This window comes from Paramisgurnus dabryanus, chromosome 2 (assembly GCF_030506205.2).
Source record: "Paramisgurnus dabryanus chromosome 2, PD_genome_1.1, whole genome shotgun sequence".
NCBI lineage: Eukaryota > Metazoa > Chordata > Actinopteri > Cypriniformes > Cobitidae > Paramisgurnus > Paramisgurnus dabryanus.
The window spans coordinates 16,147,647-16,208,594 of NC_133338.1; the positions used below are offsets into that span (position 1 = coordinate 16,147,647).

The 60,948-nt window shown below is 42.5% G+C and overlaps 1 protein-coding gene and 2 long non-coding RNA genes across 3 annotated transcripts; 1 reads left to right on the forward strand and 2 right to left on the reverse strand.

Moving 5' to 3' along the window:
• Positions 1-32,575: 32,575 nt before the first annotated feature.
• Positions 32,576-34,513, reverse strand: LOC135783667 (uncharacterized). The gene is made up of 2 exons (XM_065294424.2): positions 34,032-34,513; positions 32,576-33,348 (listed from the first exon to the last, which is right to left on the reverse strand). Exons 1-2 carry the CDS (start codon positions 34,511-34,513, stop codon positions 33,165-33,167), a joined length of 666 nt encoding a protein of 221 aa, XP_065150496.1. The 3' UTR covers positions 32,576-33,164.
• Positions 34,514-48,063: 13,550 nt separating this feature from the next.
• LOC135783788 (uncharacterized) lies at positions 48,064-50,092 on the reverse strand. Its single transcript, XR_010545795.2, has 5 exons — positions 49,517-50,092; positions 48,879-48,972; positions 48,647-48,780; positions 48,461-48,564; positions 48,064-48,350 (listed from the first exon to the last, which is right to left on the reverse strand). It is a non-coding gene; the product is annotated as an uncharacterized lncRNA (long non-coding RNA).
• Positions 50,093-58,417: 8,325 nt separating this feature from the next.
• LOC135783789 (uncharacterized) lies at positions 58,418-60,014 on the forward strand. The gene is made up of 3 exons (XR_010545796.2): positions 58,418-58,435; positions 58,578-58,795; positions 59,919-60,014. It is a non-coding gene; the product is annotated as an uncharacterized lncRNA (long non-coding RNA).
• Positions 60,015-60,948: the final 934 nt, after the last annotated feature.

Below are 60,948 nucleotides of genomic sequence, written 5' to 3' on the forward strand. Positions count from 1 at the left end.
CAAAAATTAGTTTTGGTGGCTGCTAAAAAAATCTATATAGGAAATAACCTGCAAAAATAAAACTTATAATAACAATAAAATAATCTGTAAACTCTCGCGGGCCACACAATTAACATAATTTGTAAACTCTCGCGGGCCAGATGAAATGAGGGGGCGGGCAGGATTTGGCCCGCGGGCCTTGAGTTTGACACCCCTGTTCTATTGTATCTAGACAACATCATAACATTTGATGATGCTTGAAAACAATGCGAGTTCTTGGGACACCTCGTACACCTGAAAACACATTCACTTTTTTCACAACCTAATTTTAAACATTTGAACATGGTCTTTTAATTTTTCTTCACCTTCTTTCCAATTTTTACATAGACACGTCAGTTACTTTGAATAACCTTTATAAATCTATGAAACCTGTGCTTCAATAACTGAATCATCATTTCAAAACTTATCAGGACCATTTTAAGCACATTACAACATACATTCATTTATTTACCATTCGTAAAACATGCGTAGTTGCAACACTACCATTCAGTAAGACTTTACATTTCTAGACTGTGTTTTTTCTCAAAGGTTGCTTATATTTACAGACAACACACTACACCCAAGTGTATCTTAACAATGGCAAACAGGAATAACAACGTTTGCAAACAAGTGTAGTTAAGCACTTTGATTTTTGACATAATTTACAGAAAGCAACAGTGAATCATCAAAACGTTGCTAGTTTTTAAGTTTCCGAAAGTATAAATTTTTTACTTATCACACTGGTCCTCGCAAACAAACCAGGAACGTTATTCATCTGAACACTTTCACCAAACCTATGTCTTTGCTGTTTTTAGCTGTATTTATTTAGACAATCTTTTGTTTTCATAGTTTTGATCTGTTCATGTTAAATTTCTTCTGTATATCTTCTAAAGATAAATATGGTCATTGTCCTTGGGTTTTCTCAGATTTCATAAACCTTTTAAACCTTCTTTGTGGCATCAATGTATTTATTACTTATCCGTTATTTGCTATACTGTATGTCATATTTTTGAGTTTACACCATTCATTTTTATAGAAAGTTTCAGAAACTCACATTTACATGGAATTGTGATACATTTTACATTTAATTATCTCTAGGAGTGAGTGCTGATTTAACACGGGTAAACTGTTATCATGCCACAATCCTGAAGGTTTATAAGCCAAACAAGAGCCCTTCAACACCTCACACCATACTGATTTCGTTTAACTGTAAAATGATGTACAGACGAGTTCAAATCGTAAAAACAGTAGTAAGAAAACGTCTCGGTTACGTATGTAACCCTCGTTCCCTGAAGGAAGGGAACGGAGACGTCACGTCGTGACCGACGAATTGGGAACTCGCCTAGAGAGACCAATCTGCTTCGTACTCTACTAAAACGCCAATGAACTTGGCATTGAGATATTTGCATAATGCTGGCGCCGCCCCGCCAGGTGCGTATATAAGCCACAGGTGCAAATATGGAAATTAGCTTCATTTCGCTGAGAAAGCCGGAAAGTGTGACCGGCCGATAAACAGCAGGGAGCAGCCCTGTGGCGACGGGACGTGACGTCTCCGTTCCCTTCCTTCAGGGAACGAGGGTTACATACGTAACCGAGACGTTCCCTTTCAGTCGGTCACTACGACGTCACGTCGTGACCGACGAATTGGGAATCCCTACCAAAATGCCACTGAGGGCTGACCTCTTCCAGTGTCTGCGTAAAGCCCTCCGGTTCCACTTAAGGATAAGGAGAATTAGGTTTTAAGGCAGAAGGCCGGGCACTAGATGTTCCTTTAACCCCACAGTAGTGCTAGCAACTGGGAAGCGCCCTATCTGAGCGGTATAGGGACGCTGCGGAAGCCACCGCCCCGTTAAGGGCTATTGGTGGGCGAAAGTCAACCGTAGTTGAGGTATAAATGACAGCCGTGGCTGTGTAAGCAAAGCAGTGCTCTGCTGAGGGAAACGTGGGCTAGTAGGATTAACCCCACGGAAAATACTCACAAAGGAACCCGGTAGGACGCAATGTGGATGCCCGAGCCAAACACAGGTTCGCGAGGATGCAGCTAGTGAGAGGCTGGCAGCGGATGCTCCGCAACATCAGGCTGCCAAGGCAGCGGAGGAAGGCAAAACAAATTATTACGCGTTTTTGCCTCGATGGCCTTCCATACTGAGCTCAGTTTGGAGCAGCAGTCGGAGGCTGCAAGCCGACATGCGAGCCTGTTCTCTGTGCTTCCCCTAACGAGGAAAGAACACGAGAGGAGACAGGCTCGACACGAACACTGTAAAATCTAATGAACGTATTAGGTGTCGCCCAACCAGCAGCTCTGCAGATGTCTGTTAGCGAGGAACCACGAGCGAATGCCCAAAATGAGGCAACACTTCTAGTAGAGTGAGCTCTCAAATTAAATGGACAAGGAATGCCCTGCAGATTATAAGCAAGGGCGATAGTATCAACTATCCAATGAGACATCCTCTGCTTAGTGACAGCTTTCCCTCTCTGCTGACCACCATAACAAACAAAGAGCTGATCTGAGGTCCTAAGGCTTTGTGTGCGATCCACGTAGATGCGTAACGCTCGTACGGGGCATAATAAAGCCATGGTTGGGTCTGCCCTCCTCCGGGGGGCAGCGCTTGCAAGCTCACCACCTTATCTCTGAAGGGAGTGGTGGGAACTTTGGGCACGTAGCCTGGTCTGGGTCTCAGTGAGACAGCAGGACCAAACTGAAGGCACGAATCGTCAACAGAGAATGCATGTAAATTCCTTACTCTCTTCACGGAGACCAATGCTAGCAAGGTCAGAGTTTTCATTGACAAAAACTTCAGACTCGCAGACTGCAAAGGCTCGAACGCGGAACCTGTAGCAGGGCTTCAGCACCATGCACAGGTCTCAGGGGAATAGAGGGAGGGCGCGAGGGGTTTAGCCTGCGAGCGCCTCTTAAAATCTAATAACCAAATCATGCTGCCAACTGATCTGCCGTTAATAAGCGAGTGATGCAGAAATAGCGGCGATATCAACTTTAATGGTGGAGGGTGACAGCCTACCATCTAACCTATGTTGAGGATATATAAAAGCACAATGTTAAGCATTCTCTGGGGTCCTCGCGTTGCGAAGAGCACCAGGTGACGAAAAGGGTTTCATTTAAGCGCGTAAGCCCGTCTTGTGGACGGTGCTCGTACCGCGTCGATGGTGTTAGATACCGCTTGCGATAAATCACCTAAACCTTGCGCGCACTCAACGACCATACATGGAGATCCCACAGGTCGGGGCGCGGGTGCCATAATGTGCCCCTTCCTAAAGAAAGAAAGCCTTCCTAGGGGAATTCGCCAGGGAGGGGCTGTCGCGAGGAGCATTAACTCTGAAAACCAATTCCTGGTCGTCCAGTATGGGGCGACTAACGAAAGGCTCTCCTCGTCCTGCCTGACTTTGCACAGCGTCTGTGCGATTAAGCTCACTGGAGTGAATGCGTATTTTCGCCTCCCCCGCGGCCAGCTGTGTGCCAACGCATCCACGCCGAGGCTGCCCTCGGTTAGTGAATAAAAACCGGCGACAGTGGGTATCGTCCGGCGACGCAAACAGATATATCTGCGCACGACCAAACTTCTTCCAAATTAGCTGGACCGTCTGGGGGTGGAGTCGCCATTCACCGGGGCGCGCAGCTCGGGAAAGCGCGTCTGCCGCTGAATTGAGCGAACCCGGGATGTAAATGGCACGAGGGGACCTCAGATGCTTCTGACTCCAAAGGAGGAGATGACGAGCGAGATGCGACAGGTGACGAGAGCGCAAAAACCGCCTTAACGGTAAATAACGCAACAGTCGCAATGTTGTCGGTGTCGGCTAATACATCCTTCCCTCGCATCTCCATAGCGGAGCGTACAAGTCCCAGATATACAGCGCACCGCTCGCGGCAGTTGGGGTGTTATGCACACCCCTGAGACTGCAAGCCCGTCATACGTGGCTGCTCATCCCGTGCTGGGGGCATTGTATGTGCTACAGAATGCCAGGAGACCCGACTCAGGGGCATATCTTGCTATCAGAAATGCTGGGTCTGCCACGGGGTAAAATTGAAATGACACGCAGGTGTAATGGTTACACAGTGTATGCCGTTGCGCCACGCTCTCCTCGAGACTCGATCGTAAAACCAATGCTGAAGCGGTCTCATATGAAGCAGCTCGAGCAGTGTCACAGCCGCAGCATGCTGTCATATGTCCAGGAGCTTCTGAAATTGTTTCAGAGGGACCGCGTACTACCCTCGAATTAAACCGAGGCAAGTCAGAACTGACTGGTTGCGCGCTCTTGTAAAACACGATCGAGTCTATTTCCATACTGAGAAAAGGATCCTCTGCACGGGGCAAAGTTGCTCTTTTCCCAGCTGACCTGATGACTTAAACGAGCGAGATGCTGAAGCATTAAATCTCTGTGTTCGCGCACGTTTGCCAAGAACGAGCCATTATAGTTGACGTAAATATAAGCAGAATGCGAACAACGCTCTCTCTCTCTCGGAGATTTAAATGCCATGACTAGCACTTTCATGGAGACACGGGGAGAGAGAGACAGCTTGAATGGTGTACTTATTAATATGCCCACCCCACGAACGCAGAGCGAAAAACGGTCTAGGCGAGGGGAGATGGACACAAAGTACACGTCTACAGGTCTAAGGCTGCAAACCGATTTGAATATTGAAATACGAGCCTCGGCATATCATCCTAAAGGATCACATTTGTAGAGCCGGTGCGTAAATAAATCGGTCGTAACCCACCGCGTATTTTGGGTACTATGAGATAAAGGCTGGAAAAACCCTATCATCATTCTCGGTAAGAGGGACCGGCTCGAAACGTCCTTCGCCAGCAGGACATCGACTTTTGCACGCAGTACATGTGCATCGGACGCTTTCACTATAGTGAAACGAATGCCCGAGAATTTGGGGGAGTGCCGGTAATTGTATTACGTAACCGAGGCGGATAGTGCGTAAAACCCAACGAGACGGGCCGGGAACTGAAGCGAAGCATCCCGGGACCGTACGAGGAGAATTAACGACACTACCGAAGTACCCGCGGTGGGGCAGCGAAGCGAGACAGGTGAGACTGCCGGTGCGTCTGCCGTGACAGCATAAACATCTACAGTATGTGTGTGTGTGACACTGACCTGAGCCCGCTGAGGGTGACGGTTGTCTGGTCTCCTCTGCGGAGAGCGCAGACTCCGATGAGGGTGCTGGTGGTCCGGTCTCCTCAGTGGAGAGCTCGGACTCCTCAGGACACCCGCTGGCGATAGAGGAGAGGTAGAGTGAGCAGGTGTACGCCCACGGCTCTCTCGATCCTCCGGAGACCTGGAGAGGAAAGAGGAATGCACTCTTATGTGTGGTTAAGTGGGTACCGGCTGGACAGCCGGTGGAACATATGCAAACCAAGGATTTTCCACCCGACCCTTTACCGGGGGAAGGAGCGAATCACTGTCTCCTGAAGAGTGATCCTCTGCCACTCCGGGTCGCCCGTCTCTGGCCACTTAAACTCCCGATTTTCACGGGAAGCGGCTAAGCGGGCGGGGCGAGCTGCTGACGACCGGTTCCCCTGCGCTGCCGAGATGGGGTCCGAGGAGGAGAACAGAGGTGGCCGCCGCAGGACGCCGACGGCGAGAGGCAGACTGAGGAGCCGGCGTTGGTGGACCAAGGGCAGCTCTCATCCGCCGGGGCACGACCTAGGAGATCGCCTCAGTCTGCGCAGCGGAGCTGTACGACTCCCCGGGCTCGCCGAAGAGGCCGGTCTGTGAGACAGGAGCATTCATGAAGTTGTTCCGTCATATAAGCCAGACATAGCCAAAGGTGGCGATCTTGAACACTGTGGTGGACATCGCACGACTGAAGGTCGCGGCTTCCCTCGTATATCTCTAAAGCCTTCGCTTGGTGAACCTGCAGTACGTTAATGCGTGCAGGGCTGGGCACCCCTCTGATGCTGCAGAAGTGATGGGACCAGAAGGAGGTCCAATGGATTCGGCAGAAATCGCAGAACACGACTCTGCAGTCTCCACCGGAGCCTCAACCGGCTGAGGATGAGAAGGCCGGTAGGTGAAGGACGCATCCTCCGTCCTACTCAGCGTAGTGATGCGAAGAGCGTCCTGCGAGCGCTTGACAGCCGCACCATGACAGCGTTCAGCACTGCAAAGGCGCGGACGTCGTTCCCGTAGAAACGACAGTCGTCTCCGCAATCCAAGAGGGTTATGCTCTCACAGAGAGAACAAAAGCTCTCCACGAACGCAGCCTCGGAGTGCTCGATGCCCAAGCACGAAGACAGCGATCGTGACCGTCACTGGAATCCCTGTACTTCTCGCATCCAAGATCGCACAGAGGAAAAGCTATCCTGAAAAGGACGCTGATCTCCGAATATACGAGAGAGTGGCTGTCTTTAAAAAGACACAGAGCTCTCACGTATCACTCTTTAGGGAAATCACTCTTTAGGTGCTCAGCTGATGATGCGCACAGGGAGAGGCAACGCACACACTAAACTCAAAACAAAAAATATGCAGAGCAGTGGAATACTGCGAGCGTCCGCTGTGTCAGTACTGCTTGTCAATCAACTTCAGCAACCGTTCCCAGAAGAGCAGAGAGTAGCTTCTCAGTAGCAGATAATGCCGGCTTTCGAAGCGAAAAAAGCTAATTTCCATATTTGCACCTGTGGCTTATATACGCACCTGTCGGGGCGTCGCCAGCATTATGCAAATATCTCAATGCCAAGTTCATTGGCGTTTTAGTAGATTACGAAGCAGATTGGTCTCTCTAAGCGAGTTCCCAATTCGTCGGTCACGACGTGACGTCGTAGTGACCGACTGAAAGGGAACTAATAATGTTTAACTAGTACAATCATCACTTATAGTTTTGTCATATGATGATGATATGTTGTTTCATCTTTCAGGTGTTTGTTGAAGTATTTTGGCACAACTGGTTATTCCAATCTTTAATCAGCCATACATGACAAAAGTTTTTTGTTTTTGTTTATTTTAGTTTAACTCATCACACTAATTTATGCAAACAGAAATTGTAAGATTTCATGTTTTCAGGATTCAAGTGCACAACACATTGCGATTACTGTCTCAACTCGTTCTCTGATTTATCTAGAATATCTACAAAGTAACGATTGTTAAGATCTTCATGCACAGGGCTTACCCACAGAGTGTTTCCTCTGGTCTCATAAAAGCAACCATTTACACTCAAAACCTATGGCTTCTCTGTCTTAATGTCATCAATTTATTATTTTGTCTACATCATCACCAAAATGTTTCACTATAAGAGTGTGCAAACTGTTTTACTTCGGTCTAAATTTTTATAGAAAGCTTCAGAAAATGTCAGGGTGCTAACATTTACAAGAATGATGAAGCATTTTACCTTCAAACGCTCCAAAGAGTATGCGTTGGTGTACAAGTACAATCTTTGTTGCAACCATCAAGAATATTATGTTCGTAACAAGAATTATATCAAACATATGTTGCGCGTGTTCTAAACGATGATATTGCAGAGAAACTATTCAAAAGAGAACCAACTTTAACGTAATTTTATATGGCCCCTTGATTTTAAAAAACGGCAAGCTGTACCCAGTGTTTCTAACAAACAGTTATAATCACTTCACAAGCCTAAATGTTTAGAAACATAAATCTTTTTGAAGACCTCACACAATAGTGATTTCATCTATCTGGAAAACTTTTAAAAAATATACGCACATGAGCTCAAATAGTAAAAACAGTTGCAAGATATACTATTAATGCGCAACTAGTACATTGTATAAACTGTTAGTTTGTATAAATTACATGTCGCGTTTATAGGGGTTGATGACATATTTTAGACGCAAGTTGTTTATTCTAATCTTTAAACAGTCATCAGAATCACATATACGTTTAATCCTTTGAAATTGACAAAAAGGAATATTCTCTATTAACCACGGTGGGTGGTAACTTTCTGCCCTCAGTATAGTATTCCGATCAGTAGGTTTCCTAAACATGGAAGTATGCAATTCACCTTGGTCATCTTTTGATATCTCCAGATCTAAGAAATGGATATTTGTTAGTGAGAACTCTAGACTCAGCTTCAAATTAGGGTTAGTGCTGTTAAGATATGCATGAAACTTTAACAACTCTTGCTGTGACCCAGACCATATAAGAAGAATGTCATCAATATACCTACCCCACCATACAATCTTATTGACATATTCATTTAGAGTCGAATAGACAAATGTTTCTTCCCAGAGACCCATAAACAAATTTGAATAATTTGGTGCAAAACAAGCTCCCATTGCTGTACCTTTGATCTGCTTGAAAAATGTATTTTGAAATAAGAAAACATTGTTAGTTAATGTCCATTCTGTTAATTTTAAGATAAACTCTGCTGGAGGCATCTGTTCTGGTGGTCTCTTCTTCAAGTAATGTGACAATGCCTTTAACCCCTCTTTGTGATCAATGTTCGTATATAATGACTCAACATCCATTGTCACTAGAAAAGCTGTACCAATGTTTTTTATTTCTTTGATCTTATTTAACACAAAAGTGCTGTCTTGAATAAAGGAGGGCAAATCTATCACGAACTGCTTAATCTGAAAATCAACAAACTTGGATGCCGGTTCAGTGACTGAACCATTGCCACTTATGATTGGCCTTCCTGGTGGGTTCTCCAAGTTCTTGTGTATTTTCGGAAGCATGTAAAAAGAAGCAATTCTTGGACATTTACATTGTAGGAAATCGTGCTCTTTTTTAGAAATCCAGTCTTCACTTATTGCATGTTTAAGCATCTCGTCTAGTTCATTCTTAATTTGTTCAATTGGATTAGATGGTAAAGGCTGATAGTACTCACGGTTATCCAGTTGACGCATAGCCTCGGTGACATACTGGTCTCTGCCCCACACTACCACTGCTCCTCCTTTATCAGCACTTTTGATGATGATCTCATTGTTAGCTGACAAACACTTTAATGCTTCTTTTTCATCCTTTGATAGATTGTAATTCTGTTGGGGTTTTTTATTATCAGATGCGAAGAGTTTGTTCACTTCATATGTAACTTTTGTAGAGAAGGTGTTCAAGGTCGAATTATTTATATAAGGCATAAAAGTTGACTTGGGCCTAAAGTGTGTCTCTTGGGAGTAAGCAGCTGTTCCGCTATAGTTGGTGTAATACCACACTTTTAGCTGAAGATTGCGGTAGAATTTAAATAAATCAACTTTTGTTTGAAATTCCTTAGTTGGATTTGTAGGTGCAAAGGAAAGACCTTTTGATAGAACTGAAATCTGGCTGTTTGAAAGTGGTACACCAGAGATATTGATTACTTCCTGTTTTTCTTTCTCATGCTCCTGCCTTTTGAATGGACTGCCTCGTCTTCGTCCTCGTCTGGTCTTACACCTTTTCGTCTTAGTATTCTGTTGTCTTTTTTGGGTCTGGTACCTAAAAAATCCCCAGGGGGAAGGCTTTCACTTGCAGAGTGATCATCATCACTACTTGGCAGTTGAAATGATACAGTTCTATTCCTTTGTATCTGTACATTTCGATGGCGTCCTTGTCTCCAAGTGTAAACTTTCTCTCCTTTATAGTCCGATTGGTCTCTCTTGAATTTTGCTAGTTTCTCTTGTTTAATCTGTCGCTGTAATTTGTCTAGTCCATCTTTAATCTCCTTTTCAAATGGAAGTTCCTGATCCTTATATTTAGTAGAGATCTCTTTTTTAATAGAAGTTATGTCTCTTTCTGTTACACATTTCTGCTTCTTAGCTTCTTCAATCAGCAGTAACATAAGGTCTAAGGAACACTTATTCAAAATAGCTTCCCATTTGTTCTTAAACTCTATATCACCAAAGCCAAACGATGGAAATTTATTAATCCTCAATCCTCTTGGGATCATTTTCTCTATCCAGTAATCGGACAATGTAGTCATATGCATCTGTAATTTCAAATCTTTTTCTGAAAGTTTCTTTAGATCAAAAAATATTTTCTTGGCATCTGAGAACTCTGTATCTATCTGATCAAACAGTGTCTCTGAAACAATAATGTTCTCACCCTCTTCTTTGGAGTAGGAAAAAGATCCAGTTGCCATTTTTCAAAGTGAAAAGTAAAAACAAATCCCGACGTTCAAAGAACGGAGCTACTCCTGTTCAGGACGATCCCTCAAAGTCCTTAAACTTAGATCCACAAACGAGTTGATAGGAGCATGGGCGGAAATCCCGGGGGGGTCGGGGGGGACAGGACCCCCCCTATCTGAGGGTTGTCCCCCCTAAATTATCATTAGAATATGTGTATTGAAAATAATTTAATGATTTATAATACTTAAACTAGTTGTGTAAGAAGTGAAACAATACAAATGCAAACGGAGCAACAACAAAAAAACGTTTTAAATATTTGGATTCCCCCTCCCTTGCCTCACAGTGGTTTGGTCCACTGCCCACGCCCCTTTTACCTCACCACCACACATTCCGGTGGTAGAGAAGTGTACGGAGCCGACGCGTTAATAAGCTATATACAATACAACGTTTCCCATCACTTATCAGTTTATCCTCATATGTTTTAAAACTGGACTATTTTGACATATAAACATGAACATATTTCGTTTTCTGAGAACAGAAGCAGATAAACGATCAAGAAAACATTTTTATGCATTCATGCAGAGGTGAGGCAGAGCTGAAAGTAACAAATTACATTTACTCACCTTGCTGTAACTGAGTTTTTTGTGTACTTTTACTTTGAGTAGTTTTTAAAATCTGTACTTTACTTTTACTTAAGTATGTTTAAAGTATTGTTGGTTACTTCGCTACATGTTAAATCATATCCGTTACTGAGTAAAAATAAATAAAAAAGTAAGGTGATAAAGACGCGCCACGGTCGGATGATTGATTGATGGGCGGGGGAACTCGCAAAAAGAACCATGGAGAGGGACGAGACAGGCGCAGGCTAATGCAGACCCTCAATTCAATTCTTACGAAAGAAACCCCTGGCCATTGACGCAAAGCGATTGTTTCATTCAGGTAGGGTTCATGCTCTTGAGTACGGAGTTTGAGAATTGCCGACCGTGTTTAACCGCTAATTTGCACGATGCATTTTTAATACATGCGCATTATCTTCCGAGGTCTAGCAGCTTCGCGTCAAGTCAAACAACTTGAGAACGTCCTCGAGAATGCGCAGATCATTAGACATTGCAGAGAGAGAGAGAGCGCGAGAGAGATAGATTGAAAGACATCAGGTACACAGGTCTGGGAGCTAATAAACGTGTAAAGGATGTATAGTGTATAGCCATGGCACTCATCTCATTATATGTTCATTTATGTATATAGTTTAATAACAATGTATGTTACCAGCAATACATCAATTACAACCTTCATATAATGATTGTATTTACTAGCTGCTGACCTCATATTATTTTTGCTTCAAAAGTGCATAACTCACCTGTAAAAATCATTAAATAATTCCATAAATGTTTCTTAGTTATAAAAAGCTTTTTATTTTATTAACATTTGTTATTGCACTTTAATTGTAGAGATGTTTACAATTAAAAACATAGTTTGAGATGTATATATCCTTCCTTTGTGAACTATACTAGAAACCTCTCCCCGCTGTAAAAAAGTAACTCTTAAAATTAAAATGACCTTTTACTTGAGTAGATTTTTAGACCAGTAACTTTACTTTTACTTAAGTAAAATATTATTAAAGTAACTTTACTTTTACTTAAGTAACATATTATTAAAGTAACTTTACTATTACTTAAGTAGAAAATTGTATTACTCTTTTCACCTCTGCATTCATATGTATTAAAATTAAATTTGCGTCCGTTCATAGAGAAAGAGAAACGTTTTCTATCTGTACCCATTTCCTTGCAAGTACAATTTTGCCTGTATTATTGGTGTCCCCTTCAAAAATTGTTCTTGAAAAATTTTATGTTTATTGTCCCCCCCAACATTTAGATGAGATTTTCGCCCCTGGATAGGAGTGCTACTTGGGTGTAGAGAAAAGTGTGTTCCTCTGGTGCTCTTCAGCTTGGAGATCCAAAATTAACAGTTCAACAATAGTTCTGAGGCACTCACAAGGAATAAATGTTAAAAAGCCTTTATTGTAAACTTGGCTTTATATTTAAAACCATGCCAACATGTTTCGGCCTATATGGCCTTCTTCAGGGCAAACTCAAAATGGCAGTCTGTAGACTGCATGCTCTATATCTTCATATGGTCACATGACCTAAAACACATGATCTATACAGGTATCACATGACACACAAAAAACCTCCCACCAAGCTACATTGTCAATATTATAAAGTAATAATTTTAAATACCACTAACAATACATATAAATATACAGCAACTGGTTACTTTATACAGCAATTTCAGAAACAGATTATATCAAAAAAAAGAAGAAAAGGATGTAATTACATTTCATGATCCAATAAATAAGTAAGCCTCAGATGCTACATGATTTTACAAGTTCCATATTCTTCACTTTTCACATCAGTATATAATTTAAAAACATCTACATTGACAGATAAATATTCCCAAATAATGACATAGGCATGTAGTCAGTTACAAAAAAGGGGAAAAATCCAATTCCAAGTTAAGACCAGGGTATTGATTAGCTTTTAATGTATAAATCCAAAAGGATTCCCTTTGCAATAGTTTTTTTAATCTGTCCCCCCCCCTTAATGATGTTTTAACATGTTCTATGCCAATGATTTTTAAAGTATCACTACTTCCATGGCTTGCCTCTTTGTAATGTAGAGCCATAGGGTATTGATGATTATCTGTTCTTATAGCATATTTGTGCTCTGCTAATCTTTCTTTAAGTTTACGCTTGGTTCTTCCAATATAGAAACGGCCACAAGGACATTCAAGTCTATAGACAACAAATGAGGTACTGCAATTAATAAATGAGTGTATACTGTATTCACGATTTGATGTCACATCTGTAAACTTGCTGGTCTTGACCATATTATTACAATGATTACAGTTTCCACATTTATAGTTACCCCTTTTTGTGTTTAACCAAGTTTTATTCTGTACAGGAGGCATATAGCTTTTCACAGATTAAAAAAACTATTGCAAAGGGAATCCTTTTGGATTTATACATTAAAAGCTAATCAATACCCTGGTCTTAACTTGGAATTGGATTTTTCCCCTTTTTTGTAACTGACTACATGCCTATGTCATTATTTGGGTATATTTATCTGTCAATGTAGATGTTTTTAAATTATATACTGATGTGAAAAGTGAAGAATATGGAACTTGTAAAATCATGTAGCATCTGAGGCTTACTTATTTATTGGATCATGAAATGTAATTACATCCTTTTCTTCTTTTTTTTTTTATATAATCTGTTTCTGAAATTGCTGTATAAAGTAACCAGTTGCTGTATATTTATATGTATTGTTAGTGGTATTTAAAATGATTACTTTATAATATTGACAATGTAGCTTGGTGGGGTTTTTTTGTGTGTCATGTGATACCTGTATAGATCATGTGTTTTAGGGCATGTGACCATATGAAGATATAAGGTGTGTTCGACTTCATGCGGCGCTGCGCAGACCGATCGGCGGCTGACTTGAAGCAGTGCATTCCGGTTAGTAAGTTTGTCCGACTTCAGCTGGCGCTGCATGCACGTGACTGTGTCATATGGTTTTTAAGTACCGCGAGAGCGTTTCGAGAGTAGCCGGCTAGCTCAGCCGGTGCAGCTTCTCCAGAGCGGCTGCCCGGAGTTGTAATGACGTAACAGCTTGACGTGATTGGTCGCCTCACTGATGACAACGATCACGTGTGTTTCAAGTTTAATCCAACCTTTAGTTCCACTAATAAACATTATAAATTCATGTTTTAAAACAGGAAAAAACACTTTAATATGCTTAAATATGTTATATTCTGTCGTGTAATAAAATAAAAAGGAAAATAACAAACTCTATTGGTATTTTAATAATATAGGCTTGTTTCCCGTTATTTTCGGGTATACAGTATAAGCAGCAATTAAAATATTCGATATAAAATGTTTCTGGTTGCAACTTTTTATTAAAAGGTTTGTTTTTATCAAATTCAGCATCTAATTCACTTCATTCGCGATTAATAACAAGGAAACACGGCGCACACGTCACTACGGCAAGCAGCAGGTGTCCGGCTTCACAGCTCCGTCTTCAGTTCCTCCCTCGACTGCAAGCGGCAAACCTCGCCGATAAGGTGTGTTCGAGATCACCCGGCGAGGTTTGCCGCTTGCAGTCGAGGGAGGAACTGAAGACGGAGCCGTCAAGCCGGACACCTGCTGCTTGCCGTAGTGACGTGTGCGCCGTGTTTCCTTGCTTTTAAACGCAAATGAAGTTAGTTAGATGCTGAATTTGATAAAAACAAACCTTTTAATAAATAGTTGCAACCAGAAACATTTTATATCGAATATTTTAATTGCTGCTTATACTGTATACCCGAAAATAACGGGAAACAAGCCTATATTATTAAAATACCAATAGAGTTTGTTATTTTCATTTTTATTTTATTACACGACAGAATATAACATATTTAAGCATATTAAAGTGTTTTTTTCCTGTTTTAAAACATGAATTTATAATGTTTATTAGTGGAACTAGGCTGGATTAAACTTGAAACGCACGTGATCGTTGTCATCAGTGAGGCGACCAATCACGTCAAGCTGTTACGTCATTACAACTCCGGGCAGCCGCTCTGGAGAAGCTGCACCGGCTGAGCTAGCCGGCTACTCTCGAAACGCTCTCGCGGTACTTAAAAACCATATGACACAGTGTTATGAACTGTGCCAACAACATTAGGACATAACACATAGGACGGCACCCGATAACGTGTGCCGCCCGGAGTCCCGTCTCCTGCTCCCACAAACACACCACAACGTTTTTAAATTAAATAGAGGAAGTTTATTTCTTCTCTTTTATGGGTAGGATATTTCTTTTAATGTGAAAGAAGAGTGGCTCAGAGTAAGTGGGCTAGTCGGCCAACACAATAAACAAAAAGGGGAAGATTCTGTCTAATTTTAAAAGGGCTTACCTACGAAATAACCAAAAATAAAACACAAGCGTCTTACCTCCCTTCTAAACCTTAAAACAAGAGAAAAAGTTATAAACAAAAAGGCCTCCCACTTCTCATACTTGGTCCACCAAAAGAATAACAAAAGTTTACATAAATGACATATACCGGCCTATACCGCTAACAGTTTAAACTCCACACAAGGAGATACTAATACTAAGCCGGCACTCCGGCTACACACAAAGTCTGCAATGCACGCTCACACGCATGCTACACCCAAGGAAGCAGGAGAGAGAACTCGCCAGCCAGGCTTCCCGCAAAGCTTATATAGCAAGCTGTTAGCTCCGCCCAAACGAAATCAGCTGCACCTGCTTTCACACAAACAAGCACGGAGCTCGAGAGAGAGAGAGAGTAAAAGAGAGAGAGGGGGGGAACAAGAAGAAAGCACTCCACACAACTTGTACATTCTAAAATGGAACGTTAAGACACGTAACACTCTTCCCCTCCCCCAAAAAGATTAAGACTTTAATCTTTAGAACTTTCAATCAGTAATTTCAGCACTATGAGCTCTGGACAGCGCATCCGCGACTACATTGTCTGTGCCGCGTTTATGAACAATTTCAATATTAAACTCTTGCAAAGCGAGTGACCAACGCATTAACCGTTGATTTGTATTGTACATCCGGTTAAGGAAAACCAGGGGATTATGGTCTGTATAAACTTTGATTGGAAACATAGAACCACCCAGGTAAACCTCGAAATGTTTTAATGCCATCAATAAGGCTAGAGCCTCTTTTTCAATAGTGCTATAGTTGCACTGACTGCGACTGAACTTCTTTGAAAAATAACACACCGGCTTTTTAATGTCCATCTCCGAAGCTTGTAGAAGGACAGCACCCGCGCCAACAGCACTAGCGTCAACTTCCAATTGGAAAGGCTGGTCGAAACAAGGGGCGGTCAGGACTGGAGCGTTACACAAAAGATCTTTTGCTCCTGCAAAGGCGCGTTGACACGCAGGAGACCAGTTAAAAGTCTGGGCCGGTCGGAGGAGATCGGTTAGCGGTGCAATCAGGCTGGCAAAGTTCCGACAAAATCCCCTATAATAGCCGGTCATGCCGATGAAGCGACGTAGTCCGCGTTTATTTGTGGGCACAGGGAATTCAGATATAGCTAACACCTTAGCATCTACTGGGCAAACTTGACCCTGACCCACACGCTTGCCAAGGTAGGTGACAAATGCCTTAGCAAATTCACATTTTGTTAGGTTTACCGTCAATGACGCAGCAGCCAAACGAGAAAAAACTTCAGACAATGTTTCAACATGTTCTTCCCATGTGGAAGAATATACAACGATGTCATCTAGATACGCCTCACAATTTTGTATCCCTCGTAATACCAATTGCATTAGACGCTGAAACGTCGAAGGCGCATTCCGCATCCCGAATGCCATCACGGAATATTGACAAAAGTAGTCAGGGGTGACGAATGCTGAAATTTCAGCAGCGCGGGCAGTAAGGGGTACTTGCCAGTACCCCTTTAATAAATCAAGTTTTGTAACGAACTTGGCAGGACCGACCCTATCAATACAGTCGTCGATCCTTGGCAACGGGTAACAGTCTGCTTTTGTCACGGCGTTTACCTTCCGATAGTCTGTACAAAATCGGAAAGTTGAATTAGACTTCGGTACCAAAAGGCAGGGAGAGCTCCAGGCGCTTTGACTCGGTTCTGCTAAACCGTTGTGCAACATGTATTCTACCTCGGTTTTCATTATATCACGTTTATGTGGATTAAGCCTGTAAGGATGTTGTTTAATTGGAGCAGCGTCACCTACGTCTATGTCGTGAAACAAAACATTGGTACGAGATGGAACATCTGTGAAAATGCCAGGAAAACCGTCAATCAGTTTCACAATACTTCTCTTTTGACAGTCTGTTAAATGACACAGGAAGGTGTCTAAATTCTTGAGAATGTGAGAATTTTGCAAATTATTTCCCAATACAGGGACTTCTAGTCCCGCGTCATCATCGCCTTCCACGCGCGTTACAGGCGAGATCGTCACAACGGGCTTCACTGGCGTTTCCCTTTGATCTCTCGCATGATAAGGCTTTAACATGTTGACATGACAAAGACGCGTTTTCGTTTTGCGATCGGGTGTCCTCAATATATAGTTTGTGTCGTTGACTTTCCTCTCAACAACGTAGGGTCCAGTAAATCGAGACTGGAGAGACGAACCCGGTACTGTTAACAGGGCTAGAACAGACTGCCCTGGTTCAAAGGAGCGCACAACGCTCTTGCGGTCATAACACTTTTTCATCACTGCCTGTGAGCTTTCAAGATTCAATTGCGCAAGTTCACAAACGCGTCTCAAACGCTTGCGAAGCGTCTCGACATACTCGGACACTGGTACAACTGCAGGTTCACTCACAAGCAACTGATCACTGAAAAGTTTAAGAGGGCCACGGACTGAATGTCCAAATATTAACTGAGCTGGGCTAAACCCAAGGGAATCCTGCACGCTTTCTCGCACCGCAAATAGTAGTAAAGGCAAAGTGTCAGCCCAGTCTTTTCCTTCTTCTGTGCAGTAAATACGCAACAACGTTTTAAGCGTTTGGTGGAAACGTTCTAACGCACCTTGGGACTGCGGGTGATAAGCGCTAGCCATTTTGTGTGTTACTGAAATTCCAGCCAATACCTGCTTAAACAACTTGGACGTAAAATTTGTTCCTCTGTCTGTTTGGATAATACGAGGCAGACCGAAGAGAGAACAGAATTTGATGAGTTCTTTGATTATGGTTTTTGCTTTTAAATTACGCAGCGGTACAGCTTCGGGAAACCGAGTAGTCGCGCACATCAGCGTAAGGATGTATTGGTATCCACTTTTTGACTTTGGAAGCGGGCCTACGCAATCTAAAATTAAACGTTCGAAAGGCTCCCCCACCACAGGAATTGGATGCAAAGGTACCGGTTGCACGACTTGGTTAGGCTTCCCAGCGACCTGACATGCATGACAGGACCGACAGTATTTCGCCACACTAGCTCTTATGCCCGGCCAATAAAAATACCTTGACACACGCTGAAAGGTTTTATTGATACCAAAATGCCCTGCCATTGCGTGATCATGAGCCAGCTCGAGCACTACTGCACGATAAGATACGGGCAACACAATTTGATAGATAGGGTCAACATTCGTTTCCTCCGCCGATACCGGGAGCCACTTGCGCATCAAAACATCTTCATCCCAAAAATAGCCAATTTTTACACGAGCAAGGTCATCTTTCATTTTCACAGCGGTATCAATACAGCGAGACAAGGTTGGGTCAGATTTCTGGGCGATACTGAGCTGCTTTCGTCCGATGCCAACCGTTAGATTGTCTTTAACAGGCACATAAGAGTTTGTCTTTAACACACTGTCATCCACCGACAGAGACAGCTCTGTAGGGTCAGAGCGCAACAAGAAAGAATCAGAGAGATCAATTATGTCTGCATTTTTTTGTGATTGAGAACGCGTAACAGCGCACGCTGGAAACGACAAGGAGCTAGATGGCAGAGCCGACTCTTGTATAGGGCACTCGGACACCAGAGGGAAAGGAAACACATTACCCCCTGCCAAATCGTTTCCAAGAATAAAATTTACATCCTCAACCGGGAGTTTAGCACACACTCCTACATCTACTTGCCCTGAGACTAACTCCGACTTCAAGAACACGGAGTGAACGGGAACTTTAATGCATCCCATCTCAACTCCACGTAGTAAAATATCAGTGCCTGTATACGTCTCCATTGACAAAGGCAGTGTGTCTTTACAAATAAGCGAGTGGGCAGCGCCGGTGTCGCGCAGAATAGACACAGTTTTTGGCATATCACCCGGAGAAATATATACAGAACCACTCATAAGAAAAGGCTTAAACACGTCAGTACCCGGAGATACTTTATTATCTATCGTTTCAGACAGTGGTTCCGTTACCACATGTGCCACGCTTTTTGCTCTAGAAGCTGCATTCTTTTGTTTCCATGCCTTGCAGTCTGCAATAAGATGACCGGGAGCTAGACAGTAGAAACACACGCGTTTAGACTCTGTACGGTTTAACGCATTTTCCCCGGACGTGCTTATGCGAGCATCAGGTTTCGAGACGCGCACACTTGCGTTTCTTTCTGTATAGCCTTTCGAGTTTTGACTCTGACGTGCCGTATAAAAAACGGTACGGTGAGTTAACACATACTCATCAGCAAATACTGCTGCCTCCGATAAAGTTGTAACCTTTTGTTCATTTAAGTGTAAGACTAAATTTTCAGGAAGGCAGTTCTTGAAATCTTCCAATAATATTAATTCTTGAAGGCGCTCGAATGATGTAACTTCTGACGCATGACACCACTTTTCTAGCATAGCTTTTTTTTCATGCGCAAACTCCACAAAAGTTTGTTTGGATGTTTTTGTATGGTTCCTAAACTTTTGTCTATATGCCTCTGGCACAAGTTCATACGCCTTTAGAACTGTGGCCTTCACTATATCATAATCAAGAGAGTCTTCGATGGGCAACGCAGAACAAACCTCTTGTGCTTTGCCGACGAAGCTACTCTGTAACATTACTGCCCACATATCTTTCGGCCAGCACAATTTCCCCGCCACCCTTTCAAAAGCAGTGAAATATGCATCTACCTCTGATTCACGAAAGTGAGGAACAAGTTTCATATATCGGGTGGGATCAAATTGGTTTGACTTGTCAGATGGCTCAGCACCGACAGGGCGCGTTCGTTCCTCTTCTTTAGTTAAACGAATTAACTCCAACTCACGTAAACGTAACATACCTGTATCGTATTCTTGGCATTTTATTTTCAATTCTAGTTCTTTTAATTTTAGTGCTATATTAGGATCAATTTCGGGCACAGGGGTACCCTCAGCACCTTCTGTTAAAAGACCGAGGGAAACCAATTCTGCCAAAACACCTGCTTTAATGTCTGCTTTTACTGCCGTGGGTGAAAGTGATAATTTAAAGTGTTTAGCTATCTGCAGTAATTCTTTTTTTCGAAAGCGATTCAATTGCTGCACAGTTGGAGATTCAATGAAAGCTTTAATATCAGCCTCCATACTTGTCATTTATCCAAAATTGAAATTATACAAAATTAGATGAGAGGACAAATTTAAAGTTACTCACCAGACTTGTTCTGATTACACAACGTCGTTATGAAGTTTGACGAGCCCCCATTATGTTATGAACTGTGCCAACAACATTAGGACATAACACATAGGACGGCACCCGATAACGTGTGCCGCCCGGAGTCCCGTCTCCTGCTCCCACAAACACACCACAACGTTTTTAAATTAAATAGAGGAAGTTTATTTCTTCTCTTTTATGGGTAGGATATTTCTTTTAATGTGAAAGAAGAGTGGCTCAGAGTAAGTGGGCTAGTCGGCCAACACAATAAACAAAAAGGGGAAGATTCTGTCTAATTTTAAAAGGGCTTACCTACGAAATAACCAAAAATAAAACACAAGCGTCTTACCTCCCTTCTAAACCTTAAAACAAGAGAAAAAGTTATAAACAAAAAGGCCTCCCACTTCTCATACTTGGTCCACCAAAAGAATAACAAAAGTTTACATAAATGACATATACCGGCCTATACCGCTAACAGTTTAAACTCCACACAAGGAGATACTAATACTAAGCCGGCACTCCGGCTACACACAAAGTCTGCAATGCACGCTCACACGCATGCTACACCCAAGGAAGCAGGAGAGAGAACTCGCCAGCCAGGCTTCCCGCAAAGCTTATACTGTATAGCAAGCTGTTAGCTCCGCCCAAACGAAATCAGCTGCACCTGCTTTCACACAAACAAGCACGGAGCTCGAGAGAGAGAGAGAGTAAAAGAGAGAGAGGGGGGGAACAAGAAGAAAGCACTCCACACAACTTGTACATTCTAAAATGGAACGTTAAGACACGTAACACACAGTCACGTGCCTGCAGCGCCAGCTGAAGTCGGACAAAAGTACTAACCGGAATGCACTGCTTCAAGTCAGCCGCCGATCGGTCTGCGCAGCGCCGCATGAAGTCGAACACACCTATAGAGCATGCAGTCTACAGACTGCCATTTTGAGTTTGCCCTGAAGAAGGCCATATAGGCCGAAACATGTTGGCATGGTTTTAAATATAAAGCCAAGTTTACAATAAAGGCTTTTTAACATTTATTCCTTGTGAGTGCCTCAGAACTATTGTTGAACTGTTAATTTTGGATCTCCAAGCTGAAGAGCACCAGAGGAACACACTTTTCTCTACACCCAAGTAGCACTCCTATCAACTCGTTTGTGGATCTAAGTATTACACAATATTGAATTTTTATTTTTGATAAATTTTGTTTTTTACTTTAACCAGCATTGCATATTCTTACATTTTAATTTTGATAAATTTTATTTTTTAACTTTAACCAGTATGACATATTGTTACATTTTTTAACTTTGATAGATGTTGTTTTTTAATACGTCCTAAATATCATTTCATTTTTGAGATTTTAAATTTCTAATTTGACAAGTTTTATAGAATGAATGTAGTTTGAATTCTGACAGAAGTTACATATTGCCAGATTGAATTTGATTTAAGTTTTGACAACATCTTGAATCCTTTTTAACCTTCATCAAGCAAGAGTTGAATACTATTACATTTTCATTTCAAGAAGAAGTAACAATACTGAGTTTTATTGTCTGGCAATAGTATTAAAGTGAACTTTAATTTTAATAAGAAGAGGTGATTGTTGTTCGTTTGACTAAGAAAACACAGAAAATAATTTTGTGAGAATTTTTGTGTATTTACAGAAGGACTGACAGCAAATAACATTGAGAGGAAGAATAAACGAGATATTCAGGGTAAGACATATTTTAGTGGAAGATAACATGAAGACTCTTAAAGAGCAATGAGAGGCAGCCGTAGAACAGCTTTTGAGTGGGTTAGAAGAAAGAGAAAGGCTCAAAAAGACTCAGAAATTGCAAGAAATGTATGAAGAATGGAAACAACTTAAGGGTTACGAAGATAAGACGAAGACAAGTTTGAAAGAGCAAGTAATTGTTCAAGAAAGTGAAGCGCACAGGAAGTTTCAGAGAGAGGACAAAAAGGAAGTGGGGTTTCTAGCTAGAAAGAAGCATGACAAGGAAGTGAAGAGACTACGTGAAGAGTTTCATTTGTGGCATAGTATGGCAGTTAGTTGTGTGGCTTTGGTACAGTTGGATAGAGAGAGACAAGAGACAGAAAAGAAAGTGGAAATAAAAAAGAGTGACCTTAAAGAGAAGGAAGCAAACAAAATTCAGGAGGAGAGGGAAATAGCATCCATATATCCAGCACTGCCACCCACTGCTCTACCTCCATATGCCCCGCCCCATACACAGTTGCCAGTATTTGAAGTACAAAAGGGTGTGTTGGACATGGAGCAGCGGGAGGGAAATCGCTGGAAAATAAAATCAGGGAAATTAAATTTAATAACAGAAAACGAGACAGAGGAGAGAGAAATAGCAAGAGAAACAGCTGAATTGATGAGAACACATAGAGAGCAAGCGGCACAGGCAGAACAGAAGATGGCAGCTCTAGAGAAAGAACTGAGGGAACAATGGAATAGCGTAGTACAGGAAAGGACATTTCAACCCGGAGCACAAAGCACCCCAGGAGAAACATTGAGTAGCAGATTCATAACAGTGGACGAGACTGGGAGTCAGATAGAGGTTGAAGAACAGGGAACATATCCAGTTGAAATCAGAGGAGAAATGAAGGTGGGTAAGAGGATGAAAGAGGAGAGCAGATATAACTACAGTATACAGACACCAAAGTAAGAACAGGAAGAAGATGAACAGGAATGTAGGGAACTACATCTCATTCGTAGGGTACCTAATATCTGCCCCTAGTGGAGACAAGTGGAAAGGTAGAATACATACCATGGTCATTCACAGACATGGGAGCTATCCTTGCAAAGCTACCTCATATCACGAGTGGTGGGGGTAAATGGATAGGGAAGGTAATAACTTTGACACAAGGGCATACGTTGGCGATCGGAGACCTTAGAGCATTATTGGGACAGGTACTGACCGTAGGACAGATTACGGAAATTGAGCGAGAGGCAGGAACGGTAGGATTATATGATGACTATCCATACTGTCGAGTTGCATCAGATTGGGGAAAGGCACTGCGAAAGCTGTACCCAGCACCAGCAGGCACCCTTTACAATATAAAATTTTCTCCAAAAGGGGAAGAAACAGCAGCAGCATATCTGAGTCGATGCAAAGGAGAATGGGAAGAGCACACTGGGGCTCATCCACATGCAGAGAAAATACAGGAACAAATGTTCAGAGCTGCTGTATTGGAAGGGACTCCTAAATCTGTACAGGATGAAATAAAAGCCAACCCCGACTTACCAGGTGCTTTATGTGAGGTTTGGGAACGGCATTTCCTTCATCACATGTCTAGGGCGAACGAAAAAGAAAAGGTAGGGGAAGTAGAGGAATTGAAAAAACAGTTGCTAAAATTACAGTTGCAGGAAGCAAGATCTAAATTAAATGAAGAAAAAGGGAAAAAGAAGGATATACAAATGGTAGTTCAGGAGATGAAAGCCCCTCCAAGATATAACAAAGAACAGGAAGTTGACCCATCAAATGTTAAATGGGAGAGAACCACCCAAAGACCAATGTATTACTCCAATAGAGGTAGGGGTGGGGATTACAATAGGGGGAGGGGAAGAGTGCAGTATCAGGAAGGGTGTTTCCGTTGTGGTCGTCCGGGACACTTTGCTCGTGATTGTCGGCAACCTGAAAACGGAGCCCAACAGAGATCATATCGGGGCAGAGGCCATAACCCACACATGGCCCCTAACGTTGAAAAAGCACCACGACCACACTCGCAGTACCCTTTGTCCACTGGAGGGGAAAGGGAGTGGTACTGAGACAGCCCACGGAACGACCTCAGCAGGGTCAGGGCGGAACCCTTGCTGACTTTGGAGGTAAACACACGTCCTGTTGAATTCCTGGTGGATACTGGGGCAACATACTCCACACTGAACTTTGAACTTCCAAAAAATCTTATTTCAGACGAAACCACTGAAGTAAGGGGGTTTTCCGGGGCTATAACTAGACTGCCATTCTCCAAAGAACTCACAGTGCAGTGCATGAAAAAACAATCACTGACTCACTCTTTTCTGCTGTCATATTCCTCACCGACAAATTTGTTGGGAAGAGACTTGCTAGTGAAACTTGGAGCTGAAATCCTATGCAGCCCGGAGGGGATTATAGTAACTATGAAAAATGGTATCACCATGAACTGTTCCATCATGACCACAATGAGAACGCATGGACAATGGTTACTTTCTGCAAACACCTCTCCACAGGGAGCTGACATTTACTGGGGGAGGGTGCTTCTGGGGGACACAGGGGACACCCTGAACGATCTGTACTCTCAATGGGAACCTTGGATATTGTCATTAGCGCCATACACCCAGCTAATAGATCCACTGCATGTCACTCTGTTTTATGATAGAACACAAGAGTACTGGTACCAAGAACAATTTGATAACATTGCAGGAGAACAGTGGGAAATTTTTGGGGCAGGAATACTGATAGGCAAAGAGGGAGTGGCAGGTATTGTAGAACTTACCCCCGAACAGGAACAATGGTATAAAATGAGGGAAGAGGCATCACCCCATATATCATTGTTAGTACACCCCCAACACCAAGCTAAAGATCTAGGACCAATGGTAAAGAAGGGAATACACTTAACAGATTGGAGGGAAACCCAACTTCCTGGTGTAAAATATTCATCTAGCTCAGGGTATTATTTGATCACACAGGAAACAAAAGACACTGTAGTGTTGGAACACGAATGGCTCACAAGATGGCATGGTAGGGAGAAAAGTGATCATGAAGATGCTGAAACAATGTTGAAAAGTTTGCCCGACCAGTTATGGACTCAGAGTCCCACAGATGTAGGGTTTTGTAAAAATTACCCAGAAATTTCGTTCGAGCTGACATGTGATGATCCAATTTGGAGGCCTCAGTATAAACACAAACCAAAGGCAGAGGAAGGTATCAAAGATACCATTGAAGGTTTGTTAACCGCAGGGGTTTTAGAGTATGCTGATTCCAATTGGAACACACCCATTCTGCCTGTGGAAAAACAAAACACAGGAAAATTCAGAATGGCACATGATTTGAGAACAATCAATCAAATCATTAAAACTCCAACTTTACCTGTTCCAAACCCATACACTTCTCTGAATGAAATCACTCAACATCAATCATGGTATACTTGCATCGATCTCGCTAATGCTTTCTTCTGTTTACCCCTTGCAGAGCACTTAAGAGATATTTTCTCCTTCACCTACAGGGGGCGACAAATAAGATATTCCCGCATTCCGCAGGGATTCATTTTATCCCCTGGGATATTTAACCAGGCACTGAAAGATATGTTACAGGGAGTGAACTTGCCGGAGGGCACGACTCTCATTCAGTATGTAGATGATTTGTTACTGGCCGCAGAAACAGCAGAGCACTGTATCCAGGCCACACATGAAGTGCTCAAACGACTGTATGAACAAGGCTTCAAAGTGAACAAGAGCAAATTACAGGTATGTAGAAGGGAAGTTACTTTTCTAGGAAGAGTATTGTCAGCACAGGGATCAGGATTGTCCAGCCAACATCGAACCTCAATTTTGCAACATGCCAAACCAATTACAGTAAAAGATATGTTATCATTTCTTGGCTTGGCAGGTTTTAGCAGGAATTATATTCCAGCATATGCAGAGTTGACACGCCCACTAAGGGAAATGGTTAGGAAGGCAGGGCCAAGGGAACTAAGAGCAAAGTTAGCATGGGACACAGAGACAGAAAAAGCGTTCATAGATGTGAAGAGCAGTTTATCCATGGCAGCAGATTTGGCAAAACCAGATTATGACAAGCAATTTTTCCTAGATGTTTCACAGGGTAAGACTACAGTAAAGGGAGTGTTGTTCCAGAAAGATCAGGGTAATCGGATAGTTCTTATGTACATCAGCATCTCACTGGATAACATTGAGGTAAGAGAACACCCATGTACCAGATATGCAGCAGGACTGGCAAACATTGTGGACAAAGTTGGGCACATAGTACAGGGACATTGTTAAACAGTTCTCACTGCACATTCAGTGGTAGCTTATGTTAATTCAGCATCATTTACACTTTCCACTCTGAGACAGAGACGGTTGGAAAACTGTCTCGCACAACCAAATCTGGTTTTCACACATGAGGGCATAAACATGGCCTCATATTGGACAGAAGGAGAACCCCATGACTGTTGTATGACCGTGGAAAGGGAAGAGAAAATTAGACCAGATTTGTTGACACAAATCATTCCAGAGGGAGTTATGGTGTTTTCAGATGGATGTTGTTTCAGAGATTCGAGTGGAACACTGAGGTCAGGAATAGGTATTGCAGCACTGGAAGAGGAAGAGATTGAAATATTGATAGCAGAACCTTTACAGGGACATCAGTCAGCTCAGAGAGCAGAAATTGTGGCAATGACGAAGGCGCTAGAGTGGGGAGAAGGAAAAATATTCAACCTTTTTAGTGACTCTGCCTATGCAGTGGGTGCAGTTGTAACAGAATTGCCTAAGTGGAAAAGATGTGGTTTTATGGCAGCTAACAACAAACCTATTAAACATCAGGAAGACATCATAGCATTAGCAGCAGCTATTTTGAAACCCAAGCAGGTGGCAATCATAAAATGTAAAGGTCATGATAACAGTAACTCAGATGCGGCACAGGGTAACCGGATAGCCAACATGGCGGCAAAGCAAGGTGCAGGGTACGTCACACAAATGGTGTTACAAGATGCAGAACAGGAAGGTACTAATAACATTTTACCTGACCCAGACATAGCAGTAGAGCAACACAAAGCATCACCTGAGGAAAAGTCTATGTGGCTTCAAAAGGGGGCGGTACGTTTGAACAACGGCTGGGTAGGACCGGACGGTAAACCAGTAATTCCACCTAGTATGGTAAAACCCCTTGTCACTCAAGCACACACCCCCTCACATGTTGGAATCAAACAAACCATTTCCAATCTTAACCAGTGGTGGCACCCATTCCTGGCTGCTACAGTTAAAGAATTTATCGCTAACTGCAAGGTATGCTCCATACACAATGCACGTGCTGGAGTGAAATGTGCCGCAGGTGTCTTCCCGCCATGGGGACCTGGTGAGGAAGTGGTTATCGATTACACAGACATGGGGGAGAGAGTGGAAGGTAAACATTATCTTTTAGTTTTCATGAATGTGTTTTCAGGTTGGCCAAAGGAGTGGCCCACGGGGAAGGAAGATTCGATTTCGGTGATTAAGTGTTTGATTAACCAATAAATTCCGCGTTACGGTTTTCTGCGAATAAATCACTCCGACAACGGTACACATTTTAAGAATGCGGATTTACAAAAGGTTGAGAGTGCACTGGGATTGCGTTTCCGTTTCGGGACCGTATACCATCCTAAATGACAGGGAAAAGTTAAACGTATGAATCTTAACCGCATGACCTCATTTAAACCATTTGAACTTCTGACGGGTCGTTCATTTCCTGGTCCGTTCAACCCAGTGCACCCTGAACAAATAAAATTCTTGATCACAGAACATAATTAACCAAACTGAATGATATTGTTTCAAGTTTTTCCAAACAGAAAACCATCTCTCATGCAAATCTCTCCAGATGCAGAAATCACTCAATTGGCGGATTGGGTGCTCCTACGGGATATGGTAAGATTGGACCTGCAGGAACTAGTAAAAAGCTTTGTGTAAATGCTGCTCCATCTGAAAAGAACCATGGCGATTTACTTATAACCAGGGAACCGAATTCAATAACGAGATGCACGACTACAGCATGCAAATTATCAGGCACACCTATTATCAAAGTAAAGCCAATGTTGTGAAAAACTGACTTACTACATACTTATCTTTTTTCAATATGTGCACTTTTAATTGTACAGCGCTTTGTGAATGTGTTAGGATTTAGCCAAGCCCATTCATTCCTATGGCTCCAAACAAAAGTTTTATTTTGTGCCACCCACACTTACTGGTGTAATTACTCGTGTAACAGTCTTTACATAGGGAAAACATGGAAGTGTTTGTTGGCTTCTAAATTCATCCCTGTTTGGATCCTAAGGAATGAATGGTGCTAGGTGAAATGCTAAAACATTCATGAGGTGCTGTACATAGATTAGGTGCACGCATTGAAAAAACATACACTTTTGCTAAAATCTTTGATCAATGTCCGAGAGTAACCTCAAACGCACATATGTTAGAGGTATCGCCTTTGCATTTGGCAACAAAAAAACTGCATTGTTTTCACTTCAGAATAACCTCAGTTCCTTGAAATATTATGTAACTTTATTGAACTTGTCATTTCAGCCTCCAATTGCGTCTGCTGCGTTAGTGTCGTCGGTTGATGAAGGAAAATTGCTGCTGACCTCAACACCGGTCAAAATTCATACCTCCGTCCATGAACAATTTGTAAGTTTCTGACGAACCAACATACTTCATGGCATATTCTTTCTAAATGAATTTTAAAGCAACTGTATTACACTATTTTTAATCTTTTGTTTTAAAGTCACCATGCCCAAGTACACCTGGGTGTGAGGAAGCTGGAAAGATGAACCCAAATGCAGATGATGTTGGGGGTGAACAGAAAACACTTTAATTAACATAGACAAAACAAAAAGCCCACATGGGAGCAAAACATACAAAAATACACTTGACTTAGACTTAAGATCTTTAACAGGACTGGTACAAACATTATACAAAACACAACTGTGATACAAAACGAACCAGCACAGGATAGAGAACACGAGGGCATTAAATAAGAAAACCTTAACAGGATAACAAGAGGAACACAGGTGAGGGTAATGAACTAATGATTAAATGATGAGCTAAGAGAACAGGGGGGCGGAGACAACAGACGAGACACCAGAGGCACATGACCAAATATATGAGCCTCTACATAGGATAAGAGACTGTCAGAACTCTGCCACCATGACAAAACATTAATATAAAACAAGACTCTCATGGCCTGACAGTACCCTCCCCCTAAGGAGCGGCTACCAGACGCTCCCCAGGGGAACACACAAGACATGAACCACAAGACAAATGAACAGGACTAGATAACAAACTTAAACATTATATATAAATAATAATAGTGAGTCCGGGGAAAAACGCAATATAAAGCAAGAACTAAACTAGACAAACAAAAGTCCAACAAGGTACAAGACAGTCCACGGGGGTGCAGGATGAGGGCGCAGCTGTGTCTCCGGCTGCGCGGGACGTGGGCGCAGCTGTGTCTCCGGCTGCGCGGGACGTGGGCGCAGCTGTGTCTCCGGCTGCGCGGGACGTGGGCGCAGCTGTGTCTCCGGCTGCGCGGGACGTGGGCGCAGCTGTGTCTCCGGCTGCGCGGGACGTGGGCGCAGCTGTGTCTCGGGCTGCGCGGGACGTGGGCGCAGCTGTGTCTCGGGCTGCGCGGGACGGGTCGACTGCGCGGGCTGCGCGGGACGGGTCGACTGCGCGGGCTGCGCGGGACGGGTCGACTGCGCGGGCTGCGCGGGACGGGTCGACTGCGCGGGCTGCGCGGGACGGGTCGACTGCGCGGGCTGCGCGGGACGGGTCGACTGCGCGGGCTGCGCGGGACGGGTCGACTGCGCGGGCTGCGCGGGACGGGTCGACTGCGCGGGCTGCGCGGGACGGGTCGACTGCGCGGGCTGCGCGGGACGGGTCGACTGCGCGGGCTGCGCGGGACGGGTCGACTGCGCGGGCTCCGGCTGCTCTGGCTCCCACATAACCTCCGCGAACAGGACCTCCATTGCCCTGACTTCCCGGCTTGTGAGAGTAAACAAAACGGCCACCCTCTTACTCGGGTCGATCCAAGTCAGGACCTCCATCGTCCGCTGGGTTCAGGTATGGCTGGTTCGTTATGTGAGGAAGCTGGAAAGATGAACCCAAATGCAGATGATGTTGGGGGTGAACAGAAAACACTTTAATTAACACAGACAAAACAAAAAGCCCACATGGGAGCAAAAAATACACTTGACTTAGACTTAAGATCTTTAACAGGACTGGTACAAACATTATACAAAACACAACTGTGATACAAAACGAACCAGCACAGGATAGAGAACACGAGGGCATTAAATAAGAAAACCTTAACAGGATTACAAGAGGAACACAGGTGAGGGTAATGAACTAATGATTAAATGATGAGCTAAGAGAACAGGGGGGCGGAGACAACAGACGAGACACCAGAGGCACATGACCAAATATATGAGCCTCTACATAGGATAAGAGACTGTCAGAACTCTGCCACCATGACAAAACATTAATATAAAACAAGACTCTCATGGCAGAGTCCTGACACTGGGGGCCTCAATACCACCATCAGCAGCATTGAAGCTATAGGTGATGATGAAAGCTATCAACCCGAGTCAACCATCACCTTCACATCAACATCATCATCATCAGATATAGGTGAAAGGGACTGGCGTGAAAAGAAGCTAATTGTCAACGAGTCCAGCCTCATGTCATTATTCAAATTTTGCCAGATGTGCGGGAAACCAATTTCATCCAAGACTATTGTTGATGTTGGTGCACAGAGGAAGGTGGAGTGGATATGTCTTGGGGGCCATTCTGGGACCTGGAAATCTTCACGTGACGTTAGGGGAATGCCAGAGGTGAACCTCCTTGCAGCAGCAGCTGTTCTGTTCAGAGGGGGCACATACACAGAACTCTCAGACTGGTGCAAGACCATGGGTGTCCAAATGATTGGACATACAACATTTTATAACATCCAGAAGATATATTTGCACCCTGTTATTGAGGAACTGTATTGTCAAAAAAGAGCTGAACTCTTGGCAAGAGTGTATTTAGAACAGGAGGATGGAAAGAGGTTACATTTGACCGGTGATGGCCGATGTGATACGCCGGGTTTCAGCGCAAAATATTGCCACTACACGTTTATGTTGATGACACAAAGGAGATACTCCACACAGAACTGGTTCAGGTAAACTAATTACAATTAATCACAATGAAAATTAATACAGATGCTATTTGTTAAATTATGATTAAGATTCGAACTTGACTCTTTAGGTTACTGAGGCCACCAGCTCTGTTACCATGGAACCACTAGGTTTCAAAAGGGGCATGACTGAGCTGATGGACCAGGGCCTTGACGTGGAGGTGATGGCCACAGATCGCTCAACATCTATTCAAAAAATAATGAGGGAAGAATTTCCTAATGTCCAACATCAGTTTGACATCTGGCACACAGCAAAAGGTATGTATTTCTTTAGTCAACCCCGTATACACACACAAACCACCACACTTCTCCCGATGTACCCCGACTGACACCTCATGGTCTCACAGTGTTTACTCCTCTCACAGACTTTTGCAGCCATATTGCACTCAGCCAGTGTATTAGTGTAAATTGTTCATTCAAGAAAGCCATGAACAAATCCGACTTCTACACTAGCCCAGTGCAGTAAGTCTGTAAAGCTATGTAAGGGGCAAGTGTGAGAGACTAAAGGTGTGAATTTGGGCCAGTACAAATAAAAAAAGTTAGTGTTTATCAAAACGTGTACTGCATTTACTCACAGGTTTCCGGAAGAAGATGCAAAGTAAGGGGAAGAAAAAGGCCAATGAAATCATCCATGCATGGACCAGGTCAGTGTTTGGTTTGTAATCTAGTAGACTTTACATTGGTTTGCAAGGTTCAAAATTACTAATTGTATTATCTTTTATAGGTCTGTCGTAAACCATATGTGGTTTGCCTGTGCGACAAGTATGGGTGACGTCAATGTAAGACATTTGTTTCTAATTTTATTATACTTTTAGGGGGGATTCGACACTTATTTAAAACAAATCTTTTTTTCATACAGGCATTGAAATGCCGATGGAAGTCCATTACACACCACGTATGTAACGTGCATTAGTGGACAGATGAAAACGGAGAACAGCATCGGTGTGACCATGCTCCTCTAACAACCCAGGAGCAAAAGAAGCGCATGTGGATGAAAAAAGATTCTCTGGCATTTCAGAACCTGTCATCTCTGGTCCTTGACAAAAGGCTTCTGAAGGACATGGACAAGATGGCACTGTTCAAACATACAGGTGATTATAGTTGCCATTGTACATTTCATTATCTTTAAAAATCATAATGATAATGTTTTAATTTGTTGTGTCCCTTTCTCTTTTTAATTGCACACAGGTCCACTTGAAGTCTTCCACAGTGCGCTTCTAAAATACCTACCTAAACGCCAGGCATTCTCATTTCAGGGAATGAGGGAGCGATGTCACCTTGCCATCCTAGAGCATAATGAGAATATTGTCAAGAGGAAGCAGGACACAACCAAGACAGGTATGTTGTCATGTGTTGTCTGAGTAGTATAATATGAAAACTTAGAATGTTTACAGCTACAGTAAAGTGATCAGACAGGACAAAGTCAAATATAAGTTCAGATTTTTATATTGTTATATTTCCTATCATTAACAGGACAACCACGGTTTAATCAAGTCTACTGTAAGAGATCCAAACAGTGGGTTTTGAAGAAAGTCTTCACACCACACACCACAGAGTTTATAGACACACTCATCAATAAGGTCATGGATAGAAGACGCAACCCAAACATTCAGTTTACCATGCCAACCTCCTCACTTGCCCTGCCACAGCCTTCACTGCCACCCAATATTGCACCCGTGCCCAAACCACCAAAGGAGGCTGCCATAAGTTCTTTCCAAAGCCGCTTCTAAGATGGAGAACCAAAAATGTCTATCTTATTTATTTTTAACATGTACCTTTTGACTATGGTGGCAGAATAATTTTTGTGTGTGAATATTATTAAAACAAATTTTCTTACACTTCTGTGTACATTAATTTCTAAAATATTGACTTGTAGAGGTAGGGTGAATGGTTACTGTCAATGATTTTGCAGTAATTACTTACTGTACACAAACTACCTGTATTCTTTCCATTGATGGAATTTATTTAGGGTTAAAAAATATGAGCCTAATGTAGACTTTCAAATTATAAAGATGATGCAAGGCATAACCATGTATATTAGTTTTCACACATACTATAATGTAGCAATACTAATGGTTTTTAACAAGAACCACAACAAATGTGAATTTTAACTTTTTATTAAATAATAATAATAATAATAATAAACACTTTAAAACTCATAGCTGTACAAGAGCTTCAGCAGTCTCTCTATATCCACAATATTGCCCATCAGGAGCTGGAAATCTGCGTCTGATGTATTGAACCACACACGTAGGCAAAACAAGACGATAGCCTTTCCCCAGTCTCTCGCCTTGCAGGACCCATTCCATAAAGTGTCTGTATGCTGTTAGACGATATTGTCTACGAAACAATAAACACAAGGTTAGCAATGCATTTTAGACGATATTGTATACAAAACAGTAAACACAACGTTAGCAATGCATGTTAGCCGATATTTTATACAAAATAGTAAACACGACGTTAGCAATGCATGTTAGACGATATTGTACAGTATACAAAACAGTAAACACAACGTTAGCAATGCATGTTAGACGATATTGTATACAAAATAGTAAACACGAAGTTAGCAATGCATGTTAGACGATATTGTATACAAAATAGTAAACACAACGTTAGCAATGCATATTGGACGATATTGTACAGTATACAAAATAGTAAACACGACGTTAGCAATGCATGTTAGACGATATTGTATACAAAATAGTAAACACAACGTTAGCAATGCATATTAGACGATATTGTACAGTATACAAAATAGTAAACACAACGTTAGCAATGCATGTTAGACGATATTGTATACAAAATAGTAAACACGACGTTAGCAATGCATATTAGACGATATTGTCTACAAAACAGTAAACACAACGTTAGCAATGCAAACTATTTGCACATACAGTATGCTACCATGGGTGTAAATAATAATAATCATAGCTCAGCTGACTAGGTCGGAAGCATGTTGTGATAATGCCGGGTTTCCAAAACTCTGTTTTTTGGTAACAAAAACAAACAAACAAAATACTCACTTTACACTAAGACGTCCGTTTCTCCCTGCGGGCTTTGGTTGGCGTTTCCAGTTTATCTTCGGGGTCCTGAAATAGGTTTCCAGGACCCCCATGTCCATGTGTGGTTCGAAACTGGGGTGCTGGGTTACGCATGCTAGCGGTGCCGTTTGATGAGCTGAATCCGCCATCTCTTCCAAAAGAAATTGGCATCGGTGGAATTCGTAACAGCATAAAGACTCTTTTTCAGTTTCCATAGGCGCACAGCAAGTGCACTGACACCACCAGTCCGACCCAACTCGAGCCTGCTCGGGCTCTTCCTCCTGACCGCCAAGCAGGTCTTGCTCATCGGGTGCAGCAGCTGCCTCGACCGCCTCTTGTTCCTCCATCATCCGCAACTGTTCGTTGCTGTATTGCGGCTCGTACAGGTAGCCGCGAACATCCGACTCTCTCAACAGCTCTTCAAAATCCACTTTTGCAACTTCGACCTCAAAACCTTCAGCCATTGTTATCAAAACTTTCTCCACTGAGAAATAGCATGTTAGCTTAGCTTCTAAAGATGGCTGACACTATCTTTACATTCTGTGAGTGAGATCCCACCCCATATGGGCGTGGTTAAAACATGCGGAACTAGCTGCTATTCTGGCTGTAGTCTTAAGCCTCTGGCCGACAAATCCGCCGATGACGCAAAATGACGATTTTTGCGTCATCGGCGGATTTTTTTCAGACTAAAAATACACACAGCTCTCATCTCGGGCAACATAATGGGGAGAAGCAAGGTAAATTCAAACATACTACTGGTTTTCTACTGATACAAAGCTTAATGCTAAATCCTGGAGCCGCCCTTTAACAACATTAACTCATTTTTTACATATAATGGATTTCTTTATGCAGTTAATTAATAAAAAAATCGGTATCGGGCTTTCTCGTGCTTTTGCCGATATGCCGATGGTTACAAATTCATAAAAAATCTGTGGCCGATATTACTGCATCACTATTAATAATTGACTGTTAAAATACCACGTGTTAGATTGTGTCATGTACTGTGTACCACTTTTAAACAGCATTTTTGCTAATCAGTGATTATGTTCTTTTTGTACGATTTTAGTGAAGTGGAGGAATTTAATCAAATCATAGACAATTGAGAAAAGAGTAGAGAGCATCCAGTAGGTATGTAGTGCTGCTGCATACATCACAAAGTGTGCTTTAAATATTTAATATTTATCTCTCTCTATTATTATTTTTTTTCTGTTCAGATGGGCTTTATTGACATGAATGGTTCAAGAACCTTCTTGTAATGAACAGTATGCAATAACAGTAATATGAACAAACATAACTTGGTAATGAAGATTGATATAATTTTGTATTGTATATAATGTGTGTGCTCTGTGGTGACTAAGATCTTTAAAGTTTGAAATTAAAAATTAAACAGTTGAAGATGTTCAACTAAATGTTCCTGGTTTCATTCATTTCTTTATCTTTCTCTCTCTTAGGAGTCAGTGAAGACGTTGTCCATGCAGTTCCTTCCTATGTAACAAATTTGTGTACTACATTAGTTAACATGGACTAATAATCATCTGCACTTGTACAGCGTTTATTAATATTTTTTAATTTCAACAATTAAGTAAGTTAGAGAAAAGACAACTCGGGAAAGTGAGGAAAAATAAGGGATTATTGGCTTGTTTTACACGTATCATTGTTTTGTGTTCCCCTCCTTCGTAAAAAAACAGACAATTCCACGTCAACTCACACAGAGAAGCCACTCCAGTCTCGTCTTGCCATGAACAAGGAAAACAGTGTGGGAGCTGACTTTGCAGACGTACGTGGTTCAGGTACGTTTTTGACAAAAATCTTATATTAAAAGTCTTAAAAGTTAGTATAAGGCACTCCGTCTACCACAGCACAGCAAATAAAGTCATAGTTACGTTTGTAGGACTAGCAGCGCTATTCATATTTGAGGAATTTTTGCTAAAATGTTTGTGCATTATTTAATAGAGATTATAATTTCCATTATTTTTTGTTGTTTTAAAATGTTTCTGTAAAACAATACGTGTCAGCTTGTTGTTTAACGTGAGGACAGAAAGGTCATTTCTCGTCTAGTTTTTATGCTATGACAAAAACTGTCAGGAAATAAACTTCAGAGTCAAGTGCAAGTTAACAATTTATTTAGAAAAGTAGAATGAGAGATCTGGAGAGCAAAGTCACTGGTAGATCCACACACGGCACACACCCGTTGACTCACTCTGGATGATTACACTACTGTGGGAATGAAGCACTCCCACAGTAGGAGAGAGTGAGTCGGCGCTACACGATAATCCAGTACAGATCCGAAGAGAGAGAGAGAGCCACCCACGCACTCCGTCGAGAACACCAGCACAGTCACCACACGCAACAGAGGGATGAAACACGCCGCCCTGAAGGTGGATGACAGGCGGAGATGGAAGATGGTAAATCCAAGTTCTCAGACGGGTAATCCACTGTGAAATCCTGTTGTAGAAGAGCCACCCGGAAACCACTGGTCACCGCCTAAAAACGAAGCGAACCAGCGGTTCCGAGAAACAACTGTCGTTAGAGTCAATGTAATCCACAATGGTAAAAAGGTGTACTCCACTCACGGGTGATGATGCAAACCGGAGAGAAACAGAGACAGCTGGTATACCGCCTAGAAACGAAGCGAACCAGCTGTACCGAGAGACAAAGTCAATGAGTTCCAGTAATCCACAAGCGAGCGGTCCGGGCGAAGACGAGTCCCCGAACGCCGAAAACCAAACCTGGGGTAATAAGAGGAAGAGACAGAGAGCGACTGACAAGACAAGGCAGGGCAGCAGGACTGTGATAAAACAATGAGCGCGCAACGAAAGACAGGACTACGTGCAATATAAAGGAAAAGGTAAACGAGACACCACCGGTGAACAATTACCGAAACAGGGGGGCGGAGTTAGTGAACACACGAGGAACCGCCACCACAGGTAAACAACACACACACACAGATCACACAGCCATCGATCACCCAGCAGTCATGACAGTAGCCCCCCCTCCACGACCGGCACCAGACGGACCGGGAGACTCACCCTGTCGCCGACGGAGGTCCTCGATCAGCCCAGGATCCAGCAAATCCCGACCCGGGACCCAGCTCCTCTCATCAGGACCGTATCCTTCCCAATCCACTAAATACTGAAATCCTCTGCCCCTGCGGCGGGAGTCTCGTAACCTCTTAACAGTATAGACAGGGGCACCATCCACTAGACGAGGGGCGGGGGATTAGGGGCAGAGACAGGAGGGTTATAGCGAGCAAACATCACAGGTTTAACCTTGGATATATGAAAAACAGGGTGAACCCGACCAAGAGAAAGGGGTAACTTAAGCTTTATCGTCACCGGATTAATGACCTTAGAAATACTGTATGGCCCAATGAATCTCGGAGCCAGCTTACGAGAAGGCTCACGGAGAGACAGATCCTTGGTAGAAAGCCATACCTTTTGACCACAAACGTAACGGGGTGGAGGTCGCCGATGACGATCAGCTGCAGCTTTGGTTCGTCTGGAATTAGATAATAACAGTGTCTTAGCTCTCCTCCAGGTGCGTCTGCACCTGCGTACGAAAGCTAACGCAGACGGAACGGCTGCCTCGGGCTCCTGTGATGGAAACAGGGGAGGTTGATAACCGATGGAAAGTTCAAACGGGGATAAATTGGTAGACGTAACGGGAAGAGAATTATGAGAATACTCAACCCACGGGAGCTGATCGCACCAGGAATTCGGATATTGTGACGACAGACAGCGGAGCGTTCTACCGAGATCCTGATTAGCCCGTTCGCATTGCCCATTGGTCTGCGGGTGATAACCAGAAGACAAGCTGGCCGTGGCGCCAATTTGTCTACAAAACTCCTGCCAAAAACGAGAGATGAACTGAGGACCCCTATCTGACACTACGTCAGTCGGAATACCATGTAACCGAAAGACGTGATTAATCAAAACCTGAGCCATCTATTTTGCAGAAGGTAGCTTGGGCAGGGGAATGAAATGAACCGCCTTAGAAAAACGATCCACCACAGTTAGAACAACAGTGTTACCATTAGATGCCGGTAAGCCAGTGACAAAATCAAGGGCTATATGAGACCAGGGGCGGGAGGGCACGGGCAAAGATTTAAGCAGACCAGCAGTAAATTAGATGCTTTATTACGAGCACAAACCAAACAGGCTAGTACAAACTGTCTGACGTCAGTGGACATAGAAGACCACCAAAAACGCTGACGGACGGCAGCCAACGTTCTCCGAATACCTGGATGGCCGACAAACTTGGACTCGTGACCCCACCGGATGACATCGGAACGTAACCGCTCAGGAACCCATAGGCGACCCGCTGGACACCCCTCCGGAACTTCCCCCTCCCAGTCGGCCTCTCTCACCCGCTGTTCGATTCCCCATATGAGGGCGCCGACCACCCTCCCCTCCGGGAGAATGGTCTCCGCCCTCTCCGAATCTGACTTCTCGAACAGACGGGAGAGAGCATCAAGTTTTGTATTTTTCGAACCAGGCCGGTACGAGAGGGTGAAGTTGAAACAATCAAAAAAGAGTGCCCAACGAGCCTGCCTAGATGTTAGTCTTCTGGCCGAACGGATATATTCAAGATTTTTATGATCCGTCCAGACCAGAAAGGGCTCCGAGGTTCCCTCCAACCAGTGACGCCATTCACCCAAAGCGAGTCTAACCGCCAACAGCTCCCGATTCCCTATGTCGTAATTACGTTCTGCTGGGTTTAACCGGTGAGAGAAAAAAGCACACGGATGTACTTTCCCATCAATAGACGATAGCTGTGATAAAACGGCACCTACCCCGACATCAGATGCATCCACTTCCACTATAAATTGTTTAGCCGGATCGGGAATAGAGAGGACAGGCGCAGAGATGAACCGGGACTTTAACACATCAAAGGCCTCCTGAGCCTCTCTATTCCAACGGAAACATACGTTAGGTGAAGTGAGAGCAGTAAGAGGCTTAGCGATCTGACCAAAATTTCTGATGAAACGCCGATAAAAATTGGCGAACCCCAGAAATCGCTGAAGCTCCTTCCAAGTGTCGGGTACTGGCCAATCGGCAACCGTCTTAACCTTAGCGGGATCGGGACGAATTTCTCCCTCGGCAATAACAAAACCCAGAAACGAAACCGACTTCCTGTGGAACTCGCACTTCTCCGCCTTAACGAATAGTTGATTCTCTAAAAGCCGTTGTAAAACCATGCGAACGTGCTGAGTGTGTATCTGCATGGAGGGAGAAAAGATGAGAATGTCATCGAGTTACACAAAGACAAATCTGTTAATCATTGCACCCAGCACTTCATTGACCATGGTCTGGAAGACAGCTGGAGCGTTACAAAGACCGAACGGCAGAACGGAATATTCCCAGTGTCCTGAGGGTGTATTAAAGGCTGTCTTCCACTCATCGCCCTCTTTAATACGTACCAAGTGATAAGCGTTGCGCAGATCTAGCTTGGTAAATACGCGCGCTCCCTGTAATAACTCGAATGCTGATGACATTAATGGCAAGGGGTACTTATTCTTAACAGTAATGTCATTCAGCCCTCGATAATCAATGCACGGATGAAGAGACCCGTCTTTCTTCTTTACAAAGAAAAATCCAGCACCAGCTGAAGACGAGGAGCGGCGAATGAGACCGGCTTTAAGAGCGTCATTAATGTATTTATCCATAGCCTCTCTTTCTGGTTTAGCTAGGGAAAATATACGACCCTTAGGCGGAGAAGTGTTGGGAAGTAGTTTGATCTCGCAATCATACGACCGATGAGGAGGCAGAGAGGTGGCCCGGGACTTACTGAAAACCTGATACAGATCCGAGTACTCCGCCGGGACCCCTGAGAGATCGACAGCCGGAACCTGCGAGACAGAACAAGAGACAAGAGAAGGAGCAGGACCAAGACAAGAAACATAGCACGAAGACTTCCAAGATAACACAACATTGTTCTGCCAATCAACGTGAGGATTATGTTTGGATAACCAGTCATGACCTAGTATGACTGGTGATTGAGAATCTTCTAAAATGTAAAACTCGATCTCCTCACGATGATTGCCAGAAACAAACAAACTCACAGGGGGTGTACGGTGCGTGATCACAGCCATATGCTGGCCCTTCAATGTCCAGGCAGACAAAGGAGAGGAGAGAGGAATGAAAGGGATACCCCAGGACTTGGCCAACCCAGCATCCAAAAGACACGCCTCCGCACCGGAATCCAGCAACGCCTGTGACGGGAAAGAGTTAATAATAACAGGTAATGTAGTGCTGCTTACGGGAGATTTAAATGACGATGCGCCCACCGAGACTCCCAGGTTCATCGGCGGGCGTGAGCTTTTACCGGACAGGTAGCCGCCAGATACCCCGGCTTGCCACAATATAAGCAGAGGCCATTTGACAGACGACGATTTCTCTCACCAGCAGAGATACGAAACTTGCCCAGCTGCATAGGCTCCTCGGAGGGCGTCTCTGAAGCGGTCTCCCCTGGTTCCGACATCAGATGGCGAAATGAGCGACGCAGATCTCTCTGCCGATGGCGAGACTCAACCCTCAGAGCCAGATCGATGGCAGCTTCCAGTGACGTGGGTGGCTCCCTCAGTGCAATCTCGTCTTGAATGCCCGGTGTGAGACCCTCGAGAAATTGCGCTCTTAATGCCGCGTCGTTCCAGTTGCAGCAAATAGCGAGAGTCTTAAATCTTATAGCAAAGTCCGTAACGGAGTCATTACATAGCCGTAATCTCACCAACTCAGCCGCTGCCATGTCCCCCTTGAGTGAGCGATTAAACAATTTTAACATCTCCTCCTCAAGAGCCTCGAATGAGAATGTAAATGGAGCTTTAGCCCCCCAGGCGGCCATACCCCAGTCTCTCGCTCTTCCCGTGAGTAACGTCAGAACATAGGCCACCTTGGAAGTGGATGAAGAAAATCGACGGGGTTGGAGCGCAAAGACGAGAGAGCACTGTTGCAAAAAGGATCTGCAGGTGTTGGGGTCGCCATTGTAGGTGGGGGGTGTTGCCGTGTGTGGCTCCCGTTCAATCGAAACGGCTCCTCCGGATGAGGCTGGAGCTTCATAGTGAGGAGTCACTTGGTCCAAGCGATTGCTGAGCTCCTTAAGTTGCTCAGACAAGATACTGAAATCTCTGGCAGCAGCAGACAATAATGATGAATGTTGATCGATGGCCGCCCCCTGCTGGTGAAGGGCGGTCTGCACCTCCAGACTCTCTAAACTTGCTGACTCCATAGTGGCGCGCTCATCTGTCAGGAAATAAACTTCAGAGTCAAGTGCAAGTTAACAATTTATTTAGAAAAGTAGAATGAGAGATCTGGAGAGCAAAGTCACTGGTAGATCCACACACGGCACACACCCGTTGACTCACTCTGGATGATTACACTACTGTGGGAATGAAGCACTCCCACAGTAGGAGAGAGTGAGTCGGCGCTACACGATAATCCAGTACAGATCCGAAGAGAGAGAGAGAGCCACCCACGCACTCCGTCGAGAACACCAGCACAGTCACCACACGCAACAGAGGGATGAAACACGCCGCCCTGAAGGTGGATGACAGGCGGAGATGGAAGATGGTAAATCCAAGTTCTCAGACGGGTAATCCACTGTGAAATCCTGATGTAGAAGAGCCACCCGGAAACCACTGGTCACCGCCTAAAAACGAAGCGAACCAGCGGTTCCGAGAAACAACTGTCGTTAGAGTCAATGTAATCCACAATGGTAAAAAGGTGTACTCCACTCACGGGTGATGATGCAAATCGGAGAGAAACAGAGACAGCTGGTATACCGCCTAGAAACGAAGCAAACCAGCTGTACCGAGAGACAAACAAAGTCAATGAGTTCCAGTAATCCACAAGCGAGCGGTCCGGGCGAAGACGAGTCCCCGAACGCCGAAAACCAAACCTGGGGTAATAAGAGGAAGAGACAGAGAGCGACTCATAAAACAATGACGTGCAACGAAAGACAGGACTACGTGCAATATAAAGGAAAAGGTAAATGAGACACCACCGGTGAACAATTACCGAAACAAGGGGGCGGAGTTAGTGAACACACGAGGAACCGGCACCACAGGTAAAAAACACACACACACAGATCACACAGCCATCGATCACCCAGCAGTCATGACAAAAACATGGTACTTGAAATCAATCTAAATACCTTTCACTTGTTCAGTATTGTGTTTTTGTTGCTATATAAACGATTAACTTATTATAGGCAGATGGCCATTGCTTTCTGAACAGCAGTTGGAAGTATTCTGAGGTCATTTAAATTTTAGGAAAAATTTGAGGATGATTATTGATGATTATATAATTGAGTTCAATAACATAGTAATTTTGGTTGTTTCATTTGATTATGAGTGTTTGTTTGATGTTTAAATCATCAACATAATATTATGGTTAATTGTTCTGTCCCGTTTGTTAGAAAAGCTTTTGCAAATATCTTGTCTGAGGTAAATTGTCATTTTAAACAGATTTAGTGAGTGTGAATAATATGATTTTTTGTCTCTATATATATTTATGATGCTCTGGCAGTTTTAGTTACTGTATAAAGTGTATTATTATGATCTGTATGATAGTTTGAGTGCTTACAATGGCAGCAAATTTAAAAACAAAACAAACAAGAGATGTTTACATTGACATTATGTAAGTTAGTTCAGATTCTTTGACAACCATTTTGTTATGTACAGTGCAATCTGATTTACGTTATTGTTTGTCAGATGTATAAAAATGTACAGTGATTTAATGAACAGGTGTTTCATATCATAGTCATTTGCCATACTGTGGTTTTAAACACATCAAGGGCTGGAAATGACTGAATACATTTCTTGCATTTTTCCTTAGCTAATATTTCCCTCATATATGTGTAACCCCTTTAAATTGAACACTACTTTCATGTGTAATTTAATTGTGAAACATTTTTTATTTGTACATTTTCAAAGAGACTCATGTAATTGGTGCAGTACCATTCCCGCCCATTAGAGGGCAGTTGACTTAAGTGTATTGAGTGAACTGGCTGCTTTTAGTTCAGATGAAGAAGCCAGCTGGACATGCATCCATGAGGTTGGAAATGCATCCCAGATCTGATGAAAGATTTTATTTTTTCGGTTGATTTACCGTGTTTCTTTATGAGAACTCTGATTGGGTTTTATGAGTGGATTTTGATTCTGCATCGTGACCTAATTTTGATTGGTGAGCCAGAGCCCTTTTTGATCTACACACATGGAGTGAACCCACGCCCCCTTGTGGATTTACTGGATATAACAGCTAAGCTGTGATTTCACACACTTTGTACACACCACCCGGGTAGAACAAATTTACAAAAAGGCCTTTACACACATTCACATTGAGAACTATATTTACACACATGGATACTTGAGAACTGTTTCAACACACATGGATATCTGAGGACTGCATATACAACAGGATACAATAGACTTTGGGACATTTTATTTTTATTTCCTCTTTATTCTATCTTGAGCTCAATATCAAGCACTTTCTCTCACCCTTAATTGTGGTATTAAGAGTATCTGTTTAAATTGTGGGAATAGTTATTTCCAAAGTTTTTTCTGAATTTTCAATTAAAATGCCGGCTGTTAAGTTTCATTTATAAGTTGGCTCAGTGTTATCCTATCCTCCTTGAGTCGAACCTAATTTACCTTTGAACTCTTGAGTACAAATTCAGATATTATCCTTTGTACAGTGTTACGGTGTTACATTGAGCCTTTTCGTGGCGAGCCAGCCAGGAGGATAAATACAGCCTGAGCACACATTTTTTTATTTTACCAAGTGACATTTTATTTCCTGTAAAATTCTTTTTGAAAGAGAAAGGCTTTTAATAGAAAAATGAGTGTCTCAGATGTTGAAAGGCGCTACCATCTCAAAGCAAATTGTTCTGTATGTGTGTTAGGTGTCACTGATACAGATACCGGATGATGATATTGCTGAAACTCTCAAAAAGTATGGGGTTGTAGTGAAAATAGTGAGGGTAGCCCCTAGCGCTGTACAGTCAGGGCAGCCAACTGCAATAGTAGAGTTTGATACACATACTCCTGTTTTAAGCCTGGAGCCAGAATTACCTCTAGAGGTTAACAATGTGCGAAACCCCACAGTGACTTGGCATATAGTTACTGTCAAAGTGTTAGCCCCACTCACTAAACAGTCACATGCCCAAGCTGAGCACTCTTCTCTGGACTCCAGTGATGTCAGTAGTGGTGACGTTGATTCAGATGTCAATGATCAGAGCGCTTCCATCCTGCAAGGACGCAAAGGAAAATCACAGCTTAAAAGAGGAAAAGTGAAATCCACTGTCCCAAAATCTGACAGCATATCTGATATAGTAGTAAGGAAAAAGACTTCAAAGCCTACATTGAATGTACTTACCACAGATGAATTAAACCCACCTGAGGTGCAACGCATAGTTGTCGAACATGTCATTAAAAATGATACTTCTGCATCATTTGCTGCGTTCCTTTTCTGGTAGGGTCCCCCAGGTGAGGCTGACTTTGATACATGGTGCCTCCATGTTGACCTTCTACTACAAGATTCTCTGCCTCCAGATGTTCAGTGGAGAAAGATCCTTGAAAGTCTCTTACCCCCAGCCTCAGATGTAGTCAAACAATTGGGTTCCACTGCCCCTCCAAAAGATTATGTAAAGCTCCTTGATTCTGCTTACGGGCTGGTAGAGGATGGCGATGAGATTTTTGCCAGGTTCCTGAATACTCACCAGGATGCCGGTGAAAAAGCTTCCGATTACTTACAGAGATTACAGACCATTCTTAGCACTGCTGTCAGGCGGAGTGGAGTAAAGGAGTCCTCTGCAAATCGCCACCTACTAAAACAGTTCCAGCGTGGGTGTTGGGATCACTCTTTGATACTTACTCATCAGCTTGAGTCTAAGGCAAGAACACCACCTGACTTTGCTGAGTTGTTGTTGCTTTTAAGAACTGAAGAAGACCAAAGAGCTGCAAAACTTGACAGGATGCAGCGACACATAGGTAGTTCGAAGCATAAAGCTGCCAGTCATGTCCAGTTATCTACAAATGTCTCTGCTTATGGTGATTCTGGATTATTGCAAGCTTGTCTGTCTGAGACTGAGGCCTTGAGAAGGCAGGTGGCCGATTTAAAATTGCAGTTAGAATCCTCCAAATATAAAAAGAACAAGAGACATGAACCTGAATTAGTGAAAAGTCCAAAGCAAATGCCAGCCAAAGTTGAGACAAATGTGCAACATGTAACAAGTAAACCGCCAAAGCCGTGGTCCTGCTTTAGATGTGGAGAAGATGGCCATGTAGCCAGACTGTGTGAATGCTTCATAAACAAAGCCCTTGTAGACAGAAAGTACAAAGAGCTAAAAGCTAAACAGGATGATTGGACAAAGAGAACTGGCATGCCGTTAAACCAGAGCGGGTTTCAGTAATGGGACATACTGGGGCCCTTTGCCAAATAAAGTGTCCCAATGGATTGAAAAGAGAAGCTATACAAAATCAAAACCCTTCCAATGGTTTAGCTAATGATAGTGAGCTAACTTCTAGTATCATAGGTCCCAAATGTACAGCTGAAATCATCATTGAAGGAAAGCCTTGTATTTCCCTTCTTGATTCAGGGTCACAGGTGAAAACTGTGTCCAAGTCTTTTTATGACACTTACTTATCATCCTGTCCAATCCTTTCTTTAGACAATCTTATTGAGGTTGAGGGAGCTGGTGGGCAGACAGTGCCGTATTTGGGCTACATAGAAGTTGACATGCATTTTCCTGAAGATATCACCGGAAAAGCTAAAACTGTTACCACACTAGACCTTGTCATTCCTGATTACAAATTCAATCTTGAAATCCCAGTACTTGTTGGCACTAACACTCTCGATATCGTATTCAAATCTTGTGCCACAACCAGAAATGGCCATATTGTTCTTAAAGGACTACCTCCATACTCCGCTTTAGTCCAAACCCTGTTGCGCAGACACACCATTGAACAACGAAATGGAAACGTGGGCCAGGTCAAACTGAAGGGAGACAGAACATCAAAATACCTGCTGGTCAAAAGATGGTTTTGGATGGATACGTGAGGGGTGTGTCTACCGCCACAAATGCATCCCTTGTGGTAGAGCCATGCGCTCACTCCAACATTCCTAGTGGCTTACTTCTTTGCAGTTATGTCCTCACGAGTCCTAGAAGAACGTCATTTAAAGTGTCTATTCTTCTTCAGAATGAAACTGCCCACGAAATAACACTTCCAAGAAAGTGCTGCTTAGCTGAGCTTTATGTTCCATCTGTTCTGTCATCACTGAAGGAGACTACTGTTGAAGAGAAAGAGTCAAAATTTCTTCCATCTGCAGTGGTTAGCTGCAATGCCATGTGTTCCACTAACCATGAAAATAAGATCTCTTTTGATTTCACCAACTCACCTCTCTCTGAAGAGTGGAAAAACAGGATTACAGAAAAGCTTAATTCCAGTTCTGACGTCTTTGCAACAAATGATCTTGATTATGGACATACCACAGCAGTTAAGCACAAAATTCGCCTTTTTGACTGTAGCAAATGGCTCGAAATCATTTTGAGGCCATTTGGCGTCTGGACTGTAACAGCCCTAAAATTGTGATAATCAGATAACCCTGTCTCCTCTATCACCTATCAAGGCTGTAAAGTGGGCGACAATTAAAACAAATGCCGTCGTAAAAGGAGGTTCAAAGGAATTCCATCAGAGCCGATCGAACAACGATCGCCAGAGACACAGCAGGGGGCACAGACTATATGTCTCTGATGAAACCACATTTAAAGATCACAATGAGCTGTTTAAAGAGAACCAATTATGCTAATAAATTAGCACGTTAGCACGTTATTGTAATATCCCATAGTACATACATGTTATTAAAACTTGAACTAATGCACTGTGAGTCTTATAAATTGCTTACATACCTCACCGATTTCTGCATGTCTGGAAAACGCTCGGATTTAGTTCCTGTCTCCGCCTCCCAAAATGTCTAGTGTATTCGGATTGGTCAGATGACTACTCAACTGTTATTGGTCAACTGGGTTCGGCGTGTGTTTGAAAGGTTACGCGTGGATTTTCCGGTTCTGACTGAGAGTCACAGGCAACCTAAACAAGCGCTATATTTCTCTATAAACGATGGTGTCTGTACTGCCTTACCACTTCAAGCTCGATCCAGAGAGTTCAGACGGCCGTTACGATGTAAACGATCTCCGTCAATAAACGCGATTGGATTTAACTTTTTTAGGTGTCCTTAGCTCTGCCAGAATGCTAAACGAAGACGAAAATGTGTTGCAAAGACATCCAAAAGGTAATTATAACGTACTACATTACTTTGCAAACTATATGGAAACACCAAATGTAGCACATAGAAAGTATTTGTTGAAATGATTATAAAACTATTTCACTTATTAACATTATTTTACTATAGTAAACTTTATTATAAAAGCCTGCTTACATACTATATTACTGTGCAAACTATATGGAAACACCAAATGTAGCACATAGAAAGTATTTGTTGAAATGATTATAAAACTATTTCACTTATTAACATTATTTTACTATTGTAAACTTTATTATAAAAGACTGTTACATACTATATTACTGTGCAAACTATATGGAAACTATATGAAAGACTGCTTACTTATAAGTGCTATGTTTTTACTTATTAGGTTTAAGGAGAATGCAACAGGTTCCAGGGTTTCTTACCTGCGTGATTCATCATCCAGGTTTTGCACAAATTGTCTAAATCCCTACACACAGAACATTTATTGTACCGACTATAAGCCTTTGAGGTGCAGGACTAGAGTAAGTTTTATTACATTTTTAAACCAATAACACTAAAGTATCATTGTAGTAACAAAGTACCCAAAAGAACAAAAGATGCAACTTTAAAGAAAATATAATAGTCAGTCAAAAGTTTTTTTTATTTATTACAAATATATATTTAAATGTTAAACAATATACAAATAAACATACTTTAGTAACCATATTGTGCTCTTCTTTCAAAAATTGTTCAATTCATTTCTTACAGCTATCTATTCAGATAAATGGCACAGCAAAGCTTTGTCAGCTGGTGCTATTTAAGACGACACTATAAGGTTATCATCCTGTCGTGTGTTGTTCTCCAGATACGCTTGGAGCTTCCTGATCAGATCGGTCACAATTTTGGCTTTCGACGACCCCTGCACTGAAGATGTCATGCAATCACGTCCTCCTTTGAAGGTCTCTCAAACTGTGATGCCAGGTCCATTGGAATCGGGGTTTCCTTCAGCTTATCTTCAAATACCTCATCAAACACAAGCCTGATCACATCCTCCACATAACTGTAGAAATATTGCAGTCAATAAATCTTTTGTTTTGATCATTTATTTCCCTGCTTCATACATTAAGTTTTTAATTATGAATGTATTTGAAATAAAACATTACTGCTTACGGTATGTCACTTGTGTGTTTTGGGAACATAGCCTTGTACTTTTCCTCTCCTGCTTTTGTTACGGCTTGGTGACATTGTAATGGATGGCTGCAAGGTACAAATACCTGTAAAATATAAACAAACAATTAATTTATTGTAAAAGTAAATACTACTTTATTTAACACAGTTACTAAAATACTTAAATACCTGCACAGCATTCCAATAAATGAGAAAATCAATTTTTTTTTGCTGCAAATCTGAAATCTCAGGCTACGGACAGCAAAGGCATCCACTGATGATGATGATGGAAACATTGTAAAACGATGCTACTGCCTGGGTTCCTATTATTATGCAGAGAAAAAAAACTTTGTCATCATCAGTTATACATTTAAGACTGGTAGTGGTTTCACTAGCTAAATACATAATATGTGTTAAACACCTTTGCTCCTCATATGCCAGTCTGACTCCTTGTACTGTGTGTAATGATGTTGCATGTTTGCATACAGTGTAGAAGGATGTGTACAGCTGCGAATCTAGGATATAGACAAATAAAACAAACATGTATTCAGTCAAAAAGAAATATTATAACAATAGAGTACAACGACTATAAATCGTTAGACTGACTATTCATTAAAACGTAAATGTATTACATATTACATGGCCCAACATTAGCAACACACATTACGTGTTTACTTCGTTTCAAAATCTAAGAAAGCTTCAAGTAAATACAACAGTAAAATACATATAACTTTAAACAAATCATCTGTACTTAGAGTTTCTTGAGTTTGATCATGAGAACAAATTTTACCGGTAACAGTTTAGCTGGCATTTGTATTTGTATTTATCTTAGCAACTTAGCAAGTTTGTAAACATGTCTAAACCAACATCGATAAAAAAAACCGAAAGCCTGCATAATTCAACATACACGTGTGTAAATATGGTACGTTGTTTATGAAATACAGTATTACAACACAAAACAATTAGCTTGCAAGCTTAGCTCTACGCACATTATGTTAATCTCCGGTTACCGGTTACGTAATGTACAGTAAAAGGCAAATAATAAACGTGAATACTTACAGCCTGTGATCCAGAAGTGCACAGTAATCCAACTTTCAAGAGGAGACGTCGCGCAAATCCAGCTTCGGTTCATGAGAAGCAGTTATTGTGAAAACTCCGTGAACAACTTCTGACTGGATTTTTCCGGAACCGTATTAAACATGATGTCCTCTGTGGAAGTCCATAAAGTGCTATTTTGCCCTCGCATCTAAAGAGACAGCGTCTACTCGAGAGATTTAATCGCTTAAACAATGAAACAAGAGTTTGCAAACAGAGTCAAAGGAGGGACTCACAACCTCCGCCATTTTAGCTCTCTTCTGACTCGGCACTCCCCACCCTCGTCTTTGAGGGCGTACCCAAGCAAAGCAGAGAGGGCTGAACTATGATAATGTTGGTCTTATCTACGTCACTAATCCCAGGAAGTAAACTGTTGCCTACAATCCGAGTGTTTTTTGTAGTCCTCGAACGTTAGAGACGATAACTCGCGTCATCGTTTTCTTTGAGGTATGTACTTTTTGAATATCGTTAGCATGTACTAATGCACACTTACACACAAAAGGATGTTTAAAAACGTGTATCCCATAATAGGTGCTCTTTAAATGTATATATATTTTATATCCCTTTACTGCATGATCGTGTATGTGTGATGTAACTGTGTGTTAACACTTTAGTTAGATTTTGTTCACTGTAGCATGGTTCATATCTTAGGTATGAAATTATTATTCAACGTGATCTTAAACCCATGTCTTGTCTAGTATCAAATTAATCCACTCTTTATTTCCTAATCATTTCTATGTATCATATTACCATAAGCCGCATCAATGTCATTTAATTTTCGATTTGAAGAGTTATGGAAAGAAACTTTTATCATTTGGCAATTACGCAAATGTGATGTCTGAAAGAACAAAGGCTTGTTTCCCGCGCGATCGAACACTTCGCACATTGGCCATTCACCTAAAATGGGCTGGGCGCGTGAAAGGTCAAAACGGCCTATCGTCCAAGCCATCATCGCTCAGTAGCTCAGTCGCTCAATCACTCAGGAGCGCTCAGTCGCTTGGTTACTCGGGTAACCCGTCAGCGCAGTTTGGAAACTCGCTGAGACTCACCCAGAGTCCCTCGGATTCATCATCTTTTCTCTGAGCCCTGTCCTACTCTTCGGGACAGTAATTTCCTGGCTTGCACTTTGCACTTCGAGTTCGGACAATTTACGCGGAACAATCCGCCATACGGAACAACCAAACGGACTTACGAGCACACCTGGATTCTCTCTCTCTCTCTCTGCTCGCACCCGCGCGCACCAGAAACTTCGTACTACATCACAAAGAGCCAAATGCAAGTATTAACCTTGTTCTACTCGCTGATGTTTAAGCTTTACCCCTTATGAAAATTAAGGCGATCCTTAGAGATTTTCCGATGGTTTGTGCAGATGTTAAGCAATAGTGCTATTGCCAATCTTTTACTCTCTCTCTAGCTTTTCAGTCTTTTCTTTCTCATCTATGTTTTATGTTATTGTATATGTGTATGTTTAGTTAGTCGTTGTGTGTACTTCGTTTTGTAGTTAATAAACCGGTTTTGCATTTTCACAATTGAATTGTTTCTGTGTTCAATGCTCACGAAATTAAAGTCACTATTTCTGCCTTTTGATCCAGCTACACGCTGCGAGTAGCACTGTATATCAGTAAGAAGGTTAATTTTAAAGGCCATGAAATTAACATTTCTTAGACGTTAATATACGATTATGGATATATGTCTTCGGTGGACGAACATATTAATTAATTGTTATTATTAATTCCGCTACGCCAGGTAAAACCTGATAAACTTGTATAATTAATTACAGTTAGTTATACATAATATTCCCTTTTGAGCTAAAATCTAAGATTCCCTTGGGAATCCCCGTAGTATTACAGTCGGAGGTTTATAGTGTTTCAAATAACTTTATTCCCCTCCTCCCGCTGAATCGCTACATATTAATGGTGGAGAACGCGCGGGCAGATTTAAACATTATTTTCTGAGCAAACCAGTTACAAGTCAAATGTGTTTTGCATTGTGTGAATGAAAAAAGACTTATCAGCTATAACTGATTTGTTCTTTATTTGTATGAATGAAAATGTAATTTCCTGTATCATTTTCAGGACGTAATAGACTCGCGCCCCTGTTATGTATAGCTAACTGCAGTCTTTAAGGTAACCGTATTAAAAACCCTTTGATACGCTGCATTACCGTCTGATTCCGCCTAATAAAGAGTAGAATTCCTTTATTTAGAGCGAAGCGGTGGTCGAGTGAGTACTCCCATCTGATAAGGCCTTTTGTTAAATCTCCAGGAAATTATTACAATTAGAGAAGCTGTCTATTTGTATGTTCCATTTTTATTCACGTACGTGGATTTTTAAAATTGTAAGCACCAAGGGTAAGACTTTTCAATTTTAACTTGTTAAAGTAGATGAAAACTTGATCAAGTATTTATAGTCACAACGTACGATATAGCACGTTGGACTCTTTGTTTATTGCGTGTCCCGGTAACTAAGCCAAAATTAAAATAGGCAGCACGAACACGAGCAAATTACATCCGTCGTCTTAGCAACGCAGCGGCCGCCGATGTAATTGTTGAATAGAAGCGAATCTTTGTCAGTTTAAAGCGTACTACCTAGTTCTAACACTAGATGTCAGTCTTGAGTGTCTAACACTTCTCCTTCTCCTTTACTTTACGCCTGACTTCCGCTTTGTTTGTTGGGCGAAATATCGCCATCTGGTGGGGAAAGCTCGTTTGGTCCTCTCATAAACTCTTTTGGGAGTGTATGACAGGAATCAAACTTGGATTTTTGACCTTACTTCAATAACTGGGTTATTCTACTACTTTGTAGTTTTATCTCCTACGTATTGAATGTTATGGTCTTAAATTATAAATAATAATTAATATTGCTGTGGCTTTATTAATTTGTTATTTCTTTATTTAATTTTAATTTAATTTTGATTTATTTTATTTTTATTTCATTTTTTTTTTGCAGTTCTCTCTTGCTCCTTACTTCCCTGTTCTCTTTTCTATTGTAGAGATTGTATTTTAATTAAGTTTCAATTTAAATTCAATGCAGTTTGATTTATTTTAAATTCTAATTGAATCAATTCTTTACTGTGAATAGAATTCAGCCCCATAAGTCCCATTCTCAGTGAATTCATTTATGTATTAACTGGTGCAATAGGATAAGCCCCTGTGCGTCTCTTGAAAGCTAACACTTGATAGATGAATCAGAGGCTTCGCCAGCGGTGAGTTCTACAAGAGACCGGTCCCGCTGAACTGACTCGAGTGTGTACAGTCGGGGTGCTGCGGTAGCTCCCTCCTTTTAGCACCTTAGGCAGCAAGACACAGTGCAGCCTCTGCCAACGGGCACTCCAATCGCTAACCTTGCCAGCTGACACACAAAAGCCCTAGCGGCAGTGCCAGTTGGTGGGTGACACCTTTGAGTGTGGCCCGGCGGTGTGAAGGGTGTGACTGTTGAGCGGTCGAGGTGGGGAGGGCAGAAGGCCCGGCACTCTTGGCTGCGTGCTCAGGGAAGCGCCTTGTCTCTGTGTTCCACCCTGGGTTTCCTTAAATAGTCAACGAGTGTTGGTGTAAAAGAGATGCACTTTTCTCCCCTCTGTAGCCACTAGAGGCACCAGATCCCTATCAGGTTGGGTCTAGCCCAGCCAATCTAGCTAAGCCACTCCCCTAACTCGCATGACTCCATAGTGCCCTCTCCCTGTAAGGCCCTGTCATCAAATTTAGGGTAGAGAACCTGCTAAGCTGAAACAGCAAACCCCTTTTCCACCCTCCTATCCTCATCATTTCCCAGCCTTAGGACTTCGTCTGTTGGCTGTCTCAATTCCCATTTTCAGTTTATTTTATTATTATTATTTTATTTGTTTTTTTAAATTATTTATCTGTTTATCTTTCCTCTCTTTTCCGTTCCTATTTCATTTCCAGCAACCTACCCTCCTCATTCTTTATTTTGTTTTGTTTTATTTTATTTCTATCATTATAATTAATTAATTTTAATTATTTTGATACACTTTATTTTGGGCTGAAAGAGCAAAACTGCACAAACCATTAGGAGAATTCATTAGTAATACGCTCGATTAACCAAATGTCCAAGGCGACCTATAGGTTTTAACAAAGCGACAAATTACTAAACTTTTTCCCTTTTGTTTTTTCCCCCCACACTGATTATCTGTGCCGCTGGAGAAAGGCCCTGATAATAAGCTCATAGCCCACACACACACACACATATATATATATATATATATATATATATATATATATTATTGCCGTAGCTCGTTGAACTGTGCGGACTCGCATTGGCTCTTTGTGTTTTCTCTTCTATCAGTGTGTCAACATGTCCAGATCACCAAGCCCTGTCAACCACTGGGACCAGCTAGAGGCCTGGCTCAGCGCTGTGACATCTGAACTCCTGCCCAACCTCGCCAATGAACTGCAACACTTGGAAAGAGAGCAACTCGACGGCAACCTGGACAAGTTCATAGCCCTCGACCCAACGAGGAGATACAGTCACAAGGATATAGCCAAGATCACAGGTGCCATCGCTCACAACCTCATCATCCAGCTTAAACTGGGCGAAAAGAACATCGCCCAACTGGAACAGGATGCAGCAGCTCTACAGCTCCAAGTGGCAGAGGCACGGAGGAATCAGGAGGATGCGCAGAATCGTCTAGATCAGCTGACACAGGGATTAGAGGATCAACACCCATCGACGGAGGATGAACACTGGAGGCTAAAGGACGAGATTGGACAACTCCAAGAGGCCTTGTCAAAACTCCGCACAGACACAGAGCACAAGGAGCAGCAGGAAAAGACAGCCAGAGAAGAGCTGTCTGGAAAGCTCCAGCAGGCTGAACATCTTCTGGTCAGAGCAAAGGTAGAACTGAAGGAACGTGATGCCAAGCTGAAGGCCTGTGAGAATCACCTGCGAGTGGCTCGAGATGAAGGTCGAGCTCTGGCTCAGCAACGAGACCAGGCTAGGGATGACCTTGACTCCGCCCAAAGAGAACTCATTTATGCGTATAAACTGCAAGCTGAACAAGTAAGGGAAAAAGCAACCTTTCCCTTTCATTCAACCAGTGAGCCTGCACCCTCCCACCAAAGCTTTTCTGTTGAAAAGGGGGGCGGGAGCCCACTGTTAAAGACATCAGCCAGCATCCCAGAACCTCTCACTACTACAGAGGGGTGGGGACAAACAAATTTCCCGAGGTCACCTGCAGACATGCCCGGCGTGGCACCCAAGACCTCGACAAGCTTGCTAGAAATATCCCAACATTTACCCCAGAGCCTGCAGGTGGCCATGATATCCACTCTTACCTGCAGGACATTGACTTTTATGTGCAAACACCTGCTACGGATTCTTCCAGTCGTGAGGTGAGGAGTTTCCTTGACCGGCAGCCAGAAAACGTCAAGATGGATTACGAGCAGCTGAAAAAGGCTTTAATAGAAGAGTTTTTGGATCCAGAGTCAGAACAAGGACTAGTTACAGCAATGGACCTCAAACAGAGCAGAAACGAAACTCCACAGGCCTACTACAACAGACTCAAGCGAGCTTACTTTGGCTCACGGAATGAGCCAGGAATGGAGGAGGACTTTAACTTCAGGACCCTTTCCTGCGAAATCTTCCTTTCACAGTAAGCCAACACTTAGGGGTTATGGCCTGCCCTCGCACGATGACAACCAGGCAGCTGCGGGACTTGGCCCATAAAGCTTATGGTAAACAAAGAGCGGCCTCTGAAAAGACTGTTAAAAACCCTGTCATTCTCCCTGTCTCTGAACTGTACCCTGAACTACCACTGGAGGGCGCTCGACAGCGCCACAGTTCAATTCAATTCAATTCAATTTTATTTATATAGCGCTTTTCACAAAAGTCAATTGTTTCAAAGCAGCTTTACATAAATAGAAGCAGTGAAAAGCACAGAAAACGACAGATAGCACAACAAAATACATGATAGCATGAGCAGTTAAATTTGCCACCTAGGGAACAGCCGCTAATGAAAAGAAAGAGAGCTGTCCTGACCAAACAAGGACCTGTAGCGCTCACCTATTGTTCTTTCTCTCTCTCTCTCTCTGTCACCAGGATGCTGCTGTGGATCACTGTCCTGTACATCAGCCTACAGGGGGGGTGGTCGCAACCTGAAATCGTGTCGCCGGGTCCAGCCTCAGGCATCGTCCTAAAAGAGCAACCTGGACTCCTGATCACGAACTGCAGAACACATAGCCAAAAAGTCTATGTCCGACTCGACCCCCGTGATGTCTACAGAGCACACTACACAGCATCAGCACCAGAAACCAGTTGGGCAGGAGAACGATGGGCGCAGAACGCTATGTTTCACGCAGAGGCCTACATCACACACATGCTGTACCAACTTCAGAAGATGACTGTCACACAAGCAGATCTCAGCAGACAAACCAAGCGTCCCAAGCGGTTCCTGGGAGCCCTACTCGGAGCCGCCGCAGCAGTCGGAACTTTGTTCAACATTGGAGTTACCAGTGTCAATGCAGTCAGCCTAGCCACGGTGAGACGACATGTGAATGAGATCCAGGAGGAAATACCTCAACTGAGAGAACAACTAACAGCTCAGAGCAAATCCCTACAAACCATGGGCAAATCCTTAAAAGATACTGTCGTAATTCTCAACACGCACAGTGTCGCACTGAAACAAACAGTGAACTCTTTGAAACAGATTTTCTCAGTACTGCAGGTGGATCATTCCTATTCTCAACTGGTCACAGCTCTGATGTCAGACATGCTGCGCGAAGTGAGCTCCTCTGTGGACAGTCTAGCCATGGGTAGAATTCCACCCTACCTGGTACCCCTAAGCCTGGTACAGACCATTTTATCCTCTGCCACTGCAGGGCCAACAAACACTCTGCAGGCGCATCTGGCCTACTCCCTAGGTAGCGCAATTCCCTTAAGCATAGCCCCTGAACAAGGCGAACTTGCTTTTCTGATAAACCTGCCAATCATCGAGTCACACAACATCTACAGACTCAAAGACATTGCCAATGTTGGCTTCTGGCAGGGAAACACCCACATCAGAATACGCACCCCCGACGTTGTGGCTTACCATGACAGCAATGAACAGCTGTACCTTGCACCAAACCTGCGCATGTGCAGCCTCACTAAAGACATTCATTATCTCTGCCCCAGCAAACCTTTCCTTCGGGACAACACTGACGGCATCTGTGGGCTGCGGCCCATGAAGATTGACTCTCGTTGTCCTGCCCATTATTCGAGAATTACCTTACAAAAGCTCCAACGATCAGGATACCAGTCTGACCACACTGAACCCTAATGCAAAGCCCTTTGAACCTTCAGAAAACAGTAATGTTGTGTACTTACCTGAGAAAACCCTGAAAAAAAACTATTTGTTTGGAACAAATACGGAAAACTTACCTGTTGAGAGACTGGTTCAAAAAGTTGTGGATGCTGATGAAGAAAATACGGAAAACTTACCTGTTGAGGAACTGGATCCCAAAGTTGGGGATGCTGATGATGCGTCTACTGGAGAGTTGATCCTAAATAGTACTGAACCTGTTGAACAGAAACAGGATGAAACAGAAAATAGACCAGAAAATTGTGAAACTGTAAATGTGGACACTGAGGATGAGAACAATGATATACCTGTTCCAGAAGTGCCAGAACTTAGACGTTCTGCAAGACATAGGGAACCACCTGACAGATTAAACTATAAGTCATTAGGAAGTCCCTTAGTGCTAGTCATGCATTCCCTACTAAGTGGGTTAGACAAAGCATTTTCTCAGGCCCTTGAACCAAATGATTTCCCTGAGCTTAGGTTGTTTGCTCCTGATAAATCAATTATTTTGTAGATACACTACATGCGAGGACGCATGCAGGTTCAGGAGGGGAAGAGATGTAACCCCTTTAAATTGAACACTACTTTCATGTGTAATTTAATTGTGAAACATTTTTATTTGTACATTTTCAAAGATACTCATGTAATTGGTGCAGTACCATTCCCGCCCATTTGAGGGCAGTTGACTTAAGTGTATTGAGTGAACTGGCTGCTTTTAGTTCAGATGAAGAAGCCAGCTGGACATGCATCCATGAGGTTGGAAATGCATCCCAGATCTGATGAAAGATTTGATTTTTTCGGTTGATTTACCGTGTTTCTTTATGAGAACTCTGATTGGGTTTTATGAGTGGATTTTGATTCTGCATCGTGACCTACTTTTGATTGGCAAGCCAGAGCCCTTTTTGATCTACACACGTGGAGTGAACCCACGCCCCCTTGTGGATTTACTGGATATAACAGCTAAGCTGTGATCTCACACACTTTGTACACACCACCCGGGTAGAACAAATTTACAAAAAGGCCTTTACACACATTCACATTGAGAACTATATTTACACACATGGAGACTTGAGAACTGTTTCAACACACATGGATATCTGAGGACCGCATATACAACAGGATACAAGAGACTTTGGGACATTTTATTTTATTTTTATTTCCTTTTTATTCTATCTTGAGCTCAATATCAAGCACTTTCTCTCATCCTTAATTGTGGTATTAAGAGTATCTGTTTAAATTGTGGGAATAGTTATTTCCAAAGTTTTTTCGGAATTTTCAATTAAAATGCCGGCTGTTAAGTTTCATTTATAACTTGGCTCAGTGTTATCCTATCCTCCTTGAGTCGAACCTAATTTACCTTTGAACTCTTGAGTACAAATTCAGATATTATCCTTTGTACAGTGTTACGGTGTTACATATGTTTCCTCTCTTCTTGTGTGTTAACAGGTCATTGGCACTGCAGTGTAAGATTTCACTGACAGACACCTCAAGACATTTTAGTGGGTGTAACTGGACATCATTTATGTTAATCTGTAATATTCAATTGTAATGTTTTATGTCTTTGCAAAACAGATCACAACATCATTTGCTGTAAGTTGTTTTTAACCAACTGTTATAGACATTTTTATTATTTGACTTTAACCCTATGTGTTTTTGATCTTAACCATACTGTCATATTAGTTTTATCGGAGAAAGGACATAGAGGTACTAAGCCATCTGTTTCTCTGTGCAGGGCATGTACATCTAGGATGCGATCTATCCAGATGAGATTCTCTCCAATGCCAGCAAACCGACAGTGGAAGACACGAGCCAGCACTTCTCCCCCCACATTGCCTCTGGCTTCTGAGATCCCCACTTATAACTGCTTCTTCCCCTTTCATGAGACCAGATGCTATGTTGGGATCACCGGGGCCTCCATCACCCGGCATGTACACGCTACATCAGGTGTAGGTAAGACACACACTCACTGCTTCCCTGGTGCTTGTGTTCTCAATGTTTCTGTGTAGGTGCCTGGGATAATGAAGACAATTTGGGTTGTCGTGTTACACGCCAGGTGAACAACATCAGAGTGCGGCAGTCAAAGATCCTAAACAAGGACTCCATATGTTTAGTCGAGACAGTACGCCGTACATCTCTTACGACGAGGATATTTGTTTCAGGACCGCTTTCCCAATACTGACAAGGACATTTAAGGTTCAATGGACAACTTGCTTTCAATGAATGGTTAATGTCTGTAGCCCTTTTCAGACACATATTGTGGAAAAAATACAGAGAACACATCCGGGAGTTGTTCGGGATTATTTGATTTTGGTTAATTCACGCTGCCAATAGTTTTCTGGATTTGTTTGTGCTTTCACACACATGCCATAAAGACATGACATATTTAAAGTCTTGCACTTGGTAGTTTTTTTTGTAGCATCTGTAGTTTGCTTATCCGTGATTTCTCTCTCGAGAAACCACACGTGTATTTTTTTGTTTATGATTAGATCATAAAGGTGTGCGTTACACCAGTGCTTCCCAATCCTGGTCCTCGAGCACCCTCTCCCAAAAAGTTTTAGATGTCTCCTTATTTAACTCATCAGCTTGTTAGGGAGACATGTTTACCATTTTGGAAGGAGGCTGATAACTTGAATCAGGTGTTTTAAATAAGTTTTTGGGAGGGGGTGCTCGAGGACCGGGATTGGGAAGCACTGCGTTACACGCTGTTTTGTTATGCTGGTGAATGTTCATAGCTGATAGTGACGAGCCCCCTGATTTCTTCTTCAGTCCAGTTTGCAGATATTTCTCATTGTGAATGTTAATCTGCATTTAAATCTGCCATGTCAAAGGGGAAAAGGCTATATTTTTGTCGTGATGAGACAATATTTATGTTGACTAATTATCGACGTTGAAATTGACACCGCCGATTCTATCGACTAAACGCAACAGCTCTAAGTCTAGCATACACATAATTGCATTCACTTACCTTTGCCTCAGGTTATAAATAACTTAATAATCACAACTATCCACTACCTAAAAAGCTATGAACAGCAGTCATGCAAATTTTTTCAATTTGCTTTTATATTTCTACTAGCAATTATGTGAGCTGCAGTCTGGATCCTGCCTCTGTCAGATGACCTTACACAAATGGAAAGATGACATCAACCCTTGCAAGGACTTCAGACGATACCAGCACTGGACTACAGTGGTAATCATGTGCATTTCATGTTTAACTTTATGCCTTTTGGAGATCATTTCATCTTCCCCTCGCTTAAACGTTTACATTAACAGAATATTTTACGAGGGGTGCCCAAACTTGTGCATGTCCCTGTACTGATATATACTCTACAAATAATGTAAGTTGAATTTACTTATTTGAAACACATTATACTAAGCACTATACTGCAATGTTGTTTTTAACATTTGTGCGTAATATATTATTTTTTGCCTTTTTCATTTATTAGATTTCAGTAGTCCGTGTCAAATTTTATTTCAAGGTAAGATAGCTTTACATATCTTTCATTGTGCTTTAGTGATCACACAGGCCCTGTTTATGTTCTTAACCGGCATGAGTTTATTTATTGTGATATACACAAAACAAGGTATTTTGATAAATGATGTTAAGTACACAGCTGCTCATTTACTTCAATAAAATCTCTTTTTCCTATTATGGAAGTCAATGGGTACCATCAACTGTATGATTGACATCATTTATCGATTAAAGAATTTTTGGCAAGTTTATAACAACATGAAGGTGAATAAATGATACAATTATAATTTTTACATAAACTTTTAGCTTTGAAGGATTATTCACTCAACCCCATGTCATCCAAGACGTTTGTCCTTCTTTCTTTAGCCAAACACAATCACAGTTCTATTAAATTCTGTCCTGGCCAGTGGTGGCTCTTGACTGCTCTTCTGAGGGGTGCGAATTCAAAATAAGTGTTCCGAGTGTCATGTGTGTTGCTCGTGTTTTCAAAAATATGTGTTTGTTGCGTCATGTAAACCATGTGCATCACTTGTCTTGTCAAAAGAAGTGCCTGCTGCACACGCATCAAAACCGTTTATGATAAAAGAGATGCTCACGTTTACAAAATATACGCAGCACATTCACTTAACATTAA

Bases quoted from the DNA above. Each gene is read 5' to 3' on its own strand.
- LOC135783667 (XM_065294424.2), bottom strand. From the start codon at position 34,513: ATGGCTGAAGGTTTTGAGGTCGAAGTTGCAAAAGTGGATTTTGAAGAG. The intron at 33,349-34,031 runs GTGAGTATTTTG...ATTGTTTCGTAG, and splicing joins AACGGACGTCTTAGTGTAAA to ACAATATCGTCTAACAGCAT.